We start from the raw sequence: 72,089 nt of genomic DNA, 5'->3' as shown, positions 1-72,089 counted from the left end.
TTACCATGACAAGCCTTGCCTTATATGCAAGGGTACAGGAGTAGAGAATGGGAGAGAAAAGGAGAGAAAGAGAGAAATAAAGAGTGAGAGAGAGACAAAAAATAAATATTCTACCAGTCCTGGTTCCAGCATTATTCCAGCCAGTCTAGGGGTCCAGTTCTGGATGGGTGCAGCCACCTGGGGCTTTGACTCGTGTCCATTTATAATTCTTTGCCTTACCTCCAGGTTGGCACTTGGACTCGTTAGGTTAATTATGCATCATGCTCAGTCTATGCTTCTAGAATTCTCCTTACTTTGGTGCATATGTAATTTGTACCTTCAGATTCTTCTGGAAATGGGTCGGTGGGCTTGGGACATTACTCTTCCCTCTCTGCAGGTATGACCATTGTTTGACCTTTCTTCTTGGCACATGCATCATGAAAATGGCTTCTCTATTGGCTCGTTACAGAGTCGCTCAAGATGAGGAAGTTCAGCCCCAGAAAAGTGTGGTCCCACCTCCGTGGGACCCCCTCCTCTTGCCGCGTCTTCCTGCCGTTGCCTGCACAACCCCGGCATGCTCACAGAGACCGTCTTCTTTAACAAAGTTCTTTATCAGATGTTTAAGACATTAACTATGGTTTCATCAGACCATCACAAGAATGTAGAGGAGAGATAAGTATCTACTTTGAAGCAAATCTCAAGAAATGATCTTGTTAAATAATAGTTTTGCAGGGTAGTGACAACAGTAAACAACAAAGGGGAAAAAAAGATGGGATTTGCAACATTTAGACTATCAAGTTAAAATCTACCTTGACAACAACAGGCCTACTTATTTGCTTTCCAGAGCTATACTTGTAAAAGACAGAAGAGGCACCATTTTAAATTATGTTTGCAAAATAAGTATATCAAAGAAACTTTACAGGACGATGATCCACCAACACTTGATAGCCTGCAACCATCTGTAAAATTTCTATTAAATAGACAGTTATGTTGCCTATGTAATATAAATGTTAGCTTGGCAGAAAAAAAAGAATTACTTTTTAAAGAGTTTTCTTGACAAACATTAATGTTTCAAAGCATGGAATATAAGAATGCTATAGTGAAAAGCCCCCAGTGCAATAACTACCATGTTTTTAACACCTAAACCAGAGACTGAGGGACTGTACTACAGCCAGATACAGCTGTCCAATATGATTTCAAACTGTACAGCTTTGACGTTCATATTTCAAAAGGTTTAAAACTAGGAAATTATTACCCATATATAGAAAATAATTTGCTATATACCTTTCCCAAATGCTTTCTCTTTATAATTCTTTCTCCCTACTGGCTGGAGATTTGTGATTAGTTGTTTCTGCTGTGTTGGTTATTGACAGTGGCAACAGCAATATTTCCAGTGTCAATATCTTCTTCTTTCACTGTTCTCACTTCCTTTTTTTTTTTGTAAGGAAGGAATGGGAAATGGGAGGAGAAGAGAATAACATATATAACATAACAACAGCATGTTCTATCTTCCTTACATCTACATGACTTACAGCAACATTATATTCTTTTCTTTCTATAATAGGATTTATTTTTTTATAATTCCATTCCCCAGAGAGAATTATTATGAGAGTTCTTTTCCCATGTTTGTGCCTATACATAAAAGTAAATTCTAGGGGTATGTTTAGCAAATATACTCCCAGAACACCATTAATACCCGATGTTGGGTGTTTTGAGAGAAAAAAAGGTATAGTAACCACTCCTGGAAGCTACCATTAAAAAGTTCTTTAACAAAACATCTCACTTGGAGAGCTTTCAAATGAATCCTTGAAACTAGTAATACCTCCTTAGCAATCTCTCTTATAGGAAATCCAAATATGCAACACTAGCATGTAATTTATCTTTTTTTTCATTCTCTGTTCCCTTTTTATTTTCTACAGCTTTTCTAGATATTACTTCCTGTGTAGAAGATCCCCCTCACATCAGTGTGCTATCACTGTTTATAGCCCTGGAGCAGTGCACTTCATGATGATCCAGCTCACATCAGCCAGGTGCTGCCCTAGATAGCAGTCTTTCCCTGTGGGCACACCCTTGTTTGTAATGTAGGCATGCAACCTACTTAAAAAATTCCCACCCACATTCACACACTCATGTGGAGTTAGCCTTTTCCTGGCTGAAAGCAAGACTTTAAGGAAATATCCTCACTGCAGTATTCACATTTCTATTTGATAAGTAAACCAGTAACAGGGGAGCTTGTAATTTTACTTAGTGTGCCCTAGCTCTCAGATATGCAGCCAATAATGTTTTTGCTGTGTTTTTTTACTAAAACAATAATCATTCTGAGAGTATTGTTTAATAAGCAAACCTCTGCCTCATTGAAATATTCCTCTTTCCAAACATTTCAAGAGGCAACAAAATTCATCTGATGTGGGAATTTGCAGCCCTTTAAGGGACATTTATAAAGAAATAGTATGACTAGGAAAATATTTAAAAATCACATATACAGCAGCCCATGGAACTCTGTTATACTGGAGCTTTATTTAGGACGATGAGTATAGGAAAAAGGTAATCCAAACCCCAACACCCCTATGAAAGTCTAACGTGGACTTTAAGCCCACATTGCAAAGAGTATGTAGTCAGTCATAATTTAATAGTAATGTGAGTCTGGTGCTGCATTTTACTAAATGCTTTAAAACTCCTTACAAAAATCAGTGGGAATTATGGAACCTAACATTAGGTTTCAGAATAAAAGTCACACTTAAACTGTGCTGCCAGTCAGCAAAAGGCCTGCAAAAAGGCAGTAGCTTAAATAGGATATAGGTAGGGTATGGACCTTCAATGTTTCTGACCTCCTCACAAAGCAGTAAATTTCCTTCTACATCCTTAATCCTATACAATCCAAATCTCTGTAACAATGCCAATTTTATTGTTTTGATCATTTTCTTGGCAGCAATGTTAGAGCTGGTTAGCTGCAAATTACTCTGTCTGAGCCTCCAAACATGAATACGTTTATGAACTATAAATTATGTTCAAAGACATGTCACTCCTGCCTTTTCAGCACTAAACAAAGAAGTCCGTTAAACTGTATATAATATGGGCTTAATGCTATTTCCTTTGATGTCAACAGAGAAAAATGCTGGCTGTGTGCTCATCACACAGGGTAGTATTTTGATGAGCTGTATGCACAGTCTGACTGCTATAGTGCTATAGTGTCTTCTCATGCAATCCAGGTGAAGTCAGTAAGAAAAATATCATGCAGCCATACAAGTTCTCAGTCAAAAAATATGCATATTTGGTGTATTTAGGTTAAACTGCTAATTTTTTCCTAGTTGGGGTTTTGAGTCTCCTTCTTCCATACATTTTATTATAAGGGAATAGCACCATTACCACCTCTAGCTGCACATAAAAGGAAAGTTGCAACTTGCCTTTATTAACCATTTAAGGCTTTGAAGCTTATTACAAGTCTCTGCTTCCAAGTAGCTCTGAAAGAGCTGTCTCAACCCTGAAGAAAAAGGAGAGACAGAGTGGAACTGGGAGGGGGTGGAATTTATCTCATCCAGCTTAGTCCGATGTACTCATTAATGCCTTTATAGGCAATGGAGAGGAAAAAAAAAAAAAAACCAACATGTAATTCATTTAATCAATTTTTGATGTTTTCTTTAGAATGATGTTTACCACACATAAGCATATTTCTTTCCATAGAAGTCTAGCATAGGTGTAACTGTCTGCAGGTGTCTACACCCAGTCACGTGGACCTTTTCGTGTGTGATTCCCAATGCTCTTCTTGGCAAAGGTAAATAAACGTCCATTCAGCTAACTTGTGATGCAGATGCCCACTCCTAACTCTCAGCCTGTGAGGAGACAACCTATGGGGCACAAGGTTTTGAGCTCTGCTGGAGGAGCCAAGAATGAGCATCTACTGGTGGTAGTGTTGGCTGTTCCATCATTACAGCCTCTGAGGCTGCATATATATTGCTGACTTAAGTCATGAATTTTAGCTCATACTTAATTTGTAACTCTGATTATCAACAGTGTCTGAAGACTAGATCAAGCCACTTGGATCTCTTAGCTAGAAAATACAGATAGAGGGCCCAAGATACTTATACGTGAACAGAAAGCATTGTCAAGAAAACAGTTCCCATTTATAAAAATAAGTTGTATACCGGTAGTTTTCTCTATCATCACTATGATCATTTATAAAACCTTTTTTTTTTTTTTTCAAATACCCATCTATAAATCAGAGAAATTAATATATCCTTTCTCTTATTTTCTTGATTACCCTTAAGACAGAAAAATATCTATTACAATATGCAGTTTCTGGACTTACTCTTGTATACTGGGTTCCTGATCTTGTTTAGGAAAGGAAGGTGATTTAGGAGTACATGATACTCATTATGTTTTATAGTAATTTATTTCATTGCCAACAGAAGTTCTCTGTCTTTTCCAAAGTATTAACATTTTCAAAGTTGGTATTATATATTATTATATGTTATATTGTATATTATATAATTGAGACAGACAGCATGGCTTCACCAAGGGCAAGTCCTGCCTTATTAACCTAGTGGACTTCTATGATGGAGTAACTACACCAGTGCACAAGGGAAGAGATACAGACATCATCTATCTGGACTTTTGTAGGGCCTTTGAGACGGTCCCCCACAACATCCTTTTCTCTGAATTGGAGAGACATGGATTTGATGGGTGGACTATTTCGTGGATGAGAAATTGGTTGGATGGTTGCTTCCAGAGGGTAGTGGTCAATGGCTCAATGTCCAGATGGAGATCAGTGATAAGTGGTGCCCCTGAGGAGTCCATAATGAAACAAGTACTGTTTAGTATCTTCATCAAGGACATAGACAGTGTGATCAAGTTCACCTCAGGAAGTTTGCAGATCACACCAAGCTGAGTGGTGCAGTTGACACGCCTGAGGGATGGGATCCCATCCAGAGGCACCTGGGCAAGCTTGAGAAGTGGACCCATGTGAAACTTATGAGCTTCAACAAGGTCAAATACAAGGTCCTGCACACGGGTTGGGGCAATGCCTGGTATCAATACAGGCTGGGGGATGAAGGGATTGAGAACAGCCCTGCGGAGAAGGACTTGGGGATACTGGTGGATGAAAAGCTGGACAGGAGCCAGTAATGTGGGTTTGTAGTCCAGAAAGCCAACCGTACCCTGGGCTGCATCAAAAGAAGCATGGCCAGCAAATCGAAAGAGGTGAGCCTGCTCCTCTGCTCTGCTCTTGTGAGACCCCACATGGAGTACTGTGTCCAGCTCTGGAGTCCTCAGCACAGGAAAGGCATGGAGCTGTTGGAGCAGGTCCAGAGGATGGCCACAAAAATGATCGGAGGGATAGAACACCTTTCCTATGAAGACGGGCTGAGAGAGTTGGAGTTCTTCAGTCTGGAGAAGAGAAGGCTCCAAGGAGACCTTATTGCAGCCTTCCAGTACTTCAAGGGGGCCTACAAGAAAGATGGGAACAAACTTTTTAGTAGGACCTGTTGCAATAGGACAAGGGGTAATGGTTTTAAACTAAAAGAGGGTAGATTTAGACTAGATATAAGGAAGAAATTTTTTACAGTGAGAGTGGTCAAACACTGGAACAGGTTGCTCAGAGAGGTGGTAGATGCATCATCCCTGCAAACCTTCAAGGTCAGGTTAGAGAGGTCTTTCAGCAACCTGATCTAGTTGAAGATGTTTGTGCTTATTACAGGGCCCATTGAACGAGACAACCTTTAAAGGTCCCTTCCAACACAAACTATTCTATGATTCTATGATTAATCAGAAAAATAAATTTATTTATTTATTTATTTATAGCTGGCATACGATGATTAATAGGAATGCCAGATGGTTCCCCCATTACACAAAGCAGGTCTTTGAGACTTCTCCCCTCCCATTTGAGGGGAGAGGTCTTTCTCCCCTTCTGCAAAGTCCACCACAGTGAATCATTCCTTGATATTTACTCCATATAAGTAAATCACCATCAAAGCTGTTTTCAGATTAAATTAATGGTATCTCTGAGATTTTCATCACAGAGCCCAGAGTGCTGAAGGCCCTGAAATCCAATCCTGAAGCCTATCTGAGCTGTGTTCCATTATCACTTTTGCATTCCACCTGTCTAGAAGACAACTAGAAGCATTTAATTATATTTTTAACAGTATTTCCTCCTTTACATGAGTTCTCCATTCTTAACATTTGGAAAGGATTTTTGAAATCTAAAAATTCTTCTATGATGGAAAAAAAATGCTATTTATCTGATGTCTTTGTATGTCCTTCTAGCTACCATCTGCCTGTGTATTGTTTTATTTCCAAAACAAAGGATAAACAGATGATATTGTTTCTTCTGCAATGTTTATTTACATAGGTGGAGCTTGCATTATAAAATGGAATGCTGCAAGCATCCTGTAATGCGCACAGTTTGGTACTTACTGCCAAGTGCGACTATGACTTTTCCTAAGAAATTTAAGTTACAATAAAATAAAATATTTAGCAGACGATTTTAAATACCAGATTTCCTGAATGTTTGAATGTTTCACAGCAGGTCTCTGTGCCATAACAGAGTGTGCAAACTGGTTATTTGCACACACAAATATGCATAGTCAGCTGTTGATGTTGTTGGCTGCAGGACCACAAAGGCACATTTAATGCATATTTATGGTATGGTGTCTGAAATTATACTGATGTATAACTATTTCATATTTAGATTCCAACCTAGCTGTGCAGAAATGTGTTATCTGCTTGAGTTCCCTAGGTCTTGGTTTTGGATATATGTGGACATGGCCTTTCTTATTTATTTGACTTCTAGAACAGGTTAATAAAGGGTAAACATCCAAAACAGTGGGTAGAACTTTGGGTCTATTATTTCAGCCCCATGAATTAAATACAGGGAAAGGGAAATAGCTAATCAGTAATTCTGAGATTTCTTACTTTCTTCTTTCTGTCCCTGAAAATTACACAGCTATGAAATGGGGTATACAAATTCATTGTATAATTCTAGATACCATGTGGACCATGTCCTACAGATCTGAAGAAGGTATCTTATAGCAGAAAGTATATCATATTATACAGCAATGTATGTATGTATACAAAATTTCTAAAAGCATGTGCCCTTACACTGGGAAATTTATACAGAATACAGAAAAAAAAAATGGAAAACCACTGTTCTGATTGGTAGCATAAACAAGTAACCTTTTCAGAGAGAAACTCATATTAACTCAAGAAGGGCACACTGATACCAGATGGGGAATTTCTGTGCTACTGGAAGATTAATGTGTTTTGGGTTTTTTTTACTACATTGTGCCATATAGTGGTACACTACAGTTAAAACTCTGCAATATTGAACAACATTATTACAAAATTTGGCAGATGTTGAATACATGTATTATTTTGGCTATATTTAAGATATAGATAATTTTTTATTATTGTTATTATTTGTTTCCAAATTTTTAAACATAGCTAAAATGGAAACATTGCAAAAATACCAGTATCAACTCCAGCTCCCTGACAGCTTTTATGATTCCTTGCCCTTAATTTTAATACTGCCACACATTTTGCAGCTGTTTACCTCTGTTTCACTTTCAAATAATCACAATGTACATTTTGCCCATTTCTTCAAATAAACACTTCTCAGTTTTTTGCCTATTTCCAGTCTGCCCATAATACTGCAAATTGTGGGTTTACAGATTGCTCACACTTTGAAGTGCAGTTTCAGCTTCATCACCATAGATGTTCAGCCTCAAATTATTAATTCATTATATTTCACTATCAACTATGGTCAAAAAACAATCAGTCCAGTTCCATAAGCAATATAAGCTACTCTATGTCTCCTCTACATCTACAGACATGCAAACACACACACATTGCTTATGCCAATGACTTTTACTCTATTTCCTTCTGGAAGCTAATACGAAAGCTTTTTATAAAAATTAACCCCATTGCCACAACATACCTTCTGATGCAGGCTATCAAATCTCATAATATCTTGACCACCATTTTTGACCCACAAGATCCTCTATACTCACAAGGCACTTTGGTACTTGGCTATTTTCTCAAATATACTATACAGTACTGTGGCTGTAAAATGCCTGGTCTTTAGTATTCCATTCTGAAGATATTATCTAAGCTGTATATTAACATTTTGCTAAATAGTTATGTGATACCTAGCTAAATAATTTCTTCACTCTGTTCCACAACTGTTATCTAACCATAATACACAGGACTGCCAACCTACAACCATGAAAATCAATAAAGTAGAAACAGTAGTCAGCCTTATCTTTTTAATACCAGAACTGCATACTCATCCTTATCTTATCACACAAATGCTAGAGAGGGTTTCAAGCAAGTTGGTGTTGTTTTTTTTTTTTTTTTATTTTTCCTGATATATTAATGGTCTCCTTCATGTGAAATACAACAACATACTGTTAAGTAGTTATTGCCTCTGAGGTGGCCTATTTTCAGCTGCAAATTAAGTGAATATAGCTCATGGCTTCTATTAAAGCCTGTTAATAGTTAAAACTTAAGTTTCAACTCATCAGAATGAAAGACACTTGTGAAATCCTGATCACAGTGAAATCAATAGCAATAACTTTGTTAAGTGATGTCAAGTTTTCAACTACTATAACATGTAAAATGTCTTTTATTAAAACTACAATAATTATAAGGCTGTTGATGACACCAAGTCCTAAATTCTTTATTCAGTTGGGTTGAAATCTAAGGTAATGACCTAATAAGACTAAGTACTTCAGAATCTAGACTAACAATAAAAATAAAATATAATAACAAATCATGTATTGCATTTACATCTATACTTTCAGATATTAGCCACAGGCTGCTATAAGACTAACGAGAACCACAAGTAGCAGTTTAATGTCCCTGTTTCTTGTTAGAATGGTGAAGAGATAGACAGATAAACAGACATCCACAGACAACTCACCTGATCAATTTTCCAAACAGCAGACATTCGTTAAGTGCATGTCCTCATTCCAGTTTGCAGAGTCTGGGAGAAGACCCCTGGAGGGCATTTCAAAAGTCAAACAGGCTTGGTGGAACAGCTGATAGAATTGTACAGAAACCAGCAGGCGATCCGTAACTTGGAATAACTCCAGGACTTCTTCTCCACAGGACAATGGAACTTAGGAACATGGCAATTAATAATTTCTACCTGGAGGGATATTTGGAATGGATGAAAATGAAACACTTTTTTCTCCATTTTTTGGATCATGTTTCTGGTGTTATCTACCAACACAGTAGCTTTTTCTTTAGTTTTGATTTCACTTCTGTCCTACCACAAGCAAACAACACCTCATTCCTTCTTTCAGATATGAGTTATGACCATTCATATTCAGGAGTGTGAAGCTCTAGCTACATTTACCTGAAGCTGGTAAGTCCCACTTCTTCTTAAGGACCTGGCTCTGCAATCCACAGTGGCATTGTCTCTAGCATACATGTTCCTTACTATACTGTGGGCTGAGTAGATATGGTACTGAAGAGTGATCAAAATGCCTTTTTATCTGCACAGATGCTTTTTTCTCTGGACCTTTCAGTTCCCCCTTAAAAGTCACCTCTATGGGAATGCATAAAACCCCTCTGTATTCTAATAATGGCTAAGCAGGTGGTGACTTGTAATTACTGTGATTACTGCTATTGACTAACTACAAATTGTGCACACATTGTGTCTGTGCTAAATATCCTATTCTTATTATCCCTTCCTTTTGAAATCCCATACTCATTTTTTTAATCCTCCTATAATGTTATGTCTTCAAACTATTAAGGTCTGTAGAGCAAGGGAGTTTTATGCATGGGTCAGCAAGTACAGTACCATTCTGGTACCAAGTAATACCATTTACTGCAAGAACAGATTCAGCAGGACCCTTTGTGAAATAATAGGTACTCAACAAAATTCAAGATAGTCCCTTCTGTCACATACGTGCCCCTTTCATATACATAACATGTATATACATATACAAAACATATACATAACATGTGTGTGCACATATCTGCTTGCGTGAGGACAATACACGCACACGCACACAGACACACTAGTATCAACAGAGCCAGTTCTTATAAATCCTCTTGCAGCAGAAGTGAAAAAAGATGATAGTAATAATCTCATAGTAATAATCTCAGAGAAAGTTAAAACTGTTATCAGTAATAAAACTCTTTTGAAAATCTTTACTGAAAGACTGAGTTCTCAGACTTCAGTCTGGTATTTGCCAATCAAAACACCTGACTATATTCAAATGAGTTTATATCTATTTATTGATAGAGAACTATCCATGCTGCAGGTTGAAATCCCTTTATTCCCATTACAGAATCACAGAATCATCTAGGTTGCAAAAGACCTTGAAGATCATTGAGTCCAACCATTAATCTAACACTGACAGTTCCCAACTACACCATATCCCTAAGCACTGTGTCAACCCAAATCTTAAAGTCCCCAGGGATGGGGACTCCACCACTGCCTGGAGCAGCCAATTCCAACACCTAACAACCCGTTCTGTAAAGAAATACTTCTAATATCTAGTCTAAACCTTCCCTGACGCAATTTGAGGCCATTACCTCTTGTCTTATCGCTTATTACTTGGTTAAAGAGACTCATCTCCAGTTCTCCTCAACCTCCTTTCAGGTAGTTGTAGAGGGCGATGAGGTCTCCCCTCAGCCTCCTCTTCTCCAGACTAAACAAACCCAGTTCCCTCAGCTGCTCCTCATAAGACCTGTGCTCCAGACCCTGCACCAGCTTTGTTACCCTTCTTTGGACACGCTCGAGTAATTCAATGTCCTTTTTGTAGTGAGGGGCCCAAAACTGAACACAGGAATCGAGGTGTGGCCTCACCAGTGCCAAGTACAGGGGCAAGTTCACTTCCCTGTCCCTGCTGGCCACGCTATTTCTGATGCAAGCCAGGATACCATTGGCCTTCTTGGCCACCTGGGCACACTGCTGGCTCATGTTCAGCTGGCTGTCAAACAACACCCCCAGGTCCCTACCTGACTGGCAGCTTTCCAGCCACTCCTCCCCAAGCCTGTAGCGCTGCTGGGGGTTGTTGTGGCCAAAGTGCAGCACCCGGCATTTGGCCTTATTGAAACTCCTACAGTTGGCCTTAGCCCATCGCTCCAGCCTGTCCAGACCTCTCTGCAGAGCCTCCCTACCCTCGAGCAGATCAACACTCCCACCCAGCTTGGTGTCATCTGCAAACTTACTGAGGGTGCACTCGATCCCCTCATCTAGATAATCAACAAAGATGTTAAACAGGAGTGGCCCCAAAACCGAGCCCTGGGGGCACCACTCGTGACCGGCCGCCAACCAGATTTAACTCTGTTCACCACAACTCTTTGGGCCCGGCCATCCAGCCAGTTTTTTACCCAGCAAACCGTGTGCCCATCCAAGCCATGAGCAGCCAGTTTCGCCAGGAGAATGCTGTGGGAAACGGTGTCAAAGGCCTTACTAAAGTCAAGGTAGACAACATCTACAGCCTTTCCCTCATCCAATAAATGGGTTGCCCTGTTGTAGAAGGAGATTGGGTTTGTCAAGCAGGACCCATCTTTCATAAACCCACGTTCACTGGGACTGATTATCTGCTTGTCCCGCATGTGTTGTGTGATGGTACTCAGGATGAGCTGCTCCATCAGCTTCTCGGGCACCGACGTCAAACTGACAGTACAACTTGTCTTGTTATTAAAGACTGAGGCAAAGAAGGCATTAACCACCTCAGCTTTTTCCTCATCACTTGTTACCATGTTTCCTCCTGCGTCTAGCAGGGGATGGAGGGCCTCCCTGGTCTTTCTTTTACTGTTGACGCATTATAGAAACATTTCTTGTTATCCTTGATTGCTGAAGCCAGATTAATTTCTAGCTGGGCTTTAGACGTCCTGATTTCCGCCCTGCATAGCCTCACAGTATCTTTGTAATCATTGTGAGCCGCTAGCCCCTTCTTCCAAAAGTGGTAAACTTTCCTATTCTCCCTGAGTTGCAGTCAAAACTCCCTGTTCAGCCAGGGTGGTCTTCTCTGTCACCGGCTTCTCTTACAGCACCTGGGGACAGCCTGCCTCTGTGCCATTAACACTTCCTTCTCAAAGAGTATCCAGCCTTCCTGGACCCCTATACCCTTCAGGTTCGTCTCCCAAGAGATCCTGTCAAGCAGGTGCCTAAACAAGACAAAATCAGCCGTTTTGAAGTCCAGGATGTCAGTTCTGCTGCCCCCTCTCCTGGCCTCTCTAAGAACAGAGAACTGTATTATTTCATGATTGCTGTGCCCAAGTCAGCCTCCGACGTCCACATCATCCACCAGTCCTTCTCTGTTCACAAAGAGGAGATCCAGCAGGGCACCTTCTCTGGTCAGTTCACTCACCAGCTGTGTCAGGAAGTTGTCTCCCACACATTCCAGGAATCTCTGGGACTGGTCCCGCTCTGCTGTGTTGTATTTCCAGCAGATGTCTGGGAAGTTGAAGTCTCCCACAAGAACAAGGGCAAGCGATCGTGAGATTTCTCCTAAGTGCCTACAGAATATTTCATCCACCCTCTCTGTCCTGGTTGGGTGGCCTATAGTAGTCTCCTACTATACTCCTACAACATCTGCCCTGTTGTGCTTCCCCCTGATTCTAACACAAAGACACTCCACCCTGTCTTCACTATACTTGTGCTCAAAGCAATCATAACAGTCCCTAACATACAGCACCACCCCACTACCTCTCCTTCCTTGTCCATCCCTCCTAAAGAGCTTGTAACCATCAATTGGCACACTCCAGTCATAGGAGACATCCCACCATGTTTCTGTAATAGCCACTACATCATAGTTTTCCTGTTACATCATGGCTTCAACATCCTCCTGTTTGTTACCCATGCTGTGTGCATTGGTATACATGCACTTCAGATGGGCTGATGTCCTCAGCACTTTTTTGCATTTAGAGGTCCTAAGTCCAGCCTGACCTTTCACAGATGTTACCACAGTTACTGATTCATCAATATTCCTTGCATCTTTGTTGTGCTGCGTGTCTCCATGTCTTGCCTCCACTGAGATGGCAGTTTGAGGGTCATCACTGGCACAACAGCCCACAAACTCTGGTAATCTACACTGGGGCTTATATCTGGGAGTTCCAGTTTTGCCCCCTTCCCCCTTCAAATGTAGTTTAAAGCTCTGTCAATGAGCCCAGCTAACTCCTGCCCCAAGATCCTTTTCCCCCTCTGGGACAGGTGCATCCCATCTGATGCCAAAAGGTCTGGCATCCTGTATACTAACCCATGATTGAAAAGTCCAATGCCCTACTGGTAACAGCAGTCTCGGAGCCACAAGTTCATCTGTTGACTTCTCCTGTAATCTTCTTCGCCCATCCCTGCAATTGAAGGGATGGAGGAGAATAGTATTTGTGCTCTCGACCCCTTAACCAGTTTCCCCAAGGCCCTGAAATCTCTCTTCATTGATTTTGGTATTCTCCTGGTAATTTCTTCACTATCCAGCTGAAAAACCAAGATAGGGTAGTAGTCCTTACGTCTCACTAGATTGGGGAGCTTTACTGTGAGGTCCTTTACCCAGGCCCCAGGGAGGGAGCAGACTTCCCTATGAAGCGAGTCCGGTCTGCATATTGGGCCTTCGACACTCCTCAGAATGGAGTCACCCACTATAATGACCCTTCTGGGGTTCTTTTTAGAATGGCCTCAAGTTGCACCAGGGAAGGTTTAGACTAGATATTAGGAAGCATTTCTTTACAGAATGGGTTGTTAGGCATTGGAGTGGGCTGCCCAGGGAGGTGGTGGAGACCCCATCCCTGGAGGTGCTTAACAGTCAGGTTGGCATAACACTTAAGGATATGGTGTAGTTGTGAACTGTCAGTGTTAGGTCAATGGTTGGACTAGATGATCCTCAAGGTCCTTTCCAACCTAAATGATTCTGTGCTTCTATGAATTGGTTTTAATACATGTTCTAGAGCGACCTGGCCTTGGTGGACCTTCATCTTCCTCCTTGTTTGACTCATTTTCTTCATCCTTCTCTACTTCATTCACAAGTTCCAGGACTCCGTATCTATTGTGAAGGGGCATCATGGAAGGTGAGGGAGGTCAGGAGAGGATTTTCCTGCCTTTCTGAGCAGGGACCTGTTTCCAGTCTCCGCCATCTCTTAAGTCCCCTCCTTCTGCCTGGTAGCAAGAGGGTGAGGGATCACCTGCCTCTTTTGGGGACTCCATTTGATCCTTTTGCTTCAGGGGTGCTAAGGTGCTACTCAGCGAATCAATTTCCCTTTCACACTCCCTAAAGATTCTTAATCTTTCAACCTCTGCTTTGAGTTCTGCCACCAGGCTGAGCATGTCATCTAGCTGATAACCGCATTGTCAAGGAGTTACATATATGTATGTTTCCAGTACAATCAATAGGAACAAGGAGCTCAAGATTTGGCTCAAATAACAATAATATTTTTTTTCATTTCTATTTTCTCACTTCTCCACCCTGTGACATTCCATCTTGCATTTCTGTCCAGTAGCAGTAAAGCATAGCATGAGGCAACTAATTAGTCATGACTTAATGTAAACGGCATTAAAAAAAATAAAGCAGAATGAAACATACCAGAAATAATTCCATCCCTTAAGCTATAGCTATTGTTTAATGTACCATATGGCTAACAAAACTGGAGTAAAATGCTAATTTTCCCTCTGTTTTAGTTTTGGAGAATAACAGAAACTCCAATAACCTGTATTCAGAGAACACATAACCAAAATCTTTGGTGGTGTATCTCTGCTTGTATGAGTCAAAATTAAGTCAGAGCTGCAAGTGATATGGGAAGACGGGTGAAGGAGGAAAATATAGTAGTTTTCAAATCTTCAGATATTTCTTTTCAGCAGTTATGATCATTATATGATAAATGTTATCTGTCTGTCTAGATTGTGTATTCATGTTTTTGTTTATTTTTTTTTATTTGTTTGTTTTTTTAAGAAAGAGAGTGATAGATAAGATGTGGTAATTCTGTTCTGAAGTGCACTATAAAGACATTTCTTTGGTTCTATTGCCCTCCTGTTCTTCCAGATTTCACTTCAGGTTTTTCAATTAAAGAAGTACATTGATTGTGAGTTAAATTTACTTTAAGGTGATGCCTTTTATCTGATTTTATGATAAGTATTGATTTTTATTTAGCATCTACTGTGTGGTTTCAATAAAACTAATAATGAATGTTGTTGATGCATGTTATTTACCATTTATAGCTAGAGTTTTATAGCTTGGGGACTTTCTTGAAGGCGTGTGCTTTGTTAATAAAAATCCTGCCTTGTGCACCCAGTTCAGTTTTCAGGTATGGAAATGTTCCTGTTATTGCCAGAGTAACTTTAAGATTACATCTCTACACTGGAGGGTGCAGGTACTTTAAAATAGAATGTGTTTGTTTATCTACTGTTTGACTTTTACAAGTGGCACATTAATCCTCTGCATTTTTTTAGCTTGTTTTTACTTTAGCATATGATTGATTGGACAGTTATATGCACCCTATTGAGCAGGTAGATCATGTGGATATGTGTAACTCCCTTCAGGAGTGTTCTCACTTTGAAAGCCTCACTTCACCACACCTATATTGTTGTGCCATAAGGCCAAGCATGAAGGGACTTGCACATATCCACATGGTTTACCTGCTCAATACCTTTCAGTCTGAATTTGTGGCCATCCAGTTGCTAGGTGGAAAATCTGAGATAACCAATACCTTCTGTAATTTTCTCCCAAATGCACACAGCTGATCTGGAAAACTTCCACTCTGTTTTCCCTTCTGATGGCATGTCATGACTGACACCAAGCACAGTAAAGGACCAGGGATCTTTCCTGGAAGGTCCTAATATTATATGCCTCAAGGACAGAGAGGTAATCTTTTTAAACCAGGATGCTCACAAAGGACATGTAAGGAATAATATCTCAAGAGGTTCTTTTTTTTTTTTTTTTTTTTTCTGGATTCTCCCAAACTCTACAGATGAGATGCCATGATGGTATGGTTTGGCAGAATAGGATTTCTATAAGATTTCCATGATCTATTCTATCCTACGGAAATCATGTTTCGACAACACATGTTGTATCACTGCTCTCAAGTTTCTTCATCCAGGACACCCATATAAGTTCACGTGAGTCTAAATTCTGCTTTCAGCATTTTAGTATGAATCACAAACAATTTCACTGAAATATCAGTCAATTACAATTATTGCATATTGTAAACCCAAGAACTGTTCCTAAACTAAATTTTGAAAAAAACCTTAAGCCTATTTGATATGTTGTAAGAAAATATCATATAAGAGTTGCTGGTTCAGTGTTCACATCAATATTAATAAATTATTATTTGTTAATGATTTATTTCAGCCATGATTAGGCACAGAAAGTACTATTTCCCTCTCTTGGTATAAGAATGAAATTTCTTATACTAGATGCCACAGAATGTCAGCATCTGAACCTAAGAATTTCCAGGTAAAAACTATTAATGAAAATATACTGACAATTTCAGATTTTGCATAAACTGCCATTTTTAAGTTACATCCTTCGAACAAGATGACTCAAGAATAAGAATAAAAGTAAGTTTTTGAAAATTCATTATATGTTACTTCAGAATATTTGGTCAATATGATTTATTGATAAAATTATCCCATTAATTTATGGCTAAATGTATGAATCTTTAAGCTTTGTAAAATTATATTGCTAACAAACTAGACATTGCATTAGAAAAATTAAAATTCAAATAAAACTCTATTGGTTGATATAACTGAATTTATTTGAAAGACAAAGCTCAGTTTAACATATCCAAACTATATTTAAATAAAATAAATGACAAAAAGAAAATATATAGCTTCTTTTTTCCTTTTTTTTTTTTTTTTTTCCTTTTAAGATGATTGACCTAATGGTCACTCTTTTCATTATTTTTTCAGCTTAGAGGACTGTTCTTTATTTTGAAGTCTTTCCCTGTTTAGAATCCAGAGTTCTAGAGGTCACTTATGATGAAAGAATCTTTGAACATCCATTATCTGCAGGCACTGAAAGATTAGAGCTGTCATTTCCAGAAGTACATATTGACAGAACACTGCTATTTTTTAGTCTAATTTTGGTTTGAGAAACTGTTTTATACAACACTGTCCATCAAGTCAGTATAGAAGGCCTAAATATGAAATATAATTTGAAAGCACTGAGTGTCAGTCTTATGTCACCTACAAATTACGGTGTATTGAAAGCATTCCGAATGACATATATTCATATTTTATCAACAAGATCCTTTTACAGCAATATGTATCTGATGAACAGTTTTTACCTTTATTTTCTAAGAAAACAAGTTTCATGTAATGACCTGTCTTTGTATGTTTATGTATGTCTGTCTGTCTGTCCTTCTGTGTGTCACCTATGAAATATGCTTTTGAGCTCACTAGCAGATCTGTAACCAATAAAAACGAAAAGGCACAAAGATAATGAAGTGTCCTGAAGTTTTGTGAAAATAGGCAGTGGGGTAAGGAAAATAAATTCAGTGAGTTCCACAGCTTTATATTAAAGAGCTCCCATTTTATAAATGTCCCAATCACTGGATAGAGCATCAGTCAATGCTTGTGCAGTTAACTGCAGGACACAAATATGAAAAAAATAATACAGATTTCATTAATTCCATGCCCACAGAATAGTTTTTTTATAACATTTGTGAATACTGTTCTATGAGGAATAGTGCATTTTCATTACTGTTGTGACTGTAGTCTGTTAAATGTCTTAATTTCTCAACAAAAGAAATATGAAGAAAAAGTGCACATATGTGAGAATTATGTGTACAGACATACAGTTGCATGCATGCACATGTAAATGCAAAAGTTGGAGCTGTACTCTTTTTTTGGCTTCCAATTTGGATTCCAACATTTCTGTATTACTTTAATGTTGCCTGTAAGTCTTGCAGTTCTATAATTTCTATTTTTTCTATTGTAACATTCATGGAAACAAATAATTCCAGAAAAAAAAGAAACTTCCCCAAATACTGATGTGCACAATTTCTTTTTTTTCCCTTCTTTTTCCCTTTTACTTATTTTTTCTCCCATTACAAGGTAATGATCTGATTGTGTGATATGTATTCCTTTTGTCCTTTGTGAGCACACAGACTAAATGTGAAACCACCTGAAACAGAATAACCAATGCAATAGTCTTATGTCAGATGAAAAAAAAAAAAAAGAAAAAAAAAAGAAAAGAAAGGTTTGAATTAATGAAATTAATTATTTATAACTATTTCAATAGAATCTTCACTTGGCCTTGAAGTGGAGTTCAGCATAATAAAAGAGGCATGATGTCTCAAGGGAATTTAATCTGATTCTTCTTCAACACTGAAACTATTCTGGAAATTTTTAACTGAGGTAGTAGAAGTTGCATTTCAGATCAAACCAGGGAAATCACTAAATCTTTTTTTCTCTAATAAAGGAACAATCCAGAAGGATGATTTCCAAGACATTCAATCCCTATATAAATAGATACAGGAACATGTATATATACACACATACATACACAGAAAGTTAAAATATAGTCAGGCCAGTAACTGAATGACTATTCAATATTATTAGTAAATGATCATTATTTTAGGTCAAATCTTACAAAATACTCCGTAAGCATTGCTCTCAAGTGAGGTGGTTGTAATTTAACAGTTCCACAAATGCAGTCACTATGCTAAATGAGCTTTTTCTGAAAAACTAGCCATTTCTTTAAATCCTTCAGTGGAGGTGAGAATTTTTGAGAATCTGACACTATTATTCAGAAACATATTTTTAAAGATATTTAGCACCAGGATCTCCAAAAGTATTTAGGGCTCAACAGTTTTTTCAGTGCCAGATATGTTACGTCAGGTTCAGATAAAGATGATAGGAACTTTTAAATAACTACACAGAGTTTGGTGACTGAGCTTTACAATAATCAATAAAAACCTGATCAAAAAGGCTTGGTTCAGTTGCCACACAAAAATGTCTAATGCTGTTTGAGATGCCATGGGGTATAGCCATCCACACCAGAAGAGGGATATAATTAGATATCTCAGTCACAGAATCACAGAATCACAGAATTATCTAGCTTGGAATAGACCTTGAGATCATCCAGTCCAACCATCAACCCAACATTAACAATTCCCAACTATACCATATACCTCAGTGCTAAGTTGACCCTACTCTTAAACACCTCCAGGGATGGGGACTCCACCACCTCCCTGGGCAGCCCATTCCAACGCCTAACAACCCATTCTGTAAAGAAATACTTCCTAACATCCAGTCTAAACCTTCCGTGGTGCAATTTGGGGCCATTACCTCTTGTCCTATCGCTTGTTACTTGGTTAAAGAGGCTCATCCCCAGCTCCCTGCAACCTCCTTTCAGGTAGTTGTAGAGGGCGATGAGTTCTCCCCTCAGCCTCCCCTTCTCCAGATTAAACAACCCCAGTTCCCTCAGCCACTCCTCGTACGACATGTGCTCCAGACCCTGCACCAGCTCTGTTGCCATTCTTTGGACATGCTCGAGTAATTCAATGTCCTTTTTGTAGCGAGGGGCCCAAAACTGAACACAGGAATCGAGGTGCGGCCTCACCAGTGCTGAGTACAGGGGTAAGATCACTTCCCTGTCCCTGCTGGCCACGCTATTTCTGATGCAAGCCAGGATACCATTGGCCTTCTTGGCCACCTGGACACACTGTTGGCTCATGTTCAGCTGGCTGTCAATCAACACCCCCAGGTCCCTCTCTGACTGGCAGCTCTCCAGCCACTCCTCCCCAAGCCTGTAGCGCTGCTGGGGGTTGTTGTGGCCAAAGTGCAGCACCCGGCATTTGGCCTTATTGAAACTCCTACAGTTGGCCTTAGCCCATCGCTCCAGCCTGTCCAGATCTCTCTGCAGAGCCTCCCTACCCTCGAGCAGATCAACACTCCCACTCAACTTGGTGTCATCTGCAAACTTACTGAGGGTGCACTCGATCCCCTTGTCTAGATCATCAACAAAGACGTTAAACAGGAGTGGCCCTAAAACTGAGCCCTGGGGGACACCACTCGTGACCAGCCGCCAACCAGATTTAACTCTGTTCACCACAGCTCTTTGGGCCCGGCCATCCAGCCAGTTTTTTACCCAGCAAAGTGTGTGCCCATCCAAGCCATGAGCAGTCAGTTTTGCCAGAAGAATGCTGTGGGAAAAGGTGTCAAAAGCCTCATTAGTGTCAAGGTAGACAATATCCACAGCCTTTCCCTCATCCAATAAATGGGTTGTCCTGTTGTAGAAGGAGATCATGTTTGTCAAGCAGGACCTGTCTTTCATAAACCCATGCTGACTGGGCCTCATCATCTGGTTGTCCCACATGTGTTGTATGATGGTACTCAGGATGAGCTGCTCCATCAGCTTCCCGGGCACCGACGTCAAGCTGACAGGCCTGTAATTTCCCAGATCATCCTTCCAAGCCTTCTTATAGATGGGCGTCACATTGGCCAGTTTCCAATCTGTCAGGACCTCCCCAGTCAGCCAGGACTGCTGGTAAATGATGGAAAGTGGTTTGGCAAGCACCCCAGCCAGCTCCTTCAGCACCCTCGGATGTATCCCATCTGGTCCCATAAATTTGTGTATATCTATGTGATGCAGTAGGTCACTGACTGTCTCCTCCTGGATTGCTGGGGGGTCATTCTCCCAGTCTCTGTCTTCTGGCTGAGGAGGCTGGATTCCCTCAATACAACTAGTCTTGCTATTAAAGACTGAGGCAAAGAAGGCATTAACCACCTCAGCTTTTTCCTCATCACTTGTTACCATGTTTCCTTCTGTGTCTAGCAGGGGATGGAGGGCCTCCCTGGTCTTTCTTTTGCTGCTCACATACTTATAGAAACATTTCTTATTGTCCTTGATTGCTGAAGCCAGATTAATTTCTAGCTGGGCTTTAGACGTCCTGATTTCCGCCCTGCATAGCCTCACAGTATCTTTGTAATCATTGTGAGCCGCTAGCCCCTTCTTCCAAAATCGGTAAACTTTCCTTTTCTCCCTGAGTTGCAGTCAAAGCTCCCTGTTCAGCCAGGGTGGTCTTCTCTGTCACCGGCTTCTCTTACAGCACCTGGGGACAGCCTGCTCCTGAGCCATTAAGACTTCCTTCTTAAAGAGTGCCCAGCCTTCCTGGACCCCTGTACCCTTCAGAACCATGTCCCAAGGGATCCTGTCAAGCAGGTGCCCAAACAAGACAAAGTCAGCCCTTTTGAAGTCCAGGATGGCAGTTCTGCTGCCCCCTCTCTTGGCCTTTCTAAGAACAGAGAACTCTATTATTTCATGATCGCTGTGCCCTAGTCGACCTTCAACCGCCATTCATCCACCAGTCCTTCTCTGTTCACAAAGAGGAGGTCCAGCAGGGCACAAAGACACTCCACCCTGTCTTCACTATACTTGTGCTCAAAGCAATCATAACAGTCCCTAACATACAGCACCACCCCACCACCTCTCCTTCCTTGTCTAGCCCTCCTAAAGAGCTTGTAACCATCAACTGGCACACTCTGTCATGGGAGACATCCCACCATGTTTCTGTAATAGCCACCACATCATAGTTTTCCTGTTGCATCATGGCTTCAACATCCTCCTGTTTGTTACCCATGCTGTGTGCATTGGAATACATGCGCTTTAGATGGGCTGATGTTTTGCCCCCTCCCACTTCATATCTTGTTTAAAGCTTTCTCAATGAGCCCAGCTAACTCCTGCCCCAATATTCTTTTCCCCCTCTGGAACAGGTGCTTCCCATCCAATGCCAAAAACTCTGGCATCCTGTATACCAACCCATGACTGAAAAATCCGAAGCTCTGCCAGTAACACCAGTCTTGGAGCCACAAGTTCATCTGTTGAGTTCTCCAGTATTCTTCTTCATCCATGCCACATGATCATCATCATCAGTCACATGAAGAAATAAGATTTTGATACTTATATTTGGGTTCCCACAGTCTGGAACAGAATCTCACCCCTCACAGCTTGATAGAATTCACTGCACTATTAGGTTTTCAGCACAGTACCCTCAAATAAATTGTGCTGATCTCTATCAACTATGTCAGCTTTGTCAAGAGCTAACACCATATGAATTACCTCACACTAGTTGACTAATGTGCTGGGATTCATTGCTCTGTTTCAGATATTAAAATTGTAGACATCTGCATGTGAGCTAGTCACAATAGTACTTTAAGGTACCATTCATCTTATCAATAGAAGCACTGTATTAAGGCCTGTTTCTTAGAAGTTCTTATTTTTATCATTGGACTATATTGATAGGGTGGGCAACTCATCTGTAAACATCGAATATATGTCTGATGGATCCTACAGTTTTTTACTCTTTAGTTACTCAGTTCTAATCTTTTTATGTTCAGAAAGGTAGGTGCCTATGTCAACTGTGGGTTCAGTTCACCAAACATGTTTTAACAGGAAATAAAGCCCTAGTTTGAAATTACTGGGAGTCAGTGGACTATGCCTTTAAGAGTTGATTACTAAAATCTCTGTTATCCTTAGAACCTGGAAGACAAGCACAAAATAACGAATCATTGGCTAGGTCTCCCTTGGTTGACCAGAGGCAGAATTGATGATGTCTGCAACTGCTAAATACAAGAGAACTGGGGACCTATCTATCTCTTCTCCTCATTCCAGGTGTCACAAAATGACTTAAGAAGTTATATTGCTTAGGGACATGCCTCTTCAGAACTGACAAGAGAAAACTAGGGAGGAAACTCAAGCCCTTGACACTTCACCATATCCACTGCTTTTTATTATTCCGTTTCATGGCAGTGTGAATTTCTGTAGCATTCTCTTTCTCTTTAAAGGCCTAGCCATTTGCTAGACAAGTGTGGATATAAACTAGTTGATAACTACTTGGCCTCAAGGAAGGAGGCTGGTCTTTGACTCTCTTTTATTAAGCAGTGTAACAAAGAGCCATTTATGTCTTTAATCCATTGATTTTTAATACAGACTAGGACATTAGTAAGACAGTGGCTCCTACCAATCTTGTCTATGAACTAAATGTCTCCAGGGAAAAAGACTGAAAACAATCTTCTACTTTTTTAACAGTTACAGAAGGTTATGCTTACAAAATGTTCATGTAATTGCACAAAACATGAGATTCTAATTTTTCTTTCTCTTTCACTGGTGACTTTATTTGACAAGTTTGGTAGCTTCCAGGGAAATTTTCTCAACAAGTTTCATCAGCTTATTTGTGAGGAGAATCAAAAGGCTGAGCAGCATAATTTTTGAATATAAATTACAAGGAACAATATATCAGTTTTTCAGATCTTCTGCTTAAAATTTGAAATTCAGTACTTAGACCCTAATTCAGCAGATGTATTTCAAAGTTGTTTCCTTATCATTGTGAGTTGTTAACTAGCAATTGAATTATGACAGTTCAAAGTCACTTCTTTAAATTTAATCAAATCTTTCTGATTTTTTTTTTTTTTTCTTATACCATAGTTATGGTCATGTTAGTGATCTATATTCTCCACATCAATGACTTCATGGTCATTAAACTTCTTTAATTTATTAATACAACTATAAAAAATATTGTCTCACTACTTGCAAAATACAGTGGGTTCATTTTTCTGCCATTTCTCAGACCTTCCTTTTGTTATATTTGTTTTCTGCTTTTGCTCAAAGCTCCTCCTCCGTCTGTTCCTACCAAAAATATGTAATTTTAAGTATGAAACACCACATATTTTATTAGCTGATATTATATGACAAGTGCTTAGTTTGGCACATGCTTTAAAACATGAAAAAATCATTTTGTAGAAAAAGACTGAGTACTTAAGTAGTAGAAGTAGTAGCTACTGTATTATCTACTGAAATTATTCAGTAGCAAATAAAACAAGAGCACATTCTTTGTTGTCTCGGATTCTGAAAAGCTTCCTGTCTAAACACAGAGAGAAGAAAGTATAACTTAGGAGAAATAATGAATGTGACAATGGCAAAAATACAGGGTTTTTTTCTTTGTTTTCCTAGTATGGGATACATGGAGAAAATAAAAATAAAAAAGTGGAAGGAAGAAGAAAATAGGGACTATGTGGAAAAGAAGAAAGATCATGTAAAAAAAATTCTCTGAAGAGACTGAGAGAAGGCTGAAACAAAAATACCAAGTCAGTACAGCACTAGGAGGCTGTGCCTACACAAAACAGTGGCCTCTCACTGTTGGCTTTTCATGAAACATTAGGACTGACTCAGGGGGTACTGCTAAATTTTTTGGCTTAGATTCTACTTGGTGATGTACCAAACTAACAAATAAAGAGTTCCAGTCACTCTGTGTCTTCCACAGGTTACTGACATGTAGCAGAAGGAAAGTCCAGAATTGTTCCCCCTTAAGAGGATCCTCACACTAACCAATTGCAAAGATAGATGCAGGAATTACAGGAAACTTGGCCACAAATGATGTTCGGAAAAGAAATGTGAACATAAGGGAAGTGGGAAGTTCCTCGGAATTTATGAGGTTAGAGATACTCATTTATGTAGCTACAGTGTTGGGCAAGGGGAGCACATCTCAAGGTGCTTCATTTCTTTCTAATTTTTGAAGTAAAACCTCCCTGTTGTGCAAATAGCTTCTGTCCTATTCTACCTATGGCCTGAGTATTCTGTTCTCCAGGGCCCACATTTTCAAAATTATTTGAGAGCTAAAGTCTGAGTTCATCAAGATTTTGTTATTTTAAAATCTTTGTAAACTCAGTTCTAGATGGCCATCTCATGCTCATTGCAGAAAGACACTCACAAATTATTTGTTTTAGTACTTACCCATTACCTGATCCAGGTAGAAACTTTCACGTTTGAGTTTATGTAAAATGTCACTAGAGCAAGTAGCATTACTGTCATGTCCCAATTTCTCGGGATGAAGACTCAGATTCGCCAATTCCCAGGTCACGATTAAGGTGAAACAATACCTAGGATTCTTCACTTCAAAAAACTCAATTTTTATTTTCTCACAACAGATATAGGCATGAAACTTTTTCAGTAAGACTTGCAACCTCTGCACCAAGCGGTAAACCTCATAACGTACACCAACAAACCACAAACCTTCACAACATACACCGACCAGCAGTAGATCTTATAACATGTTCAGCCAGCTGAACATGAGCCAGCAGTGTGCCCAGGTGGCCAAGAAGACCAATGGCATCCTGGCCTGTATCAGAAATAGCGTGGCCAGCAGGGACAGGGAAGTGATCTTACCCCTGTACTTGGCACTGGTGAGGCCGCACCTTGATTCCTGTGTTCAGTTTTGGGCCCCTCACTACAAAAAGGACATTGAATTACTCGAGCGTGTCCAGAGAAGGGCAACGAAGCTAGTGCAGGGTCTGGAGCACATGTCGTACGAGGAGCGGCTGAGGGAACTGGGGTTGTGTAGTTTGGAGAAGAGGAGGCTGAGGGGAGACCTCATCGCCCTCTACAACTACCTGAAAGGAGGTTGCAGAGAGCTGGGGATGAGCCTCTTTAACAAAGTAAGGAGTGATAAGACAAGAGGTAATGGCCTCAAATTGCACCAGGGAAGGTTTAGACTGGATATTAGGAAGTATTTCTTTACAGAATGGGTTGTTAGGCGTTGGAATTGGCTCCCCAGGGAGGTGGTGGAGTCCCCATCCCTGGAGGTGTTTAAGAGTAGGGTCGACATAGCGCTGAGGGATATGGTGTAGTTGGAAACTGCCAATGCTAGGCTAAAGGTTGGACTAGATGATCTTCATGGTCCTTTCCAACCTAGATGATTCTGTGATTCTGGGAACATGCCCCAACAAACCTTAAACATGCCCCAACAAGACTTGCCTTATACACAGGGGTACAGGGATAGAGAATGGGAGAGAAAAAGAGAGAAAAAGAAAAAAAGAGCAAGAGAGAAAGGCAAAAAAGAAGTATTTCACCAATCCTTGTTCCAGCATTGTTTCAGCCAGCCTAGGGGTCCAGTTCTGGAGGGTGCAGCCACACAGGGCTTGTCCTTTTATAATTCCTTGCCCCACCCCCAGGTGGGAACCTGGACTTATTAGGCTAATTAGGCATCATGCACAGTCTATGCTTCTAGAATTCTTCTTACTTTGGTGCATGCATAGTTTATTCGCTCACAATAGATATTGGCAGGAGACTTAGTAAGCTGTTCAGCCTCTGCAACAAGCGGTAAACCTTATCACGTACACCAACAAACTGCAAGCTTTATAACACACACGGACTAGCAGCAGACATGCCCCAACAAGCTCTTGCCTTATACTCAGGGATACAGAATGAGAGGAATGACAGAATGAGGTTGGTGGGCTTGAGGGTCGTTGGGGCATTACTCCCCCCTCTCTGCAGGTATGACCATTGTCTGACCTTTCTTCTTGACACATGAAAACAGCTTCTTCATTGGCTTTTTAGGGAAGTTCAGCTTCAGAAGATAGGGAAGTTCAGCTTCAGAAAAGTGTGGTCCCACAATCGTGGGACCCCCTCCTTTCCCCGTGTCTTCCTGCCATTACCTGCACAGCCCCAGCTTTTCCATAGAAACTGTCTTCTTTACCAATGTTCTTTATCAGATGTTTGAGACATTAATTAAGGTTTCATAGGACTGTCACAATTACTTTCCTTTTGTAGTATCCAAAACACTCATTTAGGTGAAGAAAGATAAGGTAGAATTCCTTCCTATATTTATGTGGTTTTTAAAATGTTTTTTTTTTCTATAAAGTCCATAAAGAAAATATTCTTAATATTGAGCTGTAGAACATTTGTAATTTTTTCCTCCATAACATTTGTGTGTTCAAAGGAGAACAGCTTTAACTAGAGAAAGAATAAGTTCATATTCCTCTCTAAATATTATATCTATTAGGATTTGCTTTCAGAGATATGGCTTAACTATCTTCAAACAAAGGAAGAACTGCAATATGAATATCCAATATAATTGCTGAAACCTCTATCTACTAGGCTATGAGAGCAGAGGGAGGTACTACTTCCTCTTTCTCTTTCTGTCACTGTTTAGAAGAGAAACTGTTTTAAGTGCCTAATCCCAGGGTGATATTCAAGACTATGAACTCAGTAGAACCCCTAACAGCTTTACAGAGTCTTAGGCTAAACTCATTTTTATCAGCACTCCACATTTCTTATATTAGGTGGCTTGTACTTCTTTATGTTATATTCTGTATGTCTCGTTCTAAGGTACTCAAATTTTGTAGACAGCCTGAGTTTGCTGTAAAGAAATCAGCAGAAGAAAGGTTTTGAAAGTTTGGCTCATTGTTCAAATAACAAATCCACTTAGCCTCTAATTCTCAGAAATTGGGGGTGCAGAAGGCACAGTTAAAAGCACTTATTGATAATATGACTAATATAATAATTCATAAAGGTTTCTTCATACATGCAATGAAATATCACATGTTTCAACCTCACTTAATTAATATGTACTGCAAATTAATTTTCATGAGCTTTCTTTTCCATTCATCACTGATTTAGCAATGTGCAAGTGTGTGGTGCCTCTGCATAATTACAGGTGTCTGTTTCATTTTTACTAGACAAGGTATAATTAATATGTAAATTCTTTCTTTTTTCTGTGGGAGAGAAGCATGTTGGTATTATAAAGAGCAATGTGTGAACTATGGGACAGTGACAGGATAAATATAAGGAGAGTTCATTTGTGTATGTGCGGAGGGAAGTAAATTACAAGCTTCTCTGTCCCTTACTACTAACAAAATTGTGCAAAGTTATGCATCAGGAGGCAGATTCAGAAACAGCAGAAATTGAGGTCTACAGGGAAACAGGAGATGGGAAAAAAAGACACAAATGTTTGCCCTGTAGACAAGCATAATAGCAAAATTATACAGGAGAGAGGGGGGAAAAATCTAAGGAAAAATATCAGATGGGAAACAAGGAAACAACAATGGAATTTGTTCTGAACTTCACTTATACAAATGTACATCAGGAGTAAGAACTGTAACTATTTTGACTGTAAAAGAGAGCAAATGGGAGGTGAGTCTGAACAGTTGTGTGAGAATTTCTCATGTCCATGACTGTGAGATACTGTCAGCACCAATTTTGCCTTTTCTGAAATTTTTTCTACTCATTCACAACTTCAGTGAAGGTTCTTTAGATAATCTATAAACAGATTAGGATCGTCAGTATTGGGACTGGTTTTGTTTACTATCTTTGCTTTGTTTAATATCATGGGCAGCAGGATTGAGTGCACCCTCAGCAAGTTTGCCAACAACACCAAGGTGTGTGCTGCAGTCAACACACTGGAGGGAAGGGATGTGCCATCCAGAGGGACCTTGACAGACCTGAGAAGTGGGCCTGTGCAAACCTCATGAAGTTCAACAAGGCCAAGTGCAAGGTCCTGCACATGGGTCAAGGCAATCCCATGCACACATACATGTGGGGCAATGAATGGATTGAGAGCAGCCCTGAGGAGAAGGACTTGGGCATGTTGGTTGACAAGAAGCTCGACATGAGCTGACAATGTGCATTTGCAGCCCAGAAAGCCAACTGTAACCTGGGCTGCATCAAGAAGAGTGTGACCAGCAAGTAGAGAGAGGTCATTCTCCCTCTCTACTCTGCTCTGGTGAGACCTCACCTGGAGTACTGCATTCAGCTCTGGGGCCCCAACATAAGAAGGACATGGACCTGTTTGAATGAGTCCAGAGGAGGGCCACAAAGATGATCAGGGGGCTGGAGCACCTCTTCTATGAGGACAGGCTAAGAGAGTTGGGGTTGTTCAGCCTGGAGAAGAGAAGGTTCCAGGGAGACCTTACAGAGGCTTTCCAGTGCTTAAAGGGCACCTAGAGGAAAGATGGAGAGGTACTCGTTATCAGGGATTGTAATGATGAGGTGAGGGGTAATGGTTTTAAACTGAAAGAGGGTATATTTAGATTAGATATAAGGAAGAAATTCTTTACTATGACGGTCTGGAACAAGTTGCCCAGAGAGGTTGTGGATGTCTCCTCCCTGGCAGTGTTCAAGGCCAGGTTAGACAGGGCTTTGAGCAACCTGGTCTAGTGGAAGGTGTCCCTGCCCATGGCAGGGGGGTTGGAACTAGATGGTCTTTACAGTTCCTTCCAACCCAAATTATGCTATGATTCTATGTTTGCCTGTCATACCAAAAGGGTTTTTTTTTACCTTCCTGGTTTATATGGTCATATTCACTCCTTCAAAAATGAACATAATTTGAAACTATTTCACTAATACATGGATATTTCAATTGTTTATTACTGATTGTACCATATTTTCTAGATAATCTGTACATTAAGTTTTTTTAATAACTATGTGGGGTTTTTTTACAAAACTTCCAAATAAATCAACTTTGTTTTTCCTCAGTATCCATTCCATCGTCTAGTATACCAAATTTTCCTTTTCTTGCATTTTAAAGCCAGGAATAGGAACAAAAAGAATTACAGGTCTAACGTAAGATTCCCATTTGTAACACTAGCACTGACCTCAAAAGAAATAAGAAAAACTATAATGTGTACATTTCAACAGATTTGTATTAATTTTACAAAGGCAAGTACTCTCTGACATAGATGCAAGCCAAATAATGCTTGATCACAGTTGTAATGTTTATAGTATTCTGATAGATTCAGACACTACTAGAAGACATTAACTATTACAAAAATATTAAAGTTTGAGCTATATTCCTGACTCACGAGTTTTGGGGCTTGGGAATATGGGTGATATTGCAAATGAGCATTTGAACTTTGTTTTCTCTGGCAGTTTATTTTGGTTTTATTCTTGCTCTCTTAATGATTTGAACACAAAACTATAGAACCTTGTTGTAAGTATGCCAGCTGAACAAATTTTTGGAAGTATATACTTCTGAGGTTCATACAGCTGTTAGATTTTGAGTCAGATCTGCTACGTGATTGCTGCACACTTCATTCTTCTCTGATATAAGTGCCATTCTCCTGAGATAAGTGAAGTTTCATGCCTCCATTCTGCAAGATACTCCACTTAGTTGGACTCCTGTGCCCACATAAAGCCAAAGGTCTGATGGAAATCTTGGTTAAGAAAATTGCCCTGGAGCTAGGAGGGGGAAATTGAATTGTTCATATGAAAGAATTTGGTTATGAGAGCTTTTCCTCAAGCCACTTGGGCCTGTCAAGGTTAGCTATCAGAGCTATCAAGGTTTTAGGGGTTTTAATGTCATATAAACCCTGTATATGACTGAAGCTTTCAAAACTTTTGCTCAGCCACAATCCTATTTCTACAGATATGAGCGTTTTTCATAAGCAGATAATTTCTTCTAGTTGTGAGGTTTCACTACTGAACACACAGCTCAGAGCGCATCTGGTGAAAAAACAGCTGCTTCACAGGATTACTGTAGAAATTATCCAGAAAAAATATTACTTTATTGCAAATACTGGGAAAAAGTTATTAGTGTTTAAGCTTCACTGTATTGACAGAATCACTCCTGAATATCCTTTTAGGAGAAGATTCTGAGGACATAGCTGGACTAAGATCTCATAGCACCATGAATCCACCAGGAACACTGATGCACTGGGGAAGAGAGAGTATTTTTAAACCTGTGGAAAATCACAATCTGTCACTAGATCTTCACTAGATCACATTTCTCCTGAGGGAATCAGGTGATTATTATTCAGGTTGACCACTTTTATAAGTAACAAATTCCTGGGGATTCTGCGCATTTAGAAGTGCTCCTGAATACCTTGCTGTACAACAACATGCCTTTCTGATTACACTGGTAAGTAGAAAACACTTCTTTGATGCCTTGGGTTCAACTCTACCTGGATTGTGCAGCTTGTAAGGGTTCACATGCTGTTACTCTCTGAGTACCTGAGATATGTCCTAGGGAGATGTAAAACTGTAAAGGCTGCCACTACTCTGTTTGATTATTTGCTAAACCCTTGGTTAAGGAGCCCTTAGTTATTATTGGTTACCCTCCCCAAAAAAACCACTAGAAGAATAGCTTAATTGGGAATATAAAACCAACTGTCATGTCTATGACTAATCAAAAGCAGATGAGTAGGTGTGAGTACAGAGAATCAGACAACCATATATGATACTTCCGCCACATATTTTCCTATCCTTCAAGTATTTGCGTCATGAGAATTCCTTTACTCAAAACTGTTTTCATGTTTTCAGTAATCCTCAGTGGATTTCTTCTGTATGAACTCGTTCAGTCTCTCGCGAAACATGTGAAAATTTTTAGCATCTTGTAACAGGGAATTTTATGCTTCAACAGCATATTTATAAAGATTATTGTAACTATTAAACCAGACCAGGATGAAGTAAATAAGTAAATAAGATAAATAAAGGTATTTATACACAAAAAACTGCTGTGATGTTTTGCTACACATCACAGTAACAAAATAAAAGCATAGCTGAGGAAGTGAAGGGAAAACACAGTTAATCTACTAGACTAAGATTAAATAGGAAATTCTTCCTCCATCCAACTGATTGTTTGAAACCTTTCCTGATGCAAACTTTTCATAAATATCTTTTTTACATACCTTATACCTCAGAGAGGACAACATCCTAAGGGGAAAGTCTCCTCTTCAGAGTCCTTCCAGGTGTCTGCATGTATTCAACATTTTTCTCCAAAGCAGCTTAACCTCTTGCTTTTCTTAGAGACAGTACACCCATTCTCCTTAATAAAAATATGTACTGGCTCACTTCCTCACTCTCTTAGAAAGGTGAACGTCTCTTTGTTAGAACAGATGTCATCTCCTTACTTGACTGACCAGTTAACCTCAATTATAAAACTCTTCTCCTTTGTGTCATGCCATCATATGTTTGTTCCATTATGACTTCAATTCTGGCTCTTATTTCTCATTCTCAAACATAAAATCACACATTCTATTGCTGACCTTAATCTAACATAAGACACAAGTATTTATAATGACTGTATCTTTCTTCAAGCTTGCTGTAACAAATTTAAAATGCATTTTGGGGGGATTTTAAAGCCTAGAATTACAGACTGTTTACATTCTCTGTTACAACATGATGCTGAAGGACTATAAATTCTGCCAATTAGAAAGAAGTTACAGTACATGTTAAGATCACTCTAGTTTCTAGTTTCACAGCTAAGTCTCCAGCTGCTGTACAGCAACTTGGAGGATCTTAAACTGGTGTGTTATTAAGTCATTCACACTGATAGTGAGAACATAAGTGGCTACTTTTTTAGTCCATGCATCCAAAACCAAATTGATCTGAAATGTAAACCAAAACATTCTAGAGTGTAAAAGAACCTCTTTGTGATGTAGTTAGAAAAACATTTCTCTGTTATGATGTAATTCCATTCCACAAGAAAGGACTACATTTTCAAAAATATTTTGCAATTATAATTGAAGGTGGTTTCTCCAAGGTATTTTTTCTTTTTTCCTTTCTTATATATATTTCTATTATCAGCATTGAATAACAGAATTTGTAGAATTCTTTCCCAATGGATCCTTTAATAGGTAGAGAGCTGAACTCCTTTCCAGAATTGTCTCCATATTTAGACTTTTCAATGTTGGATACTACAGTCTTTTTGAGAATCAAGACCTGAATCTTTCATGAAATATCATGCAATATTATTGTTGACAAGCTATTTAGAAAAAATATCTGTCTAGTGGAACTGATGAACACAGTCTTTGAAGTCTAATATGAATCAGTACAATTTTGATGCTTACTGCAGATAAAATATATTTTGTGGACAACATATTTCTGAACATGAAATTCTCTAATTTCTAGTGTTCAAATGTTAGTCTCCACATCTGAAAAATATTTTTTTTGTCTAAACTGGGGAAAACAATTTCTTTTTTTTCTTGAGGTTTTTTTTTGTTGTTGTTTAAATTTCCCTGCTTTTCTTCTCTTTTCACTACTACTAACCAAAATTGAAAGAAGGAAAAAAAAAAAGAACTGAAAACACAAAATATGAAAATTGCATAAATGAAGGTTTTTTTAATGAGAAACATTCAAAAATCATATTAGTAGAATTTAAGATTATTTAAAAATTTCCAAGTCTTCCATATATTTTTCTCATTAAATAGCTCTATTAAGTGCCTTTCTGTACAGAACTGAAGTAAAAGATATACATGGTTTAAATCAGGTTCTGAAAGCACATTGATCTGTATGGGAATAACAGAACTGTTAGAATACAGTGACAAAATTTGGTTTCGGATAGTGACAATACTGATACACAAGGTGTGCAGTCCTTTTATGTATGTAAGCTTGTATGACAAAACACATGCCCCCCTCCAAGGAATGATTCTGAGGAAATAGCCCATCCACGATTCTTCCTGATTTTTTCCATCATCATAAGATTTTCTTTTCCTCTAAGGCCTGATATGTGTTGTAGAGCCAATGAAGTTTAGCTAGAGCAAAATTAGAATAGAATATGAATTAAAGGCTTCCAGAACATGCATACTTTTTTATAAAGCATATCACCTCATCTGTACTCAGAGACAACCCAGCAAAATCTAGAGGTAGCTCAAAAAGAAGATTCTTCCCTTTCATACTAGACACTGGCCAAGTCCTTAAGAAATTTCTTCTGAAATGAAATAGTAATAACTTTCATAAGTAATAAAATCTTAAATAACAATCATGGTCATATGTGATCATGGGTATATACACAGATTTCTGAAGCATTGTAACCTTATCAGTATCTGAAAATCCCCAAAGTGGGGAATTATAAACCAAAATACTGTGAAAATTAGAACTATCTTGTCTATTTCAGGTAATATCAGCAAGTATACTCAGTAAAGCTCTTAGTAAAAATTATTGGTTTAAGTGAGTATAAGAGGAGGTAACTACCACTTGAATAATGCATGGTTACTGTGTAAGATCAGCCTCGACCAGAGTAATTTAAGCGTGGTATAAAATATATAAAAAGCAATTGAAATTACTGGCATCTGAAGTAACCTGATGCTTTTCAAACTTGAAATATATACATAACTAAACATGAAGAATACCAATTTTCATGTCATGTATACAATACTTTATTGAGGTATGAAAGAAAAAGGTAAAGACTGGAAACAATGATATGGAAATAAGGAAAACACTTTTTAATGCAAATAACACAACTCGTATCTTATATTAAACAGATTAGTATGTGGTTTACAAAACTAAAATCAAAATATGTGAATCACTTTTTTTTCCCTCACACTTTTTTGCACCCATGATAAGAGACAGTGGAAAACAACTTTCATAAAATGTTCTCAGTTTTCTTATTAAGACAAATTATTGTGCAATTATTACACAAATTTTTATGCAATAATCCACAAATATTCAACTTCATTGATATCCTTTGATATCTCTCCATTGTTTCTAATCTTGTTTAGTTGAGTTTGATCTACATAGGATGTAGAATCTCTAGATAGCAAATTTAAGGATAAGAGAAACCCCAAGAGAGAAACTTTGTTCTTTACATAAGGTCACTGATTTCAAACACAATCCATCTGGTTTTGCCTTCCTTTTTAAAATTCTCTTCCTAACATTTTTCAGAAGACAGTGAGTCACTTCCTTCAGGGTATTATTTAGTATATAAATGTTCTAGTATTTCATATACAAATATGTTATATTAATATACTAGAATCTTCCATTAAAATCACAAAAGCAAAATATGAATAATTTTTCAGTAGTGTAGCAGAAAACAATACAGGGAACACTAGAGAAACAAAACTGTATTTTGAGTAAATGAAGTTTGTAATCAACTTGTTTGTTTGCTTGGGGTTTTTTTCCCCAAAGAGAGATTTAGAATCAATCTCTCTAAAATCTGAACTGGAGGGATATACACGTTTAGATGTGAGTTCTTCTGTCTATGTGTGTATAATAAACAAAGATTTTCAGCTACTAGAATCTTACAATTAATTCATTTAGTTGTTGAGCATTTTTGGAATTCAGGCCATTTCTTTAAATTCATAAACACAAGTTTAGGAAATTCATTACAGGCATTTATACCTGAAAAAAATGAAAATTTTCTTAAATAAATAAGGTAGTTGGCAATCATGTCCAATTATATTAGACATTTCTGTCCACTCTCTATACAGGAAAGGTAGTCCCCATTAGCTGGTCATCTAATTAGCTGAATCTCTTTCACTGAGTTGATAGGGAACAAATTGACAACACCAAACTTTTTTTCCTTCAATGTGTTCAACTGCTGTCTAAGAACAAACTGCTAACAGATGCAGGGCATGAGAGTGGAGGTATGTCCAAACATTTACACAGTTTCTAGAACATTTGTCTCAGAAGCAGAAATCTTACAATCTGAACTCTAGACAGTGCGTACATAGGAACTCAAAGAATTATATCCAAGTGTATGCAGACTTGAAATCACATCCCCACAGGCAAAAAGAGTCTTGCCCAGCATGCCATGAAATACCCTGCAAGGAAACATTTTCTACCCTTCTGTTGGAGCTCAGCTATATCAGCCAAGAAAGCAAGCTAGTCAGCTAAAGACTAAATCTGTCCAGAAGGTAATAGGTGGAGCTGTGAGATTCTGCTCTTTTGTCTCAGAGATAATTTTATTGGCTTTGGTTTTAAATTTAGCAATAGCCTAATATAAAATGTAAGTAGGGAAAGTAGAGTTATGTCTAAAACGTAAAATCTGCTTCTTTTGCTTCTCAGTCAGATTTCCTGTCACTAGCTCCTCATTTCATTTTGTAATTCTGATACCTCTGGGTATACAATCTCAAGAGGAAAGTTAGCATTAGTTTTGTTCAAGGAGTATCTGTATTTGGTCATACTCTCTTCAAATGTGAGTTTAACCTCTACTACGCTTATCTTCCAATCCCCAGAAATCAGTACTCATTTATACAAAAAGTTTATTAGTATGTTCCCGTTTTTGGTAGACATTAGCCAGGAGAAATGCAAAGTGGATAAAGGCACCTCACATTTTTTATCAATTTACTTTATAGTCAGTAGGAGACTCCTGGACATGATGGTTATGATATTCCCAAGATGTGTAAACAAAGCTGACCAGTCTTTTTCTCCCTGGCAAATTAAAAACCTTAAAGCAACCTTTTTTCCTTCTACTACTCATCACTCATTTCCAGAGAAGAGCCACTTGATAAACTAGTGGAATGGTTGGGGGGGAATGATACATCAAAATAGTTGGGGGAAGTGATTCAGTTGAGAAGTAATGAAGCTCTCTCCATGGCTAAATATTTTTTTTTTTTTTTCATTACAACTGAAGGAGCAATGCTGGAAGGAAGGGGAAGATAGTAAACTTAAAGCAGCATCAATGCACCTACCCCCCCCCCCCAAAAAAAAAAAAAAGAAAAAGAAAAAAGAAAAAATATGTTTCTCAAATTAGCTCCTAAATTAAGCAGATTATATTATTCTCTGTCAGTCTTAAGAGAAACCAGACTTATTTGGATCACTTCTGTGCTGGGTTTGTGTGCTGGGGTTTTTAGTAGCAGAGGAGGGGGCTACAGTGGTGGCCCCCTGTGAGAAGCTTCTCAAAAACTCCCCCAGCTCCAAGTCAGACTCATCTCTGGCCAAGGCTGGGCCAATTAGTGATGGTGGCCACGCCTCTGCGATAACATATTTAAGAAGAGGAATCTGAGATGGGTTTGGGACTTTGAGGATGAGTTACAAGAAGGGCACATATGTGAACACCAAGGTCAGTGGAAGGAAGGAGGAGGAAGTGGGGGAGCTGCACTTGAGCAGGGAGCCCCCCTGTACCCTGTGGTGAGGTGGCAGGGCCACCCCCCTTGCCACCCATGGAAGTCACCGGTGGAGCAGAGATTCACCTGCAGCCTGTGGATGACCCCAGGGACTCAATGGGAAGAAGAAGCCCCCGCTGTTGTAGTTTGGCACTGGCAGGACTGCAACACATGGAGGTGACACACACCAGAGCATCTCAAGAAGAATGCATCCTGTGGGGAGGACTCACGGCAGACAGGGTTTGTGAAGGTCTGTCTCCTGTGAGAGGGACGCCACGCAGAGCAGGGGGAAGAATGCAAAAGAGTACACCCCCACCTTGGAGGAAGAAGTGGCAGACTGACTGCACCCCCCATCCCCTGCCCCTGTGCTGCTGGGGGAGGAGGTAGAAGAATCCAGAAGAAAACTGAGCCTGGGAAAAAGGGATGGGTGGGGGGAGGTGTTCTTGAGATATGGTAAGGCTTCTCTCTCTCCCGTTCTGTTTGTTCAGTGTCGTTATCTTTAGTGTTTTGAATTAAAGTGATGCCTTTTTGCCTAGTTTTTTTCTTCCCCTAATGAGCCTGTCTTTTGCCTGTGACTGTTAATGGGTAAGCAACCCCTCCCTGTACTTACCTCAATTTCTGAACCTTTTGATTCATTTTTCTCCTTCCCAGCATTGGAGGGGAAGGAGTGAGTGAACGGTTGCGTAGTGCTCAATTGCCCTCTAGGCTCAAACCATAACAACTTCTTTAGTGGCTGGGTACTTTACACAGTTTTAGAGAGACAGTAAAATTTCACTTCTTTAGTATCCTAAAGGGTAAGACTGTAATACACTCTGAATTTCTGTCAAATTTGTGACTTCAATTTTATGTGTCCAGTCCAAGAAATAACTTAATCTTCTTCAAGTGACTGTATGCATTTTCCAGTAAATATAGAGCTATATGTCAGAAAAAGTTCCAGAAGACACAAAGAGACAGAGATTTGTGGGCTAAAACTGCAGACTGTTTTTCAAGCATGTTCATTAAGTTTTCTTTTCTATTGTCTGAACTTAGTCTGTGGGTTTCCCTGCAGAAATAAGCAAGCAAATCCATTGTTTTCTGTGTACATCTCACTTAAATCTATACTTAAAGTTCATTCTTTAAATATGTGGCAGTTTTAAGATGAGCTTACAATAGAACTGCAAAACGTTGTTGAGTATCAATCATTTGGTGAAAAACAACTGGAATTACTTGGTTATTTTAGTAATTTATGTCTAGAATTAAGTATTTTAATCCTTTTTTAAATATACCATCTTGTACTTCTGAAAAACAACTCTTATTTATTTGTAGCCCTATTTGGTGCTAGAAACTGGATTCAATAAAAAAAAAAAATAAATTTATCATGAATTCTTGTAGCAGGAGCTCAGGTGTGTCTGCACAAACATGGTCCATTCCAACTGGCTCTAATGGACCCACTACAGGACACAGCTGAGATCCTCAGCCAAGATGGTGGTGCCTCAGGGAAAATACATTTAAGAAAGGGCAAAATGCTGCATGCCAGTGAAGACTGAGGAGAAAATGTGAGAGAAGCAGCCCTGTGAGCACCAAGATGAGAGAAGAAAGAGGGGGAGGATGTGCTTCAAGTGTCAGAGCAGAGATTCTCCTGCAGACTGTGGAGGATACCATGCCAAAGTGTCTATCTTGACCCACGAGCATTCTCATCCTAATTTATCCCCCTGTCTTGCTGAGGAGGAGGAGCGAGTGAGCAGCTGAGTGGCAGTTTGGTTCTTGGCAAAGACTAACCCAGCACAATTTTTTGTGTTTGTCTTTTGACACATTGATATAACAAAGGAATACCTGCAAACTCTTACGTTTCTTTTACACTTTAATATTAAGTTTTAACTCATATAGGCATATTTTGGTATTTCCTTTTATGTTATTTACATTCATTTTCAAGTTATGATCTTTCTCCAAACTTAATTCTAAATCGTACATACACAAATTCTTACAGTGTCAGATAAATGTAAATTGGAAACATTTAAACAGTTTTAGAACAGTTCTTGAAGGATCTGATAACTCTCACATTTATAGGAAAATTTACAGCATGGCACTAATTCTGGAACAAAAATCTTTCCAAGCTGCTCTTTATATAATTGTATAAAAAGATATATTCATCTGAACTTAAGAGACTAGAATTAGTTTATTGCTTTCAAGTTGGTAATAATTGTACAAATTATCCCTGAATTGAAAGCTGTATGCTCACTATACAAACAACAGTATAATTCATACTTTGCTGAACAGCACCCTCAAAGTACATTTGCAACATCATAATATACTGAAAAATCTCTTATATCCAATTCCTATTCTAAAATTGTAGAAAAGAAAAATGTTTATCAAAAGGTGAAAAATAAGACTCCACTTCCTACTCGGCTGAAACTCAAAGAAGTATAAAGAAAAGGCTACCAGATCAATCATGGAATGGAGAACTTTTCATGCAAAAAAAAGAAGGTTAAACAAGGTAGGCTGAAAGCTAATATGAACTCTTCAAGGGCACTGCTGTATAAACACTTCAAAGGAAGGGAATAGACACAAGGAAAGCTTTTTTTTTTTTTTTTTTTTTTACTACAGAAGACAATGTCACCATGAGATCAGTCTGAGTATAGCAATTTGGAAAATCATAGAACGCTAACCACCAGAGTAGTGAGGTTCTGGAGTAGCTTTCCACTATAATTAAAAATAATATATAAAAATATGTTAAAAATGTTATCTGGTATATGAAAAGATTTATATAAAAGATGTCTGTTCAAGATAGCACTCGATAGAACTCAATGGTTCAAAGGTTTCTTTCTTTTCATCTCCTTTTGGGTTTCTAAACTTTTTTAAAATCAGAAATTTTTCATGTACACTGGCACATGTTAGGTCCTAGTGAATATGACAGCCAAGAGAAAGGGTTCACAATCTGCCCTTAATTAATTTTTAAAACAGATTATGCCATCCTTAACAAAGGTTGCTCTCCATTCAATCTCAGATCAGTATGCAAATTGTATTACACTTTTTTTTCTCTTTAAACCACAATGCCTTAATTTAGCTAAACGTCAAGAAAATAGATTTATTCTCCTGGAAGGAAAATGGATAATTAAATCTTCCATGAAAATGATTAAGTCTTATTGAAAAATAAAAAACAAACTAGTGAGAAACATTTAATTGTAATTGACTGAAAGAGTGCCACATTAAGAGAATATGGATCAAAACATTTGCCGTGCACAGCTGACATAGACCAAAACAGAAAATTCCAGTACTTAGATAAGAGGTAGACACCCTGTCATGGATGAAAATATTTAACACAAATTTGATTTAGTAGCAATTCAAGATTTTGTAATGGTGTGAGGTGAATCAAAAGGTTGAATTTTAGCAACGCTTAATGATTGACCAATTTAAAGATTAACAAGGTGATTTTATAGAACATGTTATGATTAAAATAACAGCTTAACTACAGATTTGAGAATGACAAGATTCACGCTAACTTGCTACAAAGTATTCTAAATCAAAGTATATGTATATGTATAAATACAAAACATACACACACACAGAGACCAGAAACATTTGGATATCCAGTGAAATATATAGACGTCGACACTCGTGAAGGCAAGTGTGTGTATTGAATCACATACATAGGTGTAGAGGTGAATGGAAGAGGCTATAGTTAAAATATCCCTCTTCTTGAGTTTAGAGCAAATACAATACATTGGCATTCCTCAATGGGTGATAATTGAGCCTTGAGAAGTGTGACTTGACCCTGGCCTTTCATTGGCTTTGTGGGCAGACTATCTTCAAACCTCAAGGAGTCTATACCTGAGAGGCATCCCAACTCAGGAGAGATGCTGTTCACAGACTACTGCAATCCAGGATACCTCAAAGGGTCTCACTTAGAATCACTATTTATAGGGTCCAAGATAATTCACTTTCATGAGGTACTTTTCCACTTCAGCCCAAGTCAGATGATGGAATATTCTGGTACTTTCTACCAATTGTGCAGGCCCAGAACTTGCTAGATCTTGGAGTTCTGGTATCACCTCCTTTGGGCCACAACCCAATTACAGATGTACTAGGCTGTCAGGAGGTATTGATTGTTATTATTGTTCTTAAGCGATAGAGGAGGAGGTAGAAACCAGACATGATAAGTGAGTGCCTTAACACTCTGGTCCACTGCCTTTATTATTATTGTTCTCAAACAGTAGGAGAGGAGGGGGCAGAAACCAGGTGTGCTAAGTGGGTGCCTTAATGCTCTGGTCCACTATCTTTCCCAATTCATCTTGGGTTGGCATGTGGCCCGGGATGGTGCATCAAGTGCTGAGCAGCCCAAGAGATGGGGGGAGTTGCATCACCACACACCCACACAGAATAAGTCACCTCTACTCTGTTGTGTATCTTCAAATGCATGACAGCAAATATCACTAGGAATGACACTGCAAAATCACCATGCCCCTATAATTCCTCTTTTCATATGATGTGTGGCTTCTGCTACCACTTCCCTTAAAACAGGTCTAAAAACAGGAGAAGAAAAAAACATAAAATATTATTATTGTCATGATTTCACTTATAACTCCTATTAAAATGTCCTCTGTTTCTATGGCATAGTAATATTATACTGAGAATCTTACACTCATTTTTATCCCCTTCTTTGCCTTTGCTGTTGGGCAGTGTCAGGCTACTGCTGCTCTGGGAGTTAGCTTACAAAGGCTACTTTATTGCTCTTCACTGAGCACCATCCCACAGGGACCTTTAGTGTCACCTCAGTAATGCAGCTAGCTGCTTCCAGTCCAGTGCCTGGAATCCAACATTTATTTTTACCTTTGACTGGATTTCATTTCCTCATGGTGTCAGAAATCATTTGCAAAACTTGGCTTGAATTCTAATTTTTGTAGTGTTGCATATTCTGATTGGCATCAATCGAAGTTTTGGTGATGAGGAAGAAGCAAATAGAGTGAATGTCTGAAAAAAAAATTTAAAAAAATACAGATGTGTTGTGAAAAAGCCACTATGTTTACTTTAAAATTCAACATGTATTTAGGTAAAGTAATAGTGTGAAGACTGGTTCTAAATAAAGCAACAAGTTATAACGCCCAAGGCAAAAAGCATATCCATTCCCTCATTATTGCACATTGAGAGGGAAGCAGAGCTAAGTAAGGGGAGCATAGAGGAATCCTTTCTAATTTAAATCTGAGTACAATCTGTATCAATTTCAAACCATTGAATTTAAACAACAGACATGGGAACCCAGAATTGGATTGAAACTGCGTATTTATTCCATAATACAGATAAGCATGCATATTCTTAGACAAGTTTTTGGATCAGTTGTAATTAGCTCTTGATCATGCCAGAAGGCAGATATTGGATTTGATTTTGATTTGGAAACTGATATTTACACAAATTTACATTTGAATTAAAGATGATAAAATGCTTCTATTTATCATGCAAGCTATTAATTCAAGACTCGCTAATGGAGGATGTTTCACTGTAGAGAGAAGCTAGATCAATCTTGGTAAGACTAAGTCAGGAGAGGTAAAGCCTTTGTGTTGTACAGTGTTGTTGGGTTTGGGGTATTTTCCCCCCTTTGGGTTGTTCATTTGCTAGATTTGGATTCAGCTGATTTCATATCACTTTTTTATAGGACTACATTGCATTGAATGGGATAACAGATGTCTATACACATATTATTCACTCCCAGTGGTCCATAAAAGTTAGTGACTATTAAAGAAATACTTCACTGCAACATTGAATTCTTGGCATTTCTAATATTTAGAATATGTAAGGCAGCACTGCACTTTTTGCCTGAATAGGGATCAGATTTTTGCTCCCTTCCTCAGTTTGAAGGCACTTTAATATGGCCATAACTTCAGGAAGACTGGCAGCTGCACATCACTTTCCCTATTCCAGTATTCTGTTTCAGAGAGGCAAATCAGCAAATGTTTTCATAGCTTTTTCTGACCTGCTTCATTCTACTCTGAATACTAAGATTCAGGGCTTTCCTTACCTTTTCCATAGCCTTTACCCACTCTATTTTCAGGTATGCAGTACAGAGAATCATGTGATGTCCTGGTTTTCTCTCCATTTGCTACAGCTAAAATGAGAATTAAGGGGGCAGGGGGATGATATTCATTCTTCCACATGTCCAAATCAAGGCAGAGACAAGTTAAACATCTCTTTATATTCAGAAGAATACTCCCAGAGTAAGCTCTTACTTCTAGTATACCCGAGGGTAGAATTCATCTCACTTAAATTTAAACAGCTAGTGTATGGAGACTATGTGTGATCTTGATATGTAGCCTCCTCTCACAGTTAATGAAGAGGAACAGGCACTTCTAGGGTGCATTTCATCTCGTTGAAAAGTAGTTGACTAAAACAGGACAGATAAACCATGCCTTAGAGTAACCTATTTCTGTGTTTCTTTATTTTTGACTATAAAAAAGTTTAAATTACTATCAATCTCAGATGAGGACTTCTACATCTAAATGATTGTAGTGTTAGGGAGATGAAACTCACCTTCATTCTTTGGATCATACTTTTTTCCACTGAAGCAAAAAGGAAATTTGTCATAATTTGTCAAATGTATAAATATTGCATCCTTTTGTTTCAGTAAGAGATAGTTCATGTGCCTTTCCGTAATGAAACTGTACTTACATAGTAATTGGGTTTTGTTAATTACATAGTTTTTGACAAAAACAAAAGCAATATATTCACCCTTTTTTTCTGTTGTCCTTAATGCAGACACTACAACATAGCCCTACTCTATAAACCTATTTTAGAATTTTTCATTCCATTTGTGGTAACAACTGTTGAACAGTCTACAGGAATGTATATTATTCTGTTTTAGTACAGAAAAAAAAAATGCATGTCTCATATTTAACCTGGAAAGTGTTTCTGTGGCACAATATTAAAAAAGGAACAATTTACAGAAGTGTTTTGTTCCTGTGTGGAACATGTCACTTCAGCCCCTGATACGAAGGTCTAAAAGGTCACTTCTTTCCTTATACATGCAAGTTTATACATAAAGCTTATACATAAAGCTAATGCTTTTTTTCTGAATTCCATTAGCTTCTTTATCAAAGGCCTGCAGGTATTTTGATGTATTTCAACAAAAGATCTATTTATCAGGCATAGTGGCTGCAAACATTAGGAGGGATTGAGAACAAAATTACTGAAGATGTGCTTCAATGCATCCCTTTGTTTCAATATCTTCAATGCTTAACTGTATATGTTGTTTTTTTCAATCCACAGAAGTCTTAATTAACACCTAATGGATCTTGCACGCTACATGGAAACCTCACATATGCTTGTTGTACAATTTTATTTGCATAATAATGCATGAATTCATTTTACATTAACCTCAGCAATAACCAAACTGTGATTGCTCATTTCCGTCAAGTCAAACCACCTTGTTTGTAATGCTACAGTCTTATTTTATATGATTTATTAATGAGCTATTTATAGCACCAGGGGTGTGCTTAGGAGTAGTCTTCACAGCCTATGAAACTGGGTCAGCCTCATATTAATGTAATGTTTGTGATTTACTTGGCAAACAACCTAACTTTTCTAAGCAGCATTATCAAGTTACACATTTATGCAAAATTTCAAGACATCTAAACTCATCATTTTTCCTCCGATTGCTTTCTAGAACACATCAAATAAATTTAGTATACATGAGGAGCACATATTGTCTAAGTACTCCATAAAGATCAATAGCAGAAACCTGCCTATTTAGATCCATCTCTTCCACTCAGGCTCATATAAATCTGCTTATTACAGTGGCATTCTTTCTAATTAACTCCTGAGAAGAATCAAAATCTTAATGTAGACTTTCAAAAGGAATGAACTAGTAATGAATAATCTGCAATCTGTTTAAACTTTGACTATTAACTTCATTGTAAAATCATGGGATACACTCACTTATGTGAGGTGTACACACATAAAAAAATAATAACCAGTACAGATTTACTGTGAAAAAGAAGGATTCAGAGCTGTAAAGATAATACAAAAATGACAAATTATGATTTATTTAAAATAGAATTCAGTCAAGTTTAAAATAACTTTTATAAATGTGGTAGCATGTATTGGAACTCAGTTCTATGTTCTACCATGTTTCTCTTTGACATTATTGAAACACTAGATATAAGTTATAGGACTTCATACATTTAACGACTAAAAGGACTGGGTAATCAAAATTTAGTTTGATTTATCTAATAACAGGCAGCTTTCCAGCACTAAGTGTAACAGCCTCTTGTGTGAAATACAAAATATCTACTGGACATATGTTTCGTCACAATCTGCTATAATGACTAATTATCTAGTTTAAAAATCTACAACTATTCTAGTCCATTTTCTTTTATTTAATTTTCTTCTGCTTCAGCTGCTAACTCTCGTTCTAGTTATGCCTTCTCTGCTACATTAAAAGCCTTCTTGTATCAGATATCTTTTTCAAATAATATGCTTAGGTCATACTTTTATATGTTTTTAAAATAACATATATATTTATACCATATTTTTGTTCTTTCCAACACCATCATTTTAAAAACTTGTCTAGATTACTGTAAAAGTTGAACAAGGAGGTTAGAGATTGCTGAGGAAAAAATAGTGACAAAAATATCATACAAAACAACTAGGGAAGTAATTAGGCACTGAAGAAACTGAATTTGAGATTTTGTTTGTAGAATGGATCAGACTTATCCTCAAAAATGTTTTTTAAAAAGAAATTTTTTCTTTTATACTTCTTAGCAAAAGAATTTGTAAATATTTTCATGTCATTTAGTAGGTGGTATGTTTCTATCTGATTCTTGAGCTTGATATTATCTGTGTAATTTGGTTATGTTTCTTAGAAGTACTATTAATCTTGACAGAGCTTAAGAGGAGATGATTGAAAATGCTTATGCAGAAAATGTGTGGAAACAAAAGTTTGGAAGACAAAGGGGCTTGATTCAGGTGATCACATATAGGTTTTTAAAGTTATTTAAGATGATGACCTCCCTCTGCTACTCCAAATGGATATTGATATTCTGTTGATTTTGTGTGGTATCTTCTAATCGTACATGATATCTCAGATTCATCTAAAACGGATTAGATACCTATATGTGGGTAACCAAAGAGGTGAAATTCTAGATGGCTGTAGACTGATAAGAAGATTCCAAACACTTTTGATACATATTGCAGTATTTTGTATTTCAAAGACTAGAAATGTTAAAAAGTAAGATGAGACTCTAAATGTGAATTTGACAGCATTCTAATATGAAGAAAAACATTGCTTAGAGTAGTTATTAATATGCTACATCCTCTTAAATTTTGACATTAATCACTGGGAAAACTACTGTGAATTACTGTGCTTTGAAAGTGAGTCAACAGACTAGTAACAAAAAAGAAGTCAGAAACTCATCTTTGTACGTTGTCATTTGATCTTTAGAGTTTACGATAATAGCTTTTAATTATGCTTCAAGATATTTCACATGAAGAGTCAAGTACTATTAATAAGAAGACTTGCTTCCTGTGTTTGTTATTAATTGTTTATTGATTTGAAGGGTGACATTATGCAGGTTTGTCAGATTTTAAAAAACATGGGCTAATATTGCCTTCATGAAGCAAAAACAGGTTTGGGGTTTTTTTTTATTTTCAACATGATAATGGAATGATCCATTATATAGAGAATTTCAGAAAACTAAATGATTCTTCTGATGAGAAACACAGAAGAATCCTATCTATAGATACAGGAGACTTAAAAACCCTCAGATTTTCCCAGTGTGCATAAAGGGTGGAAAAGGATAGAAATTAAGATCTGGATAATTTTGAGTGTTTTGGATAAAAGGCTTCATTCTAATAGATCAGTGTCTTCTGTCTTATCAAGTGTAGATCTTGACAGTGGTTTAATGCAAATATTGTGAATGTTGCTACTGTTCATTGTACATGCTAAGAATGAAGAAGCTACTGTAATTTTATGATTGGTTTATATGAATAACTATATTTGTATGTATGCATATATATGTATGGGAAGAAAGGGGAAGTAAGGGTAAGCTTATTTTGTTTCTGATGCTCTCTGCCTATGTAACTTCTGAGTAAAAACCCAGATCATTATTTCCATGAATGCTGGATCAGGGTTCTAGCTTTTCTTTCATGATGATAGGGAAAACCTATAAACTAATAAGGAAATTCACGCAGGACTTCTTAAACTGAATATTGCTAATGTTTAATGTTGCAATTTAAAATAAAGCATGACGGAAATCAAATTTGGGTTAGAAATCCATTGAGGCAAAAAGTTAATACTGGTTTAGAAACTAAAGTAAAATGTTAAGTTTCTTCTTCTTCAGGTTTCTGTAAAAATATAAATGCAACGAATATTTCCACTTAAGGTCATAGGGTAAATTTTTTTTTTTTTTCTTTTGCTTTGGTTCATGCTATACAGAAAGATGAGGAAGTTACCCAGTCACACTGAACAATACATTGCTATTAAAATATTAACATTGAACAGGTTTATAAAATATTTCTTGTGGCTGCTACAAAGTTTTTTTTTAAAAGACATCTTTTACTCTGACAAAAACCCTAAAACCCCCATGTACCCAGGAAAAAAATATGAAGGTGTTAAAAAGAAAGAGAAAAACATTGTTCAAAGGGGATGAGAAGTACCAGCTGTAGGTCATGTAAATTGACTGAGAGCTCATGAAATCTTTTCAAGCAGAAAAACTCATATAAGGCATTTTGCAATCCACCTCCTAGCTTCTTAAACAATGAAAGGATTGACTGGGTGAAAGTGTTTCAAAAGCTGTTGCTTCGTATTTTCTCAGGGCTAATTAGTTTTTTCCAAAATTAAGTTTATTCTGCTTTTCAGTTCAATTGTCTTGAAGGAATATTGAACACAACATCCAAGAACCTAACTGTGTCCTCAACAAAATGTGGTGTTTCTGAAGTCCAAGGCTGAAATAGAGTGTAAGTCAAACATTCCTAAATTCAACCCTACAAAAAGTATTTTGCCACACTATATTGATCCTGTTTCCAATTACAATAATTAAAACTCAAAAATCACATCTAGTCATCCTAATGAAACTTCAAACAGATATAGCAAAAAGGCCTTTCACAGTTTTTCAACAGTCTTGGAGAAGGAATTTCTGGAAGAACAGACACCTGAATAAAAAAAAGGGAAAAAAAGGACAACAGAAATACAGTATTTCAGCATGAATATGTATGTACTTTAGACTAAGCAATTTTCTGTAATTTCATTGGAACAGAATTTGGTATACACATAATTTTAAGTTTCACAAAGTCATGAGTCTGTAACAGGAAAAAACATTCAGGTTTGACTGGTTGGTTGTCCTTTTTCAAATTTCTAATGGAAAAAAAAAGATGCATGATGGCAGACAAGAACTATTTCAAAAAAATATTTTCTCCCCCAAACCCAAGAAAATCCCAATTAACTGATATGCATAACAGATGAAGTTCCAGAGATGAAGGGATTATTTACTATTACTACTAAGTGCATCGCTTGTTTCACAGTAGTACCACTGTTCATTTTCAAAGCACCTGCAGACATTTGACCTTTATTTTCCAATGACTATTTGAGTATCAGATGAAACCCCATGAAAAAGTTGGAAAGTGTCATCACCAAGAGCACATCTTTCCTCACTGAGAAAAGTGATTTAAAGTGTGACTAATTAAAAAATTTTATCATCTTCCTGCTCTCCTTTTTTTTTGTCCTTAACTACAATGATATCATTTTAGTGACTGATGTATTCAAAGTTGTGTGTTTAACTTAGTCATATGACTAAAAATGAGTTAAGTACATAGTGGATGAGAACACTTCACTTAATGTTAGAATATTATCATGTGATATATCATGTGCATTCTTTTAACTCCCATGATACTCGTTGAAAGATATATTAAATTTTCTCTTGAAATACATCTGTTAAATGAGTTCAAATACACTAACTTATACAAAATACCTGCAGGTAGAGTAGATGTAACATATAATGTCAGTATCATCATAAGTAAAGGCTTTAAGAATTTAAGTTTTACAATATTAATGAAATGGTTAATGTCCAAATAACTCTGTTAGCCTCTATTAGGACTGAATGGTATAGGCAACTTCCAGAGAACAGCTTTGTCTCCTGGGTTCGTTCTTTTTTTTTTTTTTTTTTTTTTTAAACAGGAATCACTTTATAGTCATAGCACATTTGGTATCCAGGAAAAATCTTAGTTTTCCCTTATTTGGCTATTGTTAAAAATAAATAGGACTAGAAGCTCTTTTAGTGAATCAGAAATTCTAATCAAAAGTCATTATCAACATGCAAATATAACAGGATGTGGACAATGAAAGAGTTATCTTGGTACACATTACAGAAAAGAAGTTGTAATTTGCCATTTTGTCTAAAAACAACCCAGATGTTTCATCTTGACTGAATCTCTTTCTAGGGGCCATCTTCACTGAGAAGTGGAAGTTAGGTATGTATTTTAAGAGCATCTATTTAGAATGTAAACAAAACTGAGAAACAATTTATGTGGACTGGATGTCAGATTCAAATAGTATTATTTTGCAGAAGATATGGGAATTCAAATTTAGCAACAAAAGACAAAAATTAATGCACAGAAGTGAAGCCATTTATTTAAAAGGTCTGAATAAATAACACAAGCAGAAGAAGCTTCTCACAGGAGCCACCTCTCTAGCCCCTCCACCACTACCAAAACCCCACCACACACAAACCCATCAGATTCCTCAAACATCCACTTTTGGCCACTGTAAGAAACAGGATAGAAACCTACGTGGACCTACTGTTTAATGTGGTTTAGCTGTAGTGTTGGCAGCTATGTTTGTTAGCAACAGTGGCAAAGCAAAGTCCATCTATTACTTGTTTTCCAGGTCATACTAGATTATTTCAGTCAGTTCTGGAAAGATGTAATCAAGGTCTTTGTTCATGGGCGTGTTTTACTGCAGGCTTCACCCATGACACTAATTCAACCTGAATTCGTTCATACTTTCAAAATGATCGTACAAGAAGACAAACCAAAATAAGTGTTATGGTTTTATGTCAGCATTTAATCAATTTATGAAAAAGTTAATGAAGTTCACTACATTAATTGATTCAAGTATTCTTTCTAATCATATATTCCTGACTAGTTTCTACTTTTAAAAATGTACTTTTAAATTATATCTTTTAATTATATTGTTTTTATTATGTTAGAAAACAAATATATTGAGAAATGCATTAGTGGGAACTACAGAAATTTTAGTACTCCATAGTGTGGCCAATCCTATACTCTCATCATTCTGAGATATATATTAAAGACAGATCTATTACACAGAAGTATTTATTTGAACATGTATGGATTTATCACCAGGAATTAAAGACACTTTAACCTTCAAAAAATACAGTTATGACACTCTGAATTCTGTGATGCAGTCTACACTCTAGAGTGTCCCCTTTTTGGTCTGCCTTTACTTAATTCATAGTATCCCAGTATCAGGATTTCATCTCATTACAACCATACCCAATCAATCAGTTGAGATAATTTTTTATCTTGTTAAGAAGTATAAGAAAGCTCCAATGCAAAACTCCCAGCAGAGGCATATAAAGTTCATCCATATATCACTGAGTGATCATACTTCTGCCAAAATTAACATATTTGTGTATATTACACTAATTATCATTAACTTCATAATTCCAAATGTCTAATTTTTATTGTTTAGTAGACCAGAAAATTATTTAATCAAGTGATTAATGTAACCCAGTTTGATTATTAGGTTAAAACCTTCATTTGATTTGAATTATTATCAGGGCCTCTAGCAGTTTATTTGTTTATATGATGGCAAGAGTGCCTAAACCACCAAGCACTAAGTAAACCATAGCATAGATGCACTGTGCATCTAAGTATCCCAATAAGCTTTTCAAGGTATTCCCCCAGGTTTGTTTTTGGAGTTGCCTGTTTGGTTGGTTGGTTTTGATCAAGTACTCAGTATATCAGAAATACATTCCCTCCAGTATTTATGCCTGTTACCTTCATTCTGCTCTCACAGAGATGAAGTTTCCCATGACTTGTACTGTAAGATGCCAACTTCTAATTGCTGCATGCTAAGAAGGTAGATATAACAACCACTTCTCATACAGTTCAGCTGCTTCTCTCCATTGAGTTGCCCCTGTCATTTTTGCCCATGACTTGTTCAAGCATGTTCTCAGGTTACCCTCCATTAGTAGCTAGTAATAATACTGATACAATCAAAACAGGACCTTTTCACCTGACAGATTTTCATAATTGTAAGGAGGTAATTCTGGAAGATTTATTAACACTGAAAAAGAGGAATGAAAGACAAATGTATCTATATTAATTTTCTTCAGAAAGCGGACTAGCTCTTCCTATTTTATTCATGCCCGCATTTATTATGTTGAACTAAATGGCAGTGGAAGTATTCAAAGAGATATAATGGTAAAAGGTATTAAAAACCCTAACTGAAAAAAGCTAAAGGTTTTTTATTTTGTTTTGTTTTCAAAACCAATTTAGACTATCTTCAGTAAAAAATGTATCTTTTTCCTCTGGAGATGGAAATTGACAATACTAAGTCCATCAGCAACTCATTAAAAATATAAAAAATATATAATGAATAGTCTAATTCATATAATAACTTATATTATAAATACTCCAATGCATCAAGCATTGTTCTTTTAAGTGTATATAAAATATAAACTTCTTTCTTTGAATTTTTAAAAGCAATGAAAAAATGCATGGAATCTACATATATGCTATATGAAATACCTTCTGTTTCCTATATAAATCAAGAAAGGGTTATTTTATGTAGTGAAGGTCCTCTAAAAGATAGAAAACTTAACTCAGGAGGAAAAACTATTAAGCTTTTATTTTTCTTGCTTATATTGTTTGTGTATGTATACTTGCATTTCATTCAGAGGGCATTCATACCATACACCATTTTGACATTCCAGTCCCTAACTACCTACTTTTTTCTACTTCTGGTGACACAGAGAGAAATTTGCAGTCATTCTCTTGTCTAAGACAGGCCATTTCAAGTTGAAGCAAGAGAGCAGTTATAACACTATGTCATAATAATAAATGGTTAACAACTCTACCCCTTCCAAAACCTGAACTCTTCAGTTTTATCACATTTCCTGGGGACCTTTTATTTGACATTTTTGTAGGGATGAGTGGGTCTTTTTGTTTTTTGTTGGGTTTGTTTGTTTGTTTGTTATTTAAAATTATATTTCCTGTGGAGTTATGGAAATAAGAGCTCAGTAATACAAGTAATAATAACTATGAAATTATTTTGTAAGCTTTCTCAAATAGTTTCTAATATTTTATACAATTTAAAAGAAACTGGAGCACTGCACAATAAGTCCATATTTCAGGCTTTAGTACTTTCAGTTCAGTATTTTCCTACAGAAAATTATTTTAAGGTTTTCCATCACAAAAGAAGTGAGTTTTGCTTTCACAATGTCATTTTTCCAACAAAAGTTTTATTGAAGATGATTAGTTCTCCTGGGATATGGAATAGATCAATTTAATCAGAAATCGAAGCAGATATTTAACAAACTTACATGCATCATCCTCTCTCTCTCTCCCCCTCTCTCTCTCTCTTCCCCCCCTCCCCGTGATCCAATTCAATCTCTGTAAAATTTAAAAATTCTCTGAGCAAGACAAACATATTAAACAATATGGAGTCTATCAGGAAAATATATTGGCTTTTCTAACAATATATAAATGATTATGTAGGTTATTTTGCACTAGAACAACTAGTAACATTATTATTCAATCACTGAAAAAGCAGAGAAAATTAATTTATTTGAAATTGTGTTTCTTTAAATTTTTCAACCTGAAAACAAGCACAGAAAATATATAAAGTGACCATGATGAAGCAAAAAGCTCTATTTTTTTTCACAGTTAGAATTCATTTGTTTTCTTTTATTATTTTCTGAGGGACTCATTAATTATTTTTAATAACCAGATCTCTATAGTATAACTTGGAAAAACAAATCTAAAAAATTATTTCTTTGTCAACTATTCCTATAACTTCTAAACAAATACATATTATTTGATAATCATATACATATACATAATAAAGCAACTTACCAAAAAATTTCAGAAATATGGATTTCATGAGAAATAGATTGTCTGTAGAACTGAAACTATTCACAAATTCTGTACAAAATCAATGAAAAGCCTTGGTAAAAAAAAAGAGAAACATAATAATCTCAAAATATTTTCTTTTGATTTCTTCAAATTAAATAAATATGGAATTCCAGAAATATCAACAAAGTTCCTGCAACATTTTAAAAATTTATTTTTTCCAAGTATATTTTTCCAAATGTTTATTTCTAATTGATTTTTTTTGAAAGAGAGTAATGACTTTAAACTGCCCAATAAAACTCTACAAGGAGATTCACATGTGTGTGTTTATATATGTTCATATTATTTATTCACATCATCTAAAAAATTGGAAAAAAATATCAAAATGTAATTTTTATATAATCTATGTTTTTCTTCAGTATTTTGTTTTTGTCATGAAATTGAAATGTAATTCTTTGAGTAAATGGGACCTGAAATGGAATTGTAACATTGCTACAATTATATATAGTATACCTGTATTCCTCACACTATCTGATCATGCAATCACTCAATTTTGTTTCATATATAGCTGATGTAAATATTGTGTTCGTGTGTATATGTACTGTCTTTACACACATGTGTATTTATATTAATCACAAAATTTTATCAATGTTTTGCACATAGATTTTGTATAATATATAAAAAATATATAAAATATAGATGTGTAGTATTTGCTTGTAGATTAAATTCAAACTAACTCTTCTTCCAAATGTTTAAAATACCCACTATGCACATAGGAGAAATGATTGCATAAGCATCCAATATGTAGTCATGTTGTGCAAGTAATTTTGCAAGAGAGAATTCTAACATTTAACAATCTATCTCATGGTTTTTATGAGGATCAACCCAATGAGAATTTTGTTATACACACATATAAATCATGGAAAATAAGGACAGACAATGAAAATACAGGAAGACCTTTAACACCAAAGTGAAGTTTGATTTTAGCTCACATTTACTTCCAGATATCGGAAATAGCTTGACTGCATTCCAGAGTAGGTGACATGTTTATCTTACCTGTGCCCTCCTGTTCCCCAGTAGTCTTTGACTTACCATATTGTGACCTTTATAATAGCTTTACAAAGGATCAATCAGGCCAAGACAGAACTGTAATACAAAGAAGTATTCATTATTTTATATTGGCTTAAACTAATAGGCATGACAAGTAAAACACGGGTGATTGATTTCCTGACCTTTAAAGTGTTTTGTATGTAAAGTGCATAAGTTCCAGCCATATGAGATATTTAATGTTAAAAACGAATTTTAATGTCTAACTATATTTGTTACATGCTGCCAGTGGAACTCATGTTTCATGACAGCAAAATCTACAATTCCATCTCTTTGCAATGACTCCTTTCATGAACTTCTCTTATACTTTTCCAGTATAGTATGAATATCCAAAGAATAAGATATCTTTTAATAGCTATTGCTTTTATGTGGCTATGTACTGAATTAGAATCAAGCCAAAATCAAATTCAGGAATTTTTGAGAGGTAACTTTCCAAACAGCTATGTAAACTAGTAATGAATCTTTGGGACTGAATGTAAAATGACAACATTAGAAATTGTGTGGGAGTGGGAAAAATATGTGAAAAATACATGTCTTCCTGTTTTGACAAAAATCAGAACCCATTTCAGAAAGAAATTCATGATCTAACTACCATAAAGAAATCCTGCTGGATCTCCTCTTTGTGAACAGAGAAGGACTGGTGGATGATGTGGAGGTCGGAGAACGACTAGGGCACAGCGATCATGAAATAATAGAGTTCTCTATTCTTAGATGGGGGAGCAGAACTGACATCCTGGACTTCAAAAGGGCTGACTTTGTCTTGTTTGGGCACCTGCTTGACAGGATCCCTTGGGAGACGGTCCGGAAGGGTATAGGGGTCCAGGAAGGCTGGGCACTCTTTAAGAAGGAAGTTTTAATGGCTCAGGAACAGGCTGTCCCCAGGTGCTGTAAGAGAAGCCGGTGACAGAGAAGACCACCCTGGCTGAACAGGGAGCTTTGGCTGCAACTCAGGGAGAAAAGGAAAGTTTACAGCCTTTGGAAGTAGGGGCTAGCCACTCACAGTGATTACAAAGAGGCTGTGAGGCTATGCAGGGTGGAAATCAGGAGGTCTATAAGCCCAGCTGGAATTTACCCTGGCTTCAGCAATCAAGGATAACAAGAAATGTTTCTATAAGTATGTCAGTAGCAAAAGAAAGACCAGGGAGAGTCTCCATCCCCTGCTAGACACAGGAGGAAATATGGTAACAAGTGATGTAGAAAAGGCTGAGGTACTTAATGCCTTCTTTGCCTCAGTCTTTAATAACAAGACTAGTTGTATTGAGGGAATCCAGCCTCCTCAGCCAGAGGACAGAGACGGGGGGAACGACCCCCCTGCATTCCAGGAGCAGATAGTCAGTGACCTGCTGCATCACATAGATATACACAAGTCTATGGGACTGGATGGGATACACCCGAGGGTGCTGAAGGAGCTGGCTGGGGTGCTTGCCAAACCACTTTCCATCATTTACCAGCAGTCCTGGCTGACCGGGGAGGTCCTGACAGATTGGAAACTGGCCAATGTGACGCCCATCTATAAGAAGGGTCAGAAGGATGATCTGGGAAATTACAGGCCTGTCAGCTTGACGTCAGTGCCCGGGAAGCTGATGGAGCAGCTCATCCTGAGTACCATCACACAACACATGCGGGACAACCAGATGATCAGACCCAGTCAGCATGGGTTTATGAAAGGCAGGTCCTGCTTGACAAACCCAATCTCCTTCTACTACAGGGCGACCTGCTTATTGGATGAGGGAAAGGCTGTGGATGTTGTCCATCTTGACTTTAGTAAGGTCTTTGACACCGTTTCCCACAGCATTCTCCTGGCGAAACTGGCTGCTTGAGGCTTGGATAATCACACGCTTCGCTGGGTAAAAAACTGTCTGGATGGCCGGGCCCAAAGAGTTGTGGTGAACGGAGTTACATCCAGTTGGCGGCCGGTCATGAGTGGTGTCCCCCAGGGCTCGGTTTTGGGGCCACTCCTGTTTAACATTTTTATTGATGATCTAGACGAGGGGATGGAGTGCACCCTCAGTAAGTTTGCAGATGACACCAAGTAGGGTGGGAGTGTTGATCTGCTCGAGGGTCGGGAGGCTCTGTACAGAGATCTGGACAGGCTGGAGCGATGGGCTAAGGCCAAATGTAGGAGTTTCAATAAGGCCAAATGCTGGGTGTTGCACTTGGGCCACAACAACCCCCAGCAGCGCTACAGGCTTGGGGAGGAGTGGCTGGAGAGCTGCCAGTCAGAGAGGGACCTGGGGGTGTTGATTGACAGCCGGCTGAACATGAGCCAGCAGTGTGTCCAGGTGGCCAAGAAAGGAAATGGCATCCTGGCCTGTATCAGAAATAGCGTGGCCAGCAGGGACGGGGAAGTGATCTTACCCCTGTACTTGGCACTGGTGAGGCTGCACCTCGATTCCTGTGTTCAGTTTTGGGCCGCTCACTACAAAAAGGACACTGAATTACTCGAGCATGTCCAAAGAAGGGCAACAGAGTCTGGAGCACATGTCGTACAAGGAGTGGCTGAGGGAACTGGGGTTGTGTAGTCTGGAGAAGAGGAGGCTGAGGGGAGACCTCATCGCCCTCTACAACTACCTGAAAGGAGGTTGCAGGGAGCTGGGGTTGAGCCTCTTTAACGAAGTAATGAGTGATAAGACAAGAGGTAATGGCCTCAAATTGCACCAGGGAAGGTTTAGACTGTATATTAGGAAGTATTTCTTTACAGAACGGGTTGTTAAGGCATTGGAATGGGCTGCCCAGGGAGGGTGGTGGAGTCCCCATCCCTGGAGGTGTTCAAGAGGCGGATTGACGTAGCACTTAGGGTATGGTGTAGTTGGGATCTGACGGTGCTAGGTTAATGTTTGGACTAGATGACCTTCAAGGTCCTTTCCAAGCTAGATGATTCTGTGATTCTGTGAAAGATTTCCTTGAATCTATGCATTTGTTCACTACAGAAAGTAAGTTTTAGGCACCCACTCATAACCTGATTGTAGAAGACTTAGCTAAGATTTTCTAGAGCCCGCTATGGATTTAAGTATGTAAAAAGCTGGAGATCAACTTTAGCATGTGAATCAATGGACCTGATTGTCAATTAAAATAGAAAGATACTGACCTTAAAAATCAAACCTATTTATAGGATCTCCTGTCAGACACTCAAATTCAGGTGCCTTTTCTATAAGCATCTTCTGTTTGAAGATATCAATTCTAAGAATGAAATCAACCTAAAATCACAGTGAATGGAAACAACTGTTTAACTATTTCAAGTCTGTATTTCAGTGTTCTTTTTCATGTACTTCTTTTACACACCTTTATATTTCATTAATCTTAGCTTTCATAATGTTTAGTGCTTTGAAAAATCTGTAATTGGCCCAACATGTAGCTAACTTCATTCTGCCTAGAGACCAGAATATGGATCTCATTACCAAGCAAATAGCAAATAATTAAGGATAATGAGGACATTTGCTCCCTAGGATCTTCACAGTTAGATAATTAATTTTTGAATTTTTTCTACTGCTTCTGTGAATCTGAATGTAATCACATTCATACTTACATATTTTTTTTAATGCATGCATTTCAAAGCTTTTATTTATTTTCACTAGATAGTGTTATCAACTATTGATCTTTTTGGTTTTTTTCATTAAACCGGAGGAGTCTGTCCTTTGCTGAAAATACAGTAGGTCTTAAGAACAGCTTTGGTGGGTCATTTCAACACAGATCTTATCAAAAAAACACCAAAAAAGTTACATGGCCACAGGTTAAAATGGGTTCTTCTAGCCATGGTTCTTCTTGCTCCTGAATTAAAAATTTCTTAGCCACTAAGGCAAGCTATGGATGAAGAATTAGATTGTATTTATCTTTATAAATAAAAATTGTTGTTATTCATGCAAAAGTTAACAAAAAAAAAAAAAAAAAAAAAAAAAAAGTGATCACTATAAGTATTTGAGAGACTGGATTTCAGTGAATTTCCTGAAGTTTTTTACCATTGTTTTGTGTCAATGTTCTCATTTGTAATAAAAGTATATCTCCTTGTTAAGCAATAAGGTGTAGCCATACTGCATAATTATACAAAATAAACATACAGTTAGCAGTTTTGATATTTAGTTGGTGACTAATTCTTAAATCATAAATGCTAGAAATTGTGTTAAATTTGTAGGTTAAGTGCCCCTTCCTAGAACTAATTGACATGTCCCACTCCTACACAGTGGTGAAATAATATACAAATAACATGTGACACTTAAGAGATCTTGTGCTCATCCTGCTGGATGACTAGACGCAGAGAAGTAAAGAACTTCAGGAAATAAGGTGAAATTAACATAATTTTCTTCTTTCTGCATCTCCTGCAACTTTCTTCCTCCTTTGCTTTCTCTTTTTTCCCGTTTCCCTTATTTGAAGAGTGTTCCAGTAAAAAAAACCAAACAAAATCATTAACTCCTTTCTCGAAGTCTGGCAGAATTTGATCAGAAGAATTATTATTTTTATTATAATTGCTTTAGAAATGGAGAAGACATAGGGATTTCTTACTTTGACATGCATTTTCTATTCCCTATTTGGAAAAATTACACCTCCTGCAATTCCCTGTTACAACTATTAAGTTGTCCTGTCTAAGCTATTTTGTCCTCTCTAAGATCTTAGTCTCTTTCAAGATATCATTACTCTCCTCATAGCAACCAAACACTACATTTTCAAAGAATAATATGTAGTTGATATACTTGTACATTGCCAGATCTTCTAACAGGATTTTAACTGAGTATCCTTTATAATTGCTAACTGAGTATTACTGCTGTCTATAACTTTCACATCCTACAAATAAGAGTAATGGCAGCAATTTTATTTCTAGAAGAGTTAATCTGAAAGATGGCACTTCTGGAAATTATGTAGTTGGAGGTAGTTTTGATTCCAGATTAGTACAAGATCAGAATGCCCAACTGTAAGTATCTGAACACATCTTGCAGTTATCCACGTTCTTCTTAGCATCTCAGTCTCTGTTAAATTAAATTCTTTAGTCAATTCACACTTTAGTGTAGGCTACAGGATAGGATTCTTTGATTTTATCTTCTTTAAAGAAATATCATGAATAGCACTTTAAAAATTACTGTCATTAGATCACACAATGTATGATTGGGCAGTGCAAATCCTTAGTGCCTCTAACAGTAGGTGATAGTAAAAAAATGCATAAAAGGAATGATGTGTGAGGAAAAGCTTAAAAAATATAATAGAAAAAGAGACAAAAAATTATAAGGGATCATATCTGCATTTAAAAGATCTAAGTCTTGAGAAGGATATGAAATCTTGCTCATATTCAAACACTCAGGATTACTGTCATGTACTTGATACTTCACACATGATGCAGTTTCATCAAAGAACAAAGAAAATATTCATGGAAGAATGATTAAGACTCAGTGTTTCCTTCACTGCCATTAAGATTCAAAAGCCAAGATCAATCTGACACTGCAGATGATCATGTAGGATTCAAATTATACTAATAATAAATCTTTAGTTTTACATATATATGTATATATTTATATAGATGTAACATGTACTTCCTCTTTGACCATAATACAGGATTTTGGGCATAACAATTCCAAGGAATTATTTTTTATTGCTTGTTCTTTTGTTTTATCTGAAATACAGAAGAAACTCAATTTCAAGAAACTATATGGTAGTAGTTATTAACTTTATTAGTCTTGTTTAACTCAATGTTTTCTGATAAAATAAGAAGTCAGATGTTTGTTTTGCCACCTCATCAGAACACTCAGTGTGTCACAGTTTGCTAGAGAATTGAGTTCTTTGAATAACTGATTTGGGGGGGGGGGTATGTGCATTTGTTTTTTTCTTTTTTTCTGGTGTTACCAAGATAATATTTTTCTCAGTGTCTGTGTCTATTTAGAAGTTATCGCCATAATCTGTAAGTGTACTAGAATAATAAGGAAACACTGATTTATAGAACCATGTGGATATCAAAAACTAAAAATTAATTTTCAAAACTGAATTTACCCTCAACATGCCTGCAATTTGCAGTCTTTGAAACTGGATGTATACAGAAGTTGTCCTTCAAATATTCAGGGCACAAAGGAAAATTAGACTAGCTGTAGAAAATGTTACGTTAATTTAAAGTATGGCTTAACTCCAGGTATTTGAGAATTTCATTATATTAGAAAACGCTGGGGGAAAAAAAAAGTCTTTTCACATACTAACTAGGTGCTGCTTTGTTCATATTTAAACTTTACCAATTATTTTGTAGACTGGTTATCACAGTGAATACCAGGTGGGCTGATTTCAGTCATGTAAACATGTTTATAGCCATTAATGACTGCTTAGAAATTCTTATGACTTCTAGCTGCTGCCACTGAAATCTATGGGCTTGCTTAATTCACACTTACCATGTTTGCCAGGCCCATGTCTTAGGTCACTGTAAATGTCTGTGAATCAAACTGCATAGGAAAAAAATCTGTTTTACCTAAAGTTTACCATCTAAAGTCAAGCATCTAGTCTCAATTTGTCAACAGGAAGAGAATTTAACTGTGCAAACTGTTAACAATCAAAATCTTGTTTATGGGCAAGGAGGAATCATCTTATATGTATACAATCAATAATTTTTTGTTAGTATAATTGTAATTTTAACAGTCTAAGAATCATTATTAGTTCAGATCCAGTTGTTACAGAATAGTTCTATAGAGAAAAGTTTCAATAAATGCCCATAGTTTACAGTTGTGGGGTCTCCAGTCTTAGCCTATACCCCATCGTTTCTCATCTCATAGCTGTGCTCCTCTACACCGCACCCTGTGTTCCCCCTTCTTAAGGCATATGCTGTAGCACCAGGCCTCTATTTTTCTATGCTATCATTAGGTAAGCATCGTAAAATGTTGGTGGCACTGTTTATAAGATATGCAAAAGCAAACCAAATTGTCTGGTGAATTAGAAAAATTACTGTGACAGATAAACCAAGTGAAACAAACCCATGGGCAGGCCAAGAAAAGATTAGACAGAGCAGGTCCAACAAGCCTGAGTCCTGAGGCTTTGTTAAAAGCATGTGCCCTGTTACTAGCAGTGTCAATACCATATTTCAAGCTAAAGGGTAACAAAACTTGGGTTTCTAGTGCCATTTCAGGTACCAGAGAACATCCCGCCTTCCTCCAGCTGTCCATTTTAGATGCCCTAAGATGGATATTTGGAGGCCAGTTAGAATACTGGTGATGACAGATATGACACAATCTGCATAAGATTCATGTTCTAGAGAGGCAGCTGCAGGCAGGAAGAGTTCGCTAAGGTAGCTAGGATGGCTTAGAGCGCTTATGGTAAACCTGTTATATATACAATCAATAAAGAAAGAAAATTATTCTGAGATGACAATTAATCCCAACCAGAGATAGATTTAATGTGAGGAAGTGACTTATGACAGTCTGCTCTCTTCTGATTATAATGGGAGAATACACAGCTAACTTGGAAACCTGAATTTAAGACAGCAGAAATAAAAGAGAAGAAATAATCATTCATACTGCAATAGCAGCAAACATTTCTGAGTAGCTCTTGATTATGTGTTTGCTCCACCACTATTCCAACCCTTCAGGGTAAGAGACTTCTCTGTTTCTGAAATCATATACCCATGCTAAACTGCCAAGACTTGCTAACACAGCATAGTGCCATGCTAATAACTCTACTGGTCTTCAATCTGTTCCAGAAATAGTTTTTATGCCCTGTTGACTACTGTCTGTATAAGCATAACCTCTCTTTTTAAATCTAAAAACCTCAGTTGACTACATTTTTCTTTTAAACATAAACCAAAAGTGTGAAATGCAACTTTAACTGTCACACATCTTAATTAATTTTCCTTTCTCATGCTTTGTGAAACAACTGTTTCAGTCCTAACTCCCTCCTGTTCCCCACTTCAAAGAGCTTCTCTCTTAGAAAATAAAACAAGCTCTTAGACTGGTGGGGTAGTTGAACTAAAGCATACTATATGGGTTGCAGATAATGACATTCAAAGAATTTCCTCTATAATCATCCCTAAATGGCTGATCAGGGAGTATACATGGAGGGGAACTGATTAAATAATGAAAGCTATCCTTCAGCTAGTAAAGTTACCTGAACTGAATTAATAATAAATTATTATTTTTGAGTTCAGCAAAGGTACTGGTCTAGAAAGCTTACATCAAAGACCAGTGCGTTTTTTGGACTCTCTGAAGTCCGTTTATACTGTTATGGTTCTGAATTGCTTGCTAACTCTCTTTTAACTATAATGAGGATAAATTCTGGTGGCTCTAAAGTAGGTTTTAGGTTGTTTTTAAAATTGTTGTTATGGGATCATGAATCCCATCACCAGGGACACATACGAGCTTTAAAAGAAGACATCTGATGACTGCAAGACATATTTTGAGTGCCTTGAAGATTCTCACTGCAATAATTAGTTTCATTTGATATAATGAGCCAAGTGGCTAGTTGCTGTCCTGCACTATTTTTGTAGCTTTATAACCTCAAGAGAGCCTGAGAGACTTAACTTATGGAAATTTTATCTGAAAGAGTTTTTCTTCTCTGAGCAACCAGTATTATATTCTGACCTTGGTAAGACCTCCAGAAAATGGATTAATACTCCCTGATTTATTAAACAGCTCATGCTTATCCTTTGTTTTTTTTCATCTGATACCTAAAATAATCACTCCTAGATATGCTGACTCACTCTTTCCGATCTAACATTGGATCCAGTACACCTAACTCTTGTCTAATTTGGGGTTTATGTACAGAAACTTATTATACCTCTAGTAAAATCTAAACTAGTAGGTAGGCTCCTTCTAGGATTTACTGACACTGATACTTAAGTTCAGCAAACATCTCACAGGTTGTCTTGGAAGTTTCCTGAGCACATAACTTCAGATACTCATATGCCATATTATGTGGAGAAAGGCACAGGAATAATCACTTGCATACTAACCTAACAGCAGATATTGCCCAGAGAAACTGGTTGTGCTTCTGCATTACTTTAAAGGAGATTGAAAACTAAGAAAGTACCACAGCTACCTTACTATAGGATATCCTTGGTGGCAACATTCTCTATTCATCCTTCTGACAGCAAACCATTGTGAAGCTAAGAATCCAAAAGTTCAGATACAGAACAAATATTTTTGATGACAACTCATTGGAAAGAGAGAATATTTAGTATCTGTTCTAAGGTTTGAGGGGGGTAGTTTTGTTTGTTTGCTTGTTTAATTGAGGAATATTCTAATGTATAACATACATGAACATAAAATAGTTAAATGACACTTAGCAGAAGTAGATAGGGTATTCTCCTGAAGCTGAGGTGAGCATGATATTGGCTTATCAGAAAGTGCAGATTTCAGTGAAAAGAGGTGGTTAAAACAGACAGAAAACTGAGAGGAAGCTAAAATTCAGCATGATACTAGAAGCTTAAAATGCATAAGGACTTCATGGTAGTAACTGGGTGATCTTTCCAAGGCTGATAACTGAATTCTGAAGGCTTTGTACTTCTGAAAGATTTGATTTACAAAAAGAAGCAATCAGTAATGCTTGGCGCTTATATGCCAACTAACTGTATCACATATTGATGGAGGCAAGGTCTACCACAGAAATTGAGACCTAGTCTATCTTAAGTTACTCAGACACTGGAAAACAGTATTAATGGGGCATGCAGCTTTTCTTTTTTTATTATTATATATACTTTGATATTTCTCTACTTTTTCTTTTTTTTTTCTTTTTTTTTTTTTTTGAAAGCTGTTACATAACACTTGGAGAAGAGGGGAATTGAGAACAGAAGTATTGGAGAAGGTAGGAAACTCAGAAGACTAACAAAAGTCAACTTAATTTCCTTTTTGAAATTTCTTTTTCTTCTTTTCCTTTCCTTTCATCTTCCACATGTTCACCTTTCACTGTGAATTTACATTCCATATAAACCAACAGTACTTTCTGTCATATTTCAGAATAGGATAAAGACATTCCAAATTGCAAAATCATACAATTTTTTTTTGTGAAAAAACTATATCGTAAAGTATACTGCTTTCTGAAGTGCTTCCTTTTTCTGATCTATTTTTTCTCTAAATTGTTTACTGTGAAAGAGAACACCAGGTTTCCTGAAAAACAAATAATATTGAGACTGTTGCAATTATTTTGTTAAATATCACAAAACAGTGAGGTGAGCCTGGTTCTGATGAGAATGAACTTTCTGAAGTAAATCTTTTGGAGATAATTTTTTTTTTTTTTTTCATGTTTACCAGCTGGTAGGGCAAAACATGATCCATGGTTACCAAAATACCCAATAGACAAAAATGTTTGCTGAGTTCATAGCATCATAGAATAGTTTGGGTTGGAAAGGACCTTAAAGATCATCTAGTTCCAACCACCCTGCCATGGGCAGGGACACCTTCCACTAGATCAGGTTGCTCAAAACCCCCTCCAGCCTGGACTTGGACACTTCCAGGGAGGAAGCATCCACAACTTCTCTGGGCAACCTGTTCCAGTGTCCCACCACTACCACAGTAAAGAACTTCCTTATATCTAATCTGAATCTACCCTCTTTCACTTTAAAACCATTAGCCCTCATCCTATCACTACACTCCCTGATAAAGAGTCTCTTCCCTGTAAGTACTGGAAGGCCATTATAACAACATATAAACATTTTACAAAACTGTATTTTGTTGAAAAAATGGACCTTCAGAGATTTTAATCAGTTCAGACAGGGGCACAACTCAAACACTTTACTAACAAAAAACATTTTTTACATGTAAAACCATTCTCAGAAATAGTATATATCTTATTTCAGAAGCAAAGGTTAAACTCACAAAGGAAACCAAGCATCAAGAGGTCAAAATGTTGCAGACAGATTCTCTTGCATTGTGGCTATCTCCATGGGAGATAGAGAGAAAGAAATCCTTCTCCTCCAGGAGTTTAACAGCTCTGAAGTTTCTGTCTGGCCATTACTTCAGTGCTGAGAGTGAATTGTCGCTCTTACTTTCAAGCTCCTGGTTTTATCATATGTAGAACATTTATTCTGCTTACCTCCATTAGGCTTTGGAAAATTCCTCTGCAAATTCCGCTCTACATAAGAAACTGTTCCAGAGCAAAAATCATGGTTCTGTCCCTTATGTTGGCCTCTAAATTTTCATCCTTGATTGAGATGATTTACAGTGCTCAAAGGTACATTATGGCCTCTCTAATGTGGTGGAAAGGCAAGTTTTTGTCCCATAATGGAAGAACTAAATAGTTTTCAGTGGGAAAGCATGGGCTGAATTTTGGATACACAAAGATATTAGTAAGAAGTGGCATTTATTAGGCAACTGTTGTAATATTAGAATACAAGCACAACATGTCAGAGAAAGAAAAATGAAATGGAAGAAATGCACCAAAGAAAGATAAAAGAAAGGTTATGTGCATTAAAAAAAATGCTTTTAAGCATTCTGTGAACTGACTCTTTCACTAGTGTGTCCCCATACAAACTTTCCTAGAGATCAAACTAATACTGTGTAGCAGTAGTGATGTGTGGGTAGCACCTGAATGCTTCCACTGATTTCAGAGGGGGGAAAAAATGTGGCTGTGTTTAATGCATTTTACAGATGCAGGGACCTAATCTTTAATGAAGTGTATATTGACTTTTTATCTGCATCAAAGCTGTAAATATTACTGAAGATACAACATAATGAGTGGAGAGTGACTTATATTCTATAAAACCAGTTTGACTTTCTTAATGAAATTAAGAGCTTTCCTTTCAGTATGAGAGCACATATATACCACCAAAACTGATCTTCAGCTTAATGGTGTCCAGCTGAATGGTAGTGACATAAGCTCAGAATATGTTAGGGTTTAGAAAACAAGAAAGAAATGTCATTTTCCTTTCCTGTATCTTGCCTTTAAATGTACTCCAGAAGCAAAAAAGAAAATGTTATGTTCCTGACATACGTAAATGACCAGAAAATACTGGCTGTCATAGACATGAATGTTTTCTGTTAAACTCTGGGCTAATGAAGAAAAGGTAACGTTGCAAAATACTCTATTGCACTTGATGAATTAACAGTTTTCTTAATTCTTCTGCTTCCACTTTTTTCTCTGTATATCCTTAGAGACAAATTTTGGCATGATCCCACAGAACTCATTATGTCTCCATAAGTATGCATAGGAGTACGATGACAAAAAAATAAATTAATTTAGTCCAGAAATATGGTTTAAAAAATCCAGTCATCTGGGTCTGATTTAAATTAAAGAGTCTTGTTTGTCAATTTTAATTTTGAGATATGGTACACACAGTGTTACAGAGACTTAATTCTCTCTAATAGTCACAAGTTTCAGCACCTGGAGCCCTCAGCACAGGAAAGACATGGACTTGTTGAAGCAGATTCAGAAGAGGGACACAAAAATGATGTGGGGGATGGAACACCTCTCATATGAAGAAAGGCTGTGGTGGTGTGCTTTCCCCACGCCCCCCACAACCACCAGTGGTTATTGTATTGAATGTGTCTGGTTGCAATGGCTGCATATGACTCAAAGCGGATTCGGGGGAAACAGATAACAACACAATAGGCTAATCTGAACAATGCACCCACCTAACCACAGTTCTGGTTAATGTTTGACTCAAGCCAAATTTGGAAAAAAAACTACTTCTGTAGTCGGTATGTAAATATAAATCAACTATCTTACGCCATAAATAGTGGACAGCCTGTTGAGTTCTCCTGCAAAACAGCAGGCTGCATGCCAGGATCTCCCCTTGAGTAGGGATGCCTCCCAAGGTTACTCCTTAAGGTTGAGAGAGTCTTTGTCACAACACAATCTCAGTAAGTGATTAATAGCATGATAAACTTTGAAATCCTAAGTGATACAAAGAATTGAGTGCACACATATATAGTTTTTTAGATGCAAACCATTGACCAAGTCTGGGACAAGGAGTGGATCCAGCCACATCTAGAGTCCTCTCTAAGAAGGAGTTTAAAAAGCAAGGTTGTCCTTGCTGAACCTTGTGACTCAATGGGAAGGTCTTCCTGACGGTTTTGTTTGACCTTATTGTTGATATTATTATGCAGCAAATATCAAGTGAATCTTGCCATCACATTTTGTTAAACCCCTGTCGCATTTACTGTCAAACTTTGTTAAATCGCTGTTTTCTATCGATAAACATATTGCTACTTCTCCCTTATGGGTGAAATGCATCACTCCATCTGCGACAAAGGCTGAGAGATTTGGGGTTATTCAGCCTTCAGAAGAGAAGGCTCTGTGGAGACCTTATTGCAGCCTTTCAGTACTTCAAGGGCCTTCAAAAAAGATGGGGACAATGTTTTTTGTAGGACCTGTTGCAATAGGACAAGGGGTAATGGTTTTAACTAAAAGAAGGTAGATTTAGACTACATATAAGGAAGAAATTTTTTACAATGAGGGTGGTGAAGCACTGGAACAGGTTACCCAGAGAGATGGTAGATGCCCCATCCCTGGAAACATTCAAGGTCAGATTGGACGGGGCTCTGAGCAACCTGATCTAGTTGAAGATGTCCCTGCTCACTGCAGGGGAGTTGGACTAGACCACCTTTAAAGGTCCCTTCAACCCAAACCATTCTATGATTCACCTGATGGCTTTAGCTTGACTGCCATCAAACATTTCAACTGGATGCATAAGGGTTTCTTTCAGATTCTTCATCAACTAAGGCCATTATATAAACAAGTGTATATCACCATCTACTAGCAGGATATGTAATTTAAATGAGTTTAAGAGTCTTCTCCTGAGCTAGCTTTGAAAATTTATATCATCTAACTGAGTCAGGGTTTTCCAGATCCATTGTTAAAAAGCCTGAAAGCATTTTTTAAAAATAGGACATGAATTCTGGGCTTAAAAATATAAAATATTCACATTTTAGCCACTATGATCTACTCCCTCAAATGCAAATGCTAATACTGCTGTAAGCAAGACAGTTGAAGGATGTGAGGCAAGGTTTGTACAGAAAGATAATATCCTTTATTAGACAAAAAGCTATGAGTGGAAAAAGCAGGCTTTTTCATATACTATGTCTTATTCATGCTTGCCTTTCCAGCATGTAGTTTTTGTCTCAGTCCAGAGAAAGCTTTTTTTTGTTTCTAAAGGCTCAATCTCTTCTCACAAGCCATGTCTCATGAAATAAGTGGGAGATGGTGGCTTGACTGTCTCTGTTATAACATGAAAATTTATAATATATTGATGATGTATTGATGGTACACACAACTAAGGCTGAAAGATGAAGGATTTGACATACTGATTTTAGGTTGCAGAAATCAGTAAGGTTTCATGTCTAGGGACTTAACTGTAGTGTACAATAAGCCTGTGTAGGGTCTACCCCTCTCCCTTCTTTGAAGTAGTTATTAGTAAAGTCCTAGAAGCATCAACTACAATGATTTTCATATACTTCCTGACCACTAAGGAGAGATTGAAAATATCTTAAACACATGGTCTAACTACTGACTTAAATGTGTAACTACATAAATTATGAATCAGTGCCAGTGAAACAGACAGACAGCATGTTTGCCAAGCTGTCCATCTCAAGGGCCAACTTTTCATTCTGGGTTTAGCTGTTCCACTTGTGTCTTTATCATAATCTCAGGTTTCCAGCATTTAATAATTTAGTTCCTCTATTGTAAGGTGCCTTTGGAAGGTAAAAAGAACTGAGAGGGGACCAGCTAAGAAATCATAGACTTCAGTACTATGAAATGTAATTGTCGTCAGTGACAGCTTTAATCTCTCATGCATCTGAAGGTCTACTTCCACTGATATTGCTTGCTATCCAGTTACCACACATGCACACAATTTTATTTTATGCACAATTCTCCCTTGATGATTTGGTCTTATTAACTTTTTTAAGTTAATGGAAGCCTTTTTATCCACTTCAAAAGACCTTCTGCAGATTAGATTAAGCACAGACACATAAAGGACAAGAAAGTCATCAGGAGTAGTCAGCATGGATTCACAAAGGGGAAGTCATGCTTGACCAACTTGATAAAGTTCTGTGATGAAATGACTGGATTGTTAGATGAGGGAAGAGCAATGGATATTTTCTGCCTGGACTTCAGGAAGGCCTTTGACACTGTCTCTTGTAAGATTCTCATAGACAAGTAAGTTGATGTATGATCAGCGACATGAAGTCTAATTGGAGTCCAATAACTACTAGTGTACCCCATGGGTCAGTACTGAGTCCCTTCTTGTTTAATATTTTCACTAACTACCCAGATGATGGGGCAAAGTGTACCCCTCAGCAAGTTTGTTGACAACACAAAACTGGGAGGAGTGACTAATATGCCAGAGGGTTGTGATGCTGTCCAGAGTGACCTCAACAGGCTGGAGAATTTAGTCAACAGGAAGCTCATGTAGTTCACAAGGAGAAGTGCAAAGTCCTGCACCTGGGAAGGAACAACTCCATGCTGGCCTGCCCAGACGGAAAGCAGTTTGTCAGAAAAGGCCCTGGAGGTCCTGGTGGACGTCAACTTGGACAGGAGCCAGCAATGTGCCCTTGCCACAGAGAATGTAAATGTTATCCTGGGCTGCATCCGGCAAAGTGTGACCAGCAGGTCAAGAGAGGTGATCCTTCCCCTTTATTCAACACTGGTGAGGCCAGACCTGGAGTCCTGTGTCTAGTTCTGACTCCTCAGTACACAAGAGACATGGACATATGGATAGAGTCCAACAAAGGACACATGGGTGATGAGGAGACAAGAGCAGCCCACATATGAGGAAAGGATGAGAGGGCTGGCACAGTTCAGTCTGAAGAAAAGAAAGCTCAGGGGGGATCTCATCAATGTCTATGAATACCTGAAAGGAGATTCTAGAAAAGACAGAGCCAGGCTCTTCTCAGTGGTGCCCAGTGACAGGACCAGAAGCAATGGACACAAAGTGAAAGACAGGAGGTTTTGTCTGAACATCAGGAAACACTTTTTTCCTGTGAAGGTCACTGATTTCTGGCACAGATTGCCCAGAGGGGTTGTGGGTTGTCTCACCCTGGAGATATTTAGAAGCTGTTTAGACATGGTCCAAGGCACCCAACTCTAGGTGGCTCTGCTTGAACAGGGGGGTCGGAGGAGATGGCCTCCAGAGGTCCCTTCCAACCTCAACCATTCTGGGACATGGTAGTCTAAAATCAGAATAAACACAGAATATTGCCATCCAATTTCTGTTAACATGAAAGACATTATGTAAATTTACTGTAAAATATTGTTATGAGTAGTACAAAATGGATTTAAGGTTTGAATGTAGACATAAAGAAATACAAGTGTCATTTTATTATTAAAATTTCACCCTTGAAATATATTTGTTCATCACTTCATCTCAAAATTCTGTCATCTGCGTTCATTGGAATGGACAGTAATTAAATTCATGGTATTGTCTGTCTTTTCCTTATGTGTGGAATATTTTTCTCATGTAAAGTTCAGGAAAACAAAATACTAATATTGCTCATGTAGTTCCAGAAGAAGACCATAATGATATTACTGGATTTTAATTAATCCTTATTATTTCAGAGTTTTGCATAAGCAGAAAATAGCTGTTTAGTGCTCATAATAACTGTGTATTCTCATTAGAAGCCTTTCATATGAAATGGCTTCCATTCATGATTTCCACTTTTATATAATATGTAAATTAAATTAATGTGACTCACAACTATACATTGTCCCTTGTAGCTGTCTTCATTTTGATCAGCTGGACATTTCTTGTTTATACCTTAGTAAGCTGTTGGGAAAAACCAGAATTGTCTAAGTAATTAAAATTCAAAATAGGTCATAGTAGTATAATACATGAACATAACACCTGATTTCACATAATGGACTAGGTATTGAAAATTTCCAATACCTCATTTTTGGACACAAATTTTAATGAGAACAGAAATTGGCACAATATAAATCAGTATGACATGATTTCTTGAACATAAGGGGGATAGGAGAGGTGAAATATTAAAATCTCAAGACTTTCTCATTACTCTGAAGACTGAAAACCTATGATTGTATTGGGTAGCTATAATCCAGTCCAAGAGGAAAGAACCCTCTCAATTTGTCAAGCACTCTGAATAATAAGGTAAAATACTCGTTTGTAGAGAAATGCAGATATTTTTTACGTTACTTAAGCAAGACACAAACATTCCATCTTACCAGTTTTCATTTCCAGTGGCCTGACCAGGAATGGGGTCTGTGTCCTTGAGCAATGCATTTGGATGCTCTGAGTAATACAGAGGCCAAAGTAATTTATTAATGCTCCTGTATTAGTAGTAAATGCTTTGTTTATTAGAATCTCCTCTACCAAATAGAACAAAAAGTCAAGGAAATTGTTAATGAAATATTATCACCAATAAAGAATTATAGACATTTAACACACTTTATTCATACTAACAGAACTGTCTTCTCTTTAATTCTACAAAATAATTTATTCTAAAGTATTTTACTAGAACACATTAAAATTCTCTAACTACCACTACATTATGCTTATAAAAAACCTATATCTAGTTTGGTTATTTACAGAAATATTCATTAATTGGCATGAATTGTTGTATCAGTAGGGTTTTGTCAGTGATTGTTCTTTAATTCCTTAATGAAATAAAATATAGTGGAAGTCAATATAATTTTGAGATACATATAATTTCTTATGAGCAGTAATTAGTAATTTTCAGGCAGAGATTATGTAATGATAACTGAAATTTGTTGTATTAATGTTGAGATTCATGTTGCATTGCTAAAGTGTTAACAGACCCTCACTAATATTACTCAGTGTTTCTGGCTATAATTCTTTATCCTTTGCAGTGATTTATTCTTTTCAGCTCTTCTTAAGATCTACCAGTCCTGTGCAGTAAGATTCTAATGAATCTTTTTTTGCTTAAAATTGTTCGGTATTTCCTAACCCGGATGACTTTATGCTGAGTTTGTTTGTTTCTCTGTTTTCTGCAGATGTGAAGTCAGGTAAATTGTTATGGTGTTTGTAGGGGATGTATTTTGTCTAGTCCAAATCACATATTAAAGACATGTGCCTCCATTAAAAACAGGGAATGCTTAACATGGCAACACTGTTCAATTTAGAACATTTTAAAAATATTTTTAAAGATAGAGGGCATGAAGCCAAAGCCAAAAGGCTCAGATAGACAATAAAGCTGTTAGAATTTAAACTGACTAAGAGCCGACAAATAATTATTATAGTTCACTCCTTATCTAAGACTGACTGTTAAACTATTTGAAGCTACAGTGTGGACTCTCTGCACTATTTGAGAGGGTAAAGAAGCTGCTTTAAAGTGTGGTTTCCAACTTTATAGGGTGGATTAACAATCCACACCACAAGTGACAGGTGGAAGCTAAAAATCTTCTGTGCTCTCAGTAATGATCTTCCAACTAATATTTAGGAGAACCAAGAAGAGGAAAAGGAAAGGTGGAAAGATGAAATAGTTGAGGACAGCCATTAATATATAATTTTATATAATCTTTAAGCGTAACATGAAGTAACAACAAAATAAATGTGTGCCAGAATATCCTGTTGTTTAATTTGCTATTTTAAAACTTCTAAATTACTAGA

The sequence above is a fragment of the Strix aluco genome, chromosome 2 (genome assembly GCF_031877795.1).
Source record: "Strix aluco isolate bStrAlu1 chromosome 2, bStrAlu1.hap1, whole genome shotgun sequence".
In the NCBI taxonomy this organism is placed as follows: domain Eukaryota; kingdom Metazoa; phylum Chordata; class Aves; order Strigiformes; family Strigidae; genus Strix; species Strix aluco.
Note: the sequence above shows the minus strand (reverse complement) of the source record.